The 72089-nt window shown below is 35.9% G+C and overlaps 1 protein-coding gene and 1 pseudogene across 1 annotated transcript; both read right to left on the minus strand.

Moving 5' to 3' along the window:
• Positions 1-15582: 15582 nt before the first annotated feature.
• Positions 15583-22174, minus strand: LOC144457025 (uncharacterized). Its single transcript, XM_078153708.1, has 3 exons — positions 21819-22174; positions 19265-19436; positions 15583-18021 (listed from the first exon to the last, which is right to left on the minus strand). The coding sequence occupies exon 3, from the start codon at positions 17981-17983 to the stop codon at positions 16178-16180; it is 1806 nt and encodes a 601-aa protein (XP_078009834.1). The 5' UTR covers positions 17984-18021; positions 19265-19436; positions 21819-22174; the 3' UTR covers positions 15583-16177.
• A 6738-nt stretch (positions 22175-28912) lies between these two features.
• Positions 28913-29444, minus strand: LOC110193559 (UDP-N-acetylglucosamine transferase subunit ALG13-like; annotated as a pseudogene).
• Positions 29445-72089: the final 42645 nt, after the last annotated feature.

Here is a 72089-nt window from a genome sequence, read left to right on the forward strand (position 1 = left end):
TATAACTGACAATTTTTTAACAAAATTATATAATGTGTAATATTTGTATTGGATTTTTCAATAATAATGTAGCTCAATCAATGTCAGGATAAAATGTAGGTCCACTGCCACTAGTTAAAATGTGGCCCCTCATGCAATTTGGAAACATAAGTGCTTCATAATGAGTTGTATTGAGAAATATGTTCTGAGAAATATGTATATGTTGTTTTAAAAGTTGTTATGTGAGTAAATATTTTGTTAAAAAAGTTATGTTAAAAGGAAGAGTCTATTCAAAATTGTATATTATGGCATCAGAGCAAAACTCATTTCTGTATACTAACAAAAACCTGATGGAGCCAAAAAGATTTGCCTTATTGATAATAAAGATAGAGTTAATTGACTGTATTACAATATTTTCTCTTCAAATCTGCATATGTGGTAGACATTTTTGATAAACTCAGTACTCTAAATAAAACAAAAGTCCTACAATTCATACTCAGATCCAGAAAAATAAAATGGAAAAGTTATTTATGAATAAAATTTGCAAAATTCTTTTAATCTATTTACCAATTTTAAAACTGCCTGCCCTGAAAATGAAATAGAACAGCTGCTAGTCATTTGACCAATCTACAGAAACAAGTCTTATTTGATTTTACTAAATAAGCAGAGATGAGGAATCTATTTCCGTGGTCAAATGTGCTCTCCTTTCTCATTTCTGCCTAATGGCTTCCTTTAAGTCCTAACTAAAATCTCATCTTCTCCCCAGTTGTGTCCAATTCATATAGAAACAGGGTCATAAATTGAGTTAGTTTTAACATGTAATGTTATCTTAATTTTATTGAATTTTTATTTTTTTAAATATTTTCAAATTGCATCCTAATATGATTTATGCCACACTTGGGAATATTACAGGCTTCTTCCCTCTTTTAATTTTTGCTACTCATCCTGCATATACCTTGTCAGTACGTAGTTGTTTTACATAATTGTCTCCTCCATTAGATTTTAAACTTCTTTTGCCTTTTTTTGTATTCACAACCTTAGCACTGTGACTGGAACATAGTGGGCATTTAATAAATGTTTACTGACTACGTGGCAACACATTGTGCCATACTTTGTCAATACCAGAAAAGCTAATGGAATTAATTGTCCTATGATTGTATGCTAAAAAAAAAAGTAGATAAACCTAAATATCTTATGCTTTGGCCATTGGTGAATCAAATAATTTCTTGATTTATCCAACAAAACAACACAAATTTTACTACTCTAATAGCTTATTTGTTTGAATTTTTTTTGTCATGGCTATTATTAAAAGACAAAATAAATATCTAGATTAGGAGTTGAAAAAGAATTACAGATGGCAATATGATAATTAACACATGTTGAGAACCATTGTACCAGAAAAAAAAAGCCTATGTCACATTAATATGGCTTGTTATTTTCTAAGTTGTACATAAGAAAATATAAAGTATTTGATCAACAAATACTGTATATTTATGATGTTCACTTGTTAAAATAATAAACAATTTATCTGAATAAAAAAGAGCAGAGAATTATATGTATAAATTGTTTAGTGAAAGTGCAAGTACATGACAATATTTTGTAAAAAAAAAAAAAAATAAAAATAGGAGTGAGTATTGCTTTATAAATTTGGAAGATTCATTTTGTGTGCTTCTGGAGCTATAGCGAGGGTAGGGTGTTCTAGGGGACCAAAATCTGAAGGGCTCTGATAGCACTTGCACTGTTTTAGAAATAGCCGTGCCATTTCTAAATCATTTTTATCTAATTAAAAATAATAATTAAAATAGTAAACTTCCAGGTTTTGTCCTAGGTGAATTTATCCTCATCCTAAACAAAACCTACTCTTTCATAACCTCTACACACACATGCACATGCACACACACATATGTGCACACACACACACACACACACACACAGAGTAGTCTTGTGGTATCCTAGGGTCTCTATCCCTGAAGAAGTCTCATACCTGACTTCCTATTCCCTCAACTATAATGCTATGGATGCCCATATTGCTAGTTTAGGCTCTGATGGTCTCTGGGATATATTGCAAATAATTCAAAATTCCCATTTGACAGCTGAATATCATACTGGATAGGTCTCTAGACCTGTAGTAATAAATACCTAATAACAATACTGAATAAGATTGCTACGAGAAAAGCTTTTGTAAATCTGAAATCACTATATAAATGTGAGTTATTATAAGAGATAAATTCACCTTCATTCTTTAAAACAAAAGTTATTCTTAGTAAATAAAAGCTTGGTGGTGCAGTGAATAGAGTGCTAGGCCTGTAGTAAAATGCCTGAGTGCAAATACCATCTCAGACATTTACCTCATGTTACTGTTGTTGTTTGTCCTTCATTCAGGACAAGTAACAACATCTAGTAAATGTTTAAGATGTGAGTTCCTGGGAAAATCTCTTAACTTCAATTTGCCTTAGTCTCCACAACTATAAAATGTTAATAATAGCACCTGCCTCCCAGGGTTATTGTGAGGGTCAAATAAGGTAATATCTATAAAAGTGCTTAGCACAGTGTCTGGCATATAGTAGACACTCGATGAATATATGTTCTCTTACACTTGCCCCTCCATTAAAAAAAAAATCTAACTCGTAAGATCATACTCTAGCTTTAAACCTAAAAAGGATCTTAGAGACCATCTAGTCGACTTTTTATTTTACAAATAATGAAAATGAGGCCAATGGTGATTTAGTTACTTAAGTCACATAGTAAGTGTCAGAGCCAGGATTTAAACTTAGGTCATCTGGTCCAGATATATCACTGTTTCTGTTATATCACACCATTTTGTCTTGCTCCATTTCCTTTATCCTAGCCTGCTGAATTCCTATTACAGGTATTACCATGAACTAACACGTAATACAGTATCTCACACATAGTAGAGCCTGAATTAATATTTCTTGGATAAATGAAAATTATTTGAGCACTTGACATCTCTGTGGTATATGGCTGAACAAATGATTGAATATAAATGTAGTAAAATTTCATTATACTTTAAGAAATGATAAAAGACATAGTGATTCAGGGAAACCTGGAAGATTTATAACTCATAGGGGAGTCAACATGCAACCAATTACGTAGAAACAAGTTACAGTCAGAGTAAATAGGAAATAATCAAGAGGGAAAAGGCACTAAAATTAAGAGGGGTTAGGAAAGGCTTCTTCTAGAAGGTAGAATTTTAGTTGGTATCTGAAGCAAGCCATGGAAGTCATGAGATAGAGATGAGGAAGAAGAGGATTCCTGAATCACTGGATTGAAGAGACTGTGGTGGGGAGTAAGGTATAAGGAGATTGGAAAGGTAAGTGTGGGCTAGATTTTGAAGAGTTTTGAATACCAAACAGAGGATTTGTATTTAATCCTGGAAGTGATAGATAGCCACTGGAGTATATTGAGTAGGGGTGTGTGACATAGTTGGACTTGCATTTTAGGAAATTTACTTAGGAGAACGCATGGAGGATTGGAATGGAGTAGGGAGAAACTTGTAGTTAGTGAATTCAATAATGGGCTATTGTAGTAGTCCAGGAGTGAAGCAATGAGGGTCTGTATCAAAGTGAGGTGCTATCAGATTAAGGAAGGGGACATATCCAAGAGATATCTTGAAGATAAATTTAACATATTGAGAGCAATACTGCAAAGTCAAGGATGAAGTGAGCAGAACCAGGAGAAGAATTATATGCCAACATTGTAATAGTAAGTAACTTCGGAAAAATCTAAATATCTATGATCAATTGAATGACCAACCATGAATCCAGAGGACCTACCTCCCTACAGAAAGGTAGTGAAGGACAAAAGGTATAGAAAGAGAAAGACAGTTTTGTACATGGACAATGAAAAAATTGTTTTGTTTCACCATGCATATTGGTTACAAGACATATTTTTCTTTTAAATTGGGGGTGGTATAGGTGCATACATATGTATGTGCATGTATAAGTATGTATATATACATACAGATATAGCATATATATGTGTGTAAGTGTGTATATATACATATATAGATATAGATCAGACACTGTGAAGGACTACTAGAAAATATTAGACACGGCCCCTTTAATACAGGACCTTAAAATCTAACTGAACAGGTTAGCCATATACACAGGATAAAATAATTTGCATTACGAGGCAGTATTTTGTAAATGAAAAATGACTGATAAAGACAATAAAAAAGTAGCAGTTGATAGAATCATAACTAGAAATTACCTTAGAGGTAATATAGTTCAACTCTCAGAATGGAACTGTTACCTAAAGAGGTTAAGGTCATATAGGTATTAAGTAGACTTTTTTTTCAGAAGACAGAGCAATTAATTTAATGCTAGAATAGTCAGGGAAGGCTCACCATTTTCATCTCCTAATCTGGAAAGGGATGCTGCCTTCAGCAAAATTGCTGTACAGAAGAACTGTGTCCTTTAGCTGTGGAATTTGTGATCCAATCTCTCATGCAATGCCACAAAAAAAGAATGAAATACGTAGAGATTTTGTTTTCTTGGGCAGGAACTTTGAAAGATCAACTAAATTTAAGAATCAATGTTCTGAAATCTTATTCTGAGAAGGATGTATACTATGCCTGTCAAAAAAAAAAAGATTTGTTCCAAATAGGGATTTGTTTCATAAAGGGAATATATAGAAAAGCTTTAATATCAAAAAAACTGAATAACAATATGACAGCTACTTATCTAGAGTCTGTAAGGTATTTGTGTGCTTTCTGTGAAGTGTCGTAACTCTGAAGACTACTATGGATTAGAATGTAAATTTTTGGTGATTATATATGAATGGGTAAATTTTAAGCTGATTCTTTTTGACTGTTAGAGGACATGTCAGATGTCAATGAATAATCTGAATTCTGATTTACAATATGTTTACAAAAGAAGTCAAATTAAATCATTTTGATTTAGTCAATGTCATTCGAACAGATGACAGCAGTGTCCCTTAAAAGGGGGTGTGGCCAGATCATACAAACTCATTATAAAGAGACCTTCTTCCTTTGATGAGCAGAGGCCTATAATCAGTGACATCATTTGCTCACAGCTTGATTTGATTTGACAATCCTTTCCTGATACCATGAGTTATCCTGATATCCTGTTCTTGACCTAGCTTTTGCTCCTCTTCACCAGCTCCTAAGCACACAGCCTATTCTATAAATCTCAACTCTTCCTCTTGTTATCTCTACTTGTAAAGCAATTCTTTCCACTTATTCTTCAACACCAATGGTCATGGCTTGCTGTTCTCTGCTTTCAACTCAGTCCTTTGGTAACTCCCAACTCCACTTGCTTGTGATTCTCAACTGACTGGATAGGATAGCAAAAATCACAGATTTGGAAGTCCAATCCCACTCATTTAAGAGATTTTTTTTAAATGAGGCTTCAAGAGGTTATCATTTGTTCACTGTCATATGAGTATTAAGTAGTTGGAATTTGAACCCAGGTCCCCATCCTCCAAATACAGTAGTCTTTTCACTCTACCATGCTACTGCTGCTCATTTCCTTCCTTAGGGATGATTCTTTGTTCCCCCACTTTCTGCACGGAGTAACTGAAATGAGATACAGTATTGCCAGAGGTCACATAGTAATTCAGTGATAGAAGAGGAGGCTTCTCTCCCCCATCAATTCTATCTGCCATAAACACAGTTTTTTATCAATATGTGAACTTTGTGATACAATGACATAAAACAGATACTTCAAGTTTAGTTTCCATTCTTTTGTCTGCCTCATATAGAGACATTTTAAGTCAAATTTAATTTTCCCAAGAATTAGATCACAGATTTAGAAGTAGAAGAGAGTTCAAATGGCATGGAGTGAAAACTCTTTGTTTGCTTTTTTTAATATATCAGAAAAATTCATTTTAAGAAAAAGGTTATGTGACTTATCTGGGGTAACACAAGGAAAAATTGGCAAAGTTGTGGTTTGAACTCGAGGTCCTCTGAATCCATTTTTGTCATTGTTTTTTCCCTTAACATACAAATGACTGATTTTGTGCAAATTAGAGGGAAAATTGTACCTTTTAAGTTTATATTCAAAACATATGATTTCCATATCTGTTGTTGTGACAAAAATGCATGCTTACTATTTGATGAATTTTTTTAAATCTTTGGTTTTTTATGCATTATTTATTTTATTTGTTTCACATAATGTCTGGACCAAAGAACTCACTGCCAAGCAACTAGTCTGGTAGTCAACTTCTCCATACTAGTCAGACTAATTCTTACATATCAGTCTCAGTCATTGCCAGGACTATCCTTGATACCTTTTTCCAGCATGGCAGAACCTGCCAGAGTTTATACTATGTTGGCATAGCCTACAAGAATCCCAAATGATTTCATGCAACAATGAAGCACCCTGGTAGGACTTTGTAGATAACATTTTACTTTGTTTACTAATATCTAAGTCATTCCAGAGTGATTTTTGGTCAGACCATGAATTTGCATATTAGTAAGACATGGAATATAAATTCGCAATGAATTAAAAATAACACTGACAAGGGCAATAAAGATGTTAAACGATCAATGTGAGCAAGTCTTTTGATAATCCTCTCCTTTAACTTTTCTAAAAGTCATTTTTTTAACTATAGCCTAGGAAAAGAATAAAGTGTTTTTCATTCTTTAGTCTTTCTTTGGTAATTACATTTATTTAGCTTCCTTATGTTTCCTGTATTTGGGGTATGCAAGTTAAATTATTCTGTTCACTTATTCCCCCAGAAATGTCTCTTGACTTTCTTTTATTGATGGTTCAGTCTGTTTTTTGGTTGAATCATTTTGGATTGGAGCTTCAGGCTCTTTGCTTTTTGGCAAATCCTGTGTTATTCCTTTGCCCAGTTTCTCATAAATGTAGAGAAATACTGAGTTACATGAATTGATGCTCTTTAATATTTAAAAAGTTTTATCTGGCTAAGTGAAAAAAAATTGTTGTCTGGAGTTTCAAGGATGAATTAGATCAATCACTTCCTGGTTATCTTTATTCAAAAGTTTTGGGTAGTCTTTTATTCATTTTATTTGCTCATTTTTCATTTGTCATGTTCTTCAGGGAGACCTTTGATCCTTAGGTTGTGTATATCCTGTTTGCAAGGTCAGTTACCTTTTGACTTGTGTAGAATTTATTGGTTCTTTTGATATTGTTGCTTTTGTGTCTGGGAAGCTGCACAGCATAAACTCTGGAATATCTCCAACAATTCCAAACTATTTATTATTGAAAAGCTCATTTCTGTAATACTAATGTTCTTCTGATATTTTATAGTTTGGGAGTATTAGAAAGCCATAATTTTGGTAAGTACTAAATAGATATACTGCATATCACCCCAAATAATGCTTACAAGAAGTGATATAAAAAACATTACTAAGAATGTGTAAGACTGTAAAATGTTACAGTGAGAAGGAGGAATATTGATTAGATGGGCAACCCCACTCAGATCTGTGATTCCATTGATGTAGGGAACCCCTAGGATCAAAAATATCTTCATCGATATAGTCAGACAACTCGTCTATAACTTCTATAGTCTTAGATAAGAGAATTTTAGCACAGAGGCTCAAAGGCTAAATAAATTTGGGGCTCCATGGAGTCTTGCTGTAGCTCAGTTTTATTTTGCAAAGCTGCATTAAGAAGTTAAATGATTTGCTTATGGTCACTCAGCTGGCTTTATCAGATGCATGACTTGAACTTGAACCCAAGTCATTTCTCCAAAGTCAACTGTATCCACTACACAATGCATTGCTTTTACCATCCAGGGCCTGGGAACAGTTTCTTTCTCCTCATTTGAAATGGGAGGAGGGAAGTGGTGGTGGTTCATGTTGATTAATTGCCAGCAGGGGACCAAATGAGGACCCCATAGGCAGAGAGTGAAACAAGGGCCTTCAAGATCACTTACACACACTGCACCCTATTCAGAGAGTTATTTTGTCTTTGGGGATTGAGTGAGGCTCAGTGGGAGTTAAAAATATTTAAGGGAGTTAAAAATATTTAAGAGGTATATTTATGTCTATCTAGATCCACAAAAAGAAAGCATCACATATATTAAGATGATCATCTATGAAAGATAGATAGAAAAATATGAACAATATTTCTCTTCTGTTGAGTTTTGTTTCCTTTTTCTGATGGTTCCCCCTATTGGTTTTGGGTACATGTTATGGGTTGGGAAATAGAAGGAAGTTTTTCTATCTGAATTGGAGAGAGTAACTGTGCTAATGAAATGGCACATTAACTGCAGCAAAAGAGTGATGGAGTTGTTTACACATCCAGACCATTTCTCTGGACTTGTTTTCTTATTGGATAAATAGTAATATCTGGCACATAAATAACAAATAAATAAATAGCACAATGTGGCAACATTTATAAAATTTATAGAGTATTGACATAGATTCTTACTTGAGTCTTACTGCAAATCTTTTTTGTTTGTTTTTGACCTGGCAGTTATATTTTTTCATTTAAAAAAATTTCCATTCCAAATTCTCTCCTTCTCTTTAGCCTCTCCCCCACCCACTAAGAAGGGAGAGATATAATACCCATTAGCCATATGATATCCATATAAATATAAAACATATTTCCATATTAACCATATTGCCTTACAGAAAAATAAAAGTAAGAAAAATAACAAAATAAAAAAATATATATTTCAGTCTGCACTAAGTCCATCAGTTCTCTGTCTGATGGTAGATGATACTTTTCATTATGAGTCCTTTGGAATTGTCATGAATCATTGTATTAAGCAGAGTACTTAAGTATTTTACAATTATTGTTATAATATTGCTTTTACTAAGTACAATATTTTTCTGGTTCTGCTCACTTCACTTTGCATCAGCTCATGTAAGTCCATACAGGTTTTTCTGAAACTATCCCGTTTGTCATTTCATTTTTTAAAAATTTTATTAATTTATTTTGATTTACCAACAATCACTTCCATATACTTTTGAGTTTAAAATTGTTCTCCACCTTCCTCCCCACCACCCTCCCCATGATGGTGTACAGTCTGATATAGGATATACATTTACATTACTATTAAATACATTTTCACATTAGTGAAGTTGTAAGTAAAAGTTAAAACCAATAGGAGGAACCATCAGAAAAAGGAAACAAAACTCAACAGAAGAGAAAAAAAAAGATAGCAATTCATCTTTCACAGTTATGATTACAATCTGTGTCTTTTTCTCCATCCTTTTTTCCCCCTGTTTAGGCTTTTCTTTCTCCTCTCTCCCTTCCCCCTCTCACCAGTACTTTGCTTTTGACCACCACCTCCTTCAGTCTCTCCTTCCTTCTATTATACCCCTCCCCCCCTTACCCTTTGCTCTTACTGCTTCTTCTCTCCCTTCCATCCCCCCTCCCTTTTCTTTCCCATTTTCTCTCCTACTGCCCATAGGGACAGTTAGATTTCCATACATAACAGATTATGTTATTCCCTTATTGAGCCAATTTGATGAGAGCAAGGTTCAAACAATGCTCATCCCCCCCCTTCTTTCCTTCTGCTGTAATAGGATTTTGTGTCTTTTTCTGTAATGTAATTTAACTTTGTCTGCCTCCTCCTTTCTCAGTACACTTTCTAAGATCAGACTAATCACCTTTCTTGGATCCATTTAACCTACTTGATTAGATTTTTTTTATCATTACATCAAAGTCAACTAATATCCATCCCCTTTATGTATACTCCTTTAACATGGTGTAATAACAATACAGTTCTCAAGAGTTGCAAATATCATCTTCCCTTGTAAGGATGTAAACAGTCTGCCCTTATTAACAACATTTTGTATCTTTCTGCCCCATTTACCTTTTTATGTCTTTCTTGAATATTGTACTTGAAGATCAATTTTTTTTTTTTGTTGAGCTCCGGTCTTTTTATGCGGAAGGTTTGGAAATCCCCTATTTCATTGAATATCCATCTCCTCCCTCAAAAAATCATGCTCATTTTTGCAGGGTAGTTGATTCTTGGCTGCAATCCAAGCTCCTTTGCCTTAGGAAATATCATGTTCCAGGCCCTTTCAATGTAGAAGCTGCAAAGTCCTGTGTAATCCTGACTGTGGTTCCATGATATTTACATTGTTTCCTTCTGGCTGCTTGCAGCACCTTCTCTTTCATCTGATAATTTTGGAATTTTGCTATTATATTCCTTGGCATTGTTAATTTGGGATCTCTTTCAGGTGGTAAGCAGTGTATTCTTTCTATGGTTATTTTACCTTCTGGTTCTAGGACTTCAAAGCAGTTTTCCTTCATGATTTCCTGAAAGATACTGTCCAGGCTCTCTTTTTCATCATGATTTTCAGGTAGTCCCATGATTTTTAAATTGTCTCTCCTGTATCAATTTTCCAGGTCCATTGTTTTAACAACGAGGTATTCTATGTTTTCATCCATTTTTTTCATTTTTTTTGTTCCTGTTTGACTGATTCTTGATCTCTCATGGAGTCATTAGTTTCCATTTCTCCAATTCTAGTTTTTAACAGATTGTTTTCTTCTGTTAGTTTTTGTACTTCCTTCTTCAATTGGCCAATTGTATTTTTAAGGGATTTGTTTTCTTCAGTGTACTTTTTTTCCAGTTTGCCAATTGTATTTTTTAGGGACTTGTTTTCTTCAGTGTACTTTTTTTCCAATTGGCCAATTGTATTTTTAAGGACTCTTCTACCTCTCTCATTAGACTTTTAAAATCCTTCTTGAGCTCTTCTAAGAAGGTTTTTTGGGCTTCAGAACAGTTCATATTCCCTTTTGATGTTGCAGATGTGGGTTTTTTGACAATGTTGTCCTCTTCAGAATTTCTGTCTTGATCTCCACTCTTCTCATAATGTGAATCTATGGTATGTTTCTTTTCACTCATGGTTTCCTTGTTCCCTGGCCTTTAAAGAGATTGACCTCTCCTGCTGGGAAACACAGGGCACTGACCCAAGCTTCTTGTGTTGGGAGCCCAGGTCTTGGTCACTGGCTTTGTGTGCTAGGGCCTCTTGTGTTGGCAATTGGAGGCTGTAGGGTTTTGGCAGCTTACCTCATGTTGGGCTGGAATCAGCAAGGCTGGAACTTTCAGGCAATTCTAGGTTGCCTGCTTTTCCTTTCCTTTAGCTTTCTTCAGCTCCTTTTATATGGGTGCTGCAGGGTGTTTATCTGCCTGGGGCCCTTTCCAGTGCTGCCTCCCTTGTTTCTGCTATTGCACTGGGATATTCCTTTGAGGTAGAGTTCCAAGGCAACTGTTGATTTTCTGAGCTGGTTTCCACTGGTTCCCACACCCTGACTGCTATTCCCCATCTTTCTTCTAGGTCACCTGTTCCAGGGTTGTTTTTTTTTCCTAAGGTGATATTTTCTGGGTTTTCAGAGGTTGATAGGGAGGGTGAGAGCAACTACCTTTTTATACTATAAATATTTTTTTTTATGTGAGTCTTTTTCCCTTTTTAAAAAAATCTCTTTAGGATGCAAGCCTAGTAATGGTGTTGCTGGATCAAAGTTCATTCACAGTTTCATAGGCCTTTGAGTATCACTATAAGCTCAAATATAACAAATAAGTTCTATAGATATTATGATTCCAAGTCCAGTGTTCTAGCCACTATTACGTGTTGCCTCCAATAGAGAGGGTAGGGATAGACAATCTTTACAATTCTTTTGGATTTGAAAGTTGAAAAACCAAATTAAATGTTAGATCTAAGACTAGAACTCAAGTTTTCTTATCATTCCAACACCCATTATTGTATACAACAAATGCCTTATTGTTTCTCAGATCTAATATCCCATAAAGAGGTAATCCTGAAATGCTGTCCAGATATCCCATGTGCTCTGACTCTTGCATCCTTAATGGAAATCATGCACAGAAAGCTGAGCTAGCCAAGGCACTTCCAGTGGGTTAAGTATCTTCTGGTTCATCACTGAAGAGCTTGGCACTTTGGAAAGATGTAATAATCTTTTATTCCCTGTGGTAACTTCAGATGGAAAGGGAATTTTCAAAATAGAGTATTGGCTACTGATCTAGAAAGAGCCATATACTCAGGAGAGAAAGACAGACAGACAGACAGAAAGAAAGAAAGAAAGAAAGAAAGAAAGAAAGAAAGAAAGAAAGAGACAGAGAGAGAGAATGAGAATATCTATTCCTGCTCTTTTCCTACCTACTAAGCAGCCTTCAGGCTCAGTCTTGGACGTTCTCCCATCCTAGCACCCCTAATGGCTAATCTCACACGGAAGTGGACACAAGTGCTGACCTTTGGCTACAACTGCTTGAATTTCTCTTCCTGGTCATAGGTAAGTAAATAGCAATTTTGAAAGAATAACCCCAAGAGTTTCAGAGCTTCAGGGTTCCTCAGACTGGAATTTGAGAGCTTCAAATTTCCTCCAACTAGCAGCAAGTACAGTTTCTGCAAGCATACCATTCTTCAGGTAGGTGGTCTTCAATAGAAGGATGAGCCCAAGCCATGTGCCTGGCTGGCCAGAACATAGTAAAATGTCGATTTAGCCTTTCCATTACATCTTCCATGTTTTAATGCTTTACATGTCAACCTCCTGAGAGAATCTAACAGGAGAAATTGGTTATCATGTTTTAAATCTTTGTCCCTGCCTACTAATTTTTTAAAGCAGTTCTTTTGTATGTAGGAATAGCTGTTATCATGAGATCACATAGCTGTATGTCCTTCTACCCCAGCATTTTAGAGTTGACTAATTTGTCTAGCAATGGTGACCTGGCCAAATTGTAGGAGTAGTCCTATATGGATCCCCCAATCCTATTCTTGCACTATCTTCCAGCTGAAAAGATAGCCTACGACTCCCTTGGCATTCTTCTCCACTAGATCTCCTGACCTCCCTTTGTTTATCTACTCTCCAGACTAATGAATATGTGTTAATAAAATGCAGGCTTTTGTCTCCTTCCTTTCCTCTGTGCAAGCTCCCTTCTGAGCATAATCTCAAAGAAACCTAAATATTAATCAACATAGCACTGTTTCACTTTCATATAACTAAACTGCAACATACTTGAGTATCTTTCAATTTACTTTCATGAAGACCCTATACCTGAGTCAAACCTCAGCTATGTGATTTCCTTCCAGACTCTGGAGTAGAAACCCATTTCTTTTTTATCAGGCAATGGGGTTAAGTGACTTGCCCAGGGTCACACAGCTAGTGAGTATTATGTGTCTGAGGCCGGATTTGACTCAGGTCCTCCTGAATCTAAGGCTGGAACTCTATCCACTGCACCAACTAGCTGCCCCTAGAAACCCATTGTTTAAAGGCCAGACTCCTCTAGAAGCCAGACCAATCCCAGTGCTTCCTATGTCTGGGTCCCTTTGTGGGAGAGAAGGCCCTTAAATCAGTCCTGGTCTGTTGTTATAATTCTATGGGCAACTATGTTTTTCATGATTTCTCCAGTTTCCTCGCTTTATATCTTTTATACTACACCATACTTGCTCTGTCTTTGCTTTCTATATTTCAAGAAAATTTGGCTTAATTATCCTTTAATTGCCTGAGATGAAAATCTTGAAAATAACATTTCCCTCCTATGAGGAACTAGATTAGAGTAAGATACAAAAATGTTTTCTAAGTTTTCCATTTACCTTCCTACTGAAATAATGAGACATGTTGTATGTATCTGGTTGACTAAATTCTCAAATCCACAGGAGCTATAATCAAATGGACAAAGTAAAACTGCTTTTATAAAAAGACAAATAGCTAACAAGCACAACTTGGAAGAGTTGTAACAAACTGAAATTCTTAATTCCTAATTACAAAACAGTTCTTCAGTCATTTTTCAATAGTGTCTGACTCTTCTTGACCCATATGGGGTTTTCTTGCTAAAGATACTGAAGTGGTTGGACATTTCCTTCTCAGCTCATTTTATAAATGAGGAAACAGAGGCAAAAAGGTTAAGTGACATACCTGGCCAAATAGGTGGTGCAGTGAACAGAGTACTGGGCCTGTTATTCAGGTAACTGAGTCTTCCTGAGTTCAAATATGGCCTCAGGCACTTGCTGTGTTACCGTGGGCAAGTTACTTAACCCTGTTTGCCTCAGTTTCCTTATTTGTAAAATGAGCTGGAGATGGAAATGGTAAACTACTCCAGTATCTTTGCCAAGAAAACCTCAAATGATGTCATGGACAGTTGGACAAAACAAAACTAATCTACTAAAACAACAACAAATCAACAGGAAACAGGCACTAGAATGAAGAGAAGCGACATCCTGTAGAAGATGAGATTTTGACTGAGACCTGAAGAGAAGACCAGGGAAGGCAGGAAGCAGATATGAAGGGAAAGCATTCTAGGCATAGGGATTGTGCACTAATTATTGCCAGTAGGATTGATTTGGTATAAATTATTAAGGAAAAATCAGTTATGGTCTCTAAGTATTGGAGGTAAAAAGCCCAAATCTCCATGATTTTGACGTCCTCTCTTTCTTCACTATATCACATCACTTCACAGTGAACTATTAATCATAACAATTTCTGATTCTCCATCAAAAAGTTCACAGGTCATCCCTCTAACAATACATTTAAAAATTTGAACAGGATCTAAGATCAGGCTTGCAAATTGACAGTTTGAAGAATATAACTGTTTTATCTTCCTTAAAATTGGAATGAAACTTGAATACCTCTACTCTTGTAGAACCTATCTCACACTCCACAATTTTTCAAAGATTATTGACAGAAATCTCATCCATCAGTTCTTTCATTTCTCTAGGATGGAGTTCATTTGTGCCTAGCAATTAAAGTCATTGAAAGTGGTTAGATTCCCTCTTGCTGTTGCCTAACTTATCTTGTCTTTCAATTAGTTGTAAAACACTTTTTTTGTTCTATCCTTCCCAGTTCAAAGATCAATCTAACTGAAAGAGAAAATAGAAGTAAATAGTTCTGCTTTTTCATTGTTAACAATTGCTATTATTCAATCCATGCTCAACATTAGTCTAAGCCCATTCTTGATTCTTCCTTCATTCATAACTTAGCTAAGAACTCTCAAAGTTTATCTGACCATTGTCTTGGTGATGCGAACTATTTACTTTTACCTAACTTGGAGTTGTGTGATTGTGTTTTATCATATTTTAAAGTTGTCCTCCTAAAAAAATCTAATAAATGTTATTTTAAAATTTCTTGGGTTAAAGAGGCATGTCAGATTGTATGAGGGGAATGTCAGTTTGGACATTTCCCTCACAAGATTAATGATGCTTGAATTTAAAGTAATGATATATTAGTAAAAATATTTCTAGGAGACTTATGCTTACAACAGAGTGTTGTTGTTCTTCAATTGTTTCAGTCATGTCTGACTCTACATGACCCCATTTGGGGGTTTTCTTTGCAAAAATACTGGAAGGTTTTTCATTTCCTTCTCCAGAATATTTTATAGATGAGGAAACTGAGGCAAACAGAGTTAAGTGATTTGCCCAGGGTAATTCATTTAGTAAGTGTCTGAGGCTATATTTGAACTCAGGAAGATAAGTCTTCCTGACACTGAAGCCATAGGTCCCAAAGTGGGGAATTCCTCCCCTGGGGGGTACTGGAATTATCCAGGTATCATTGAATAAAAATAAGGGTTAATTTAATCTGATCCCAGGGGAGAATTGAATACTATTTTTAAAAGGGGGTGTATTAATAGGATTTAGTGAGGTTCGGATTCGCTCCTATAAATGACACTCTCCAATGCACCAGAAAATAATAGGAAATAGATAATTTATTTAGAAGAAGCAAAGCACAGATAGTTTGAATTTGCATAGAAAGCATAAATAATAAGAACAATCAATAATATAGCACCGATCAAGAGAGTCGGTAATGGAAGAGAATACATCACCAATTCAAGGGAACCTCCAAAATCAATCAACGGCTGGGAGCCCCGTTGCAGCCAGTACAAACTTGAATTGTGTAAAGATTTTCCCGGGCGAAGCGTCCTTCCCGCGGGTGAGGCTCAGCGGGCTTACAGGACGCAGTGTTTTTATATTGTTCTAAACAAAGAAGGCTGGGGGCCAAGAAGCCCTTTTTGATGCTTGCGCTATTCATGGTTTGTCCAATACACATCTGACCTTAGCCACGCTCCCATCCGCCTGAGGCTTGGTATTTTGTTTTTTAATAACATCACGTCTCACAAGGAGAGGAGCCAACCCTCCATGTCAACGTGACCTAGGAATGGCTAGTTCCTGGAATGCTAGGCCAAGAACACTCAGGAGATATGGAACGGTCATGACCGAGATTTGAACTGAACCTATTTATTTGAGTGATCTTATTAATTTAAAGGGGAATTTCCAATTTCCATTTCACTTGGCCTTAAGATCATGAGAATAATAGGTGAGGGGCAAAGGTGTGACATGAGTGTATATAGTGCGTATTTTGGTATACATACAACAATTGCATATACAAAGACATAAAAAGAACAAAGCAAGTAGTAGTATGGGGGTAGCTAAGGAATTAAAATACATAGTAGCAGTAGGAGATTTAAAAAGAAAATCATACCAATGATGATTAGTATCTGAGGTCACTAAATGAGAAGCTTCGACTAGTCTTCCTGCGGCTATAAGAGTCTGTATTCGATGTTCATTTAACGCGCGTTGGTTGGACTCTAATAACTTTTTGATTTCAGTCGACTGATTCAAGATGTTCATAAGGGGATATAGAGATAGAGACACATGAGGTAGAGGCAAAGATTGGGGTACCCAAGCAAAATTTTTAACTAGGTTAGTGTCTGGTGGAAAGTAAAAATCATTTCCTTGCCAGCGTAGGAAAGATACATTGGATAAGCAACCAGAAAATGGAACAGTAGTAATATCTACAGATAGAAGGTCAGAGTGATTATTAGAGGCTATACAAACATATTGAGTAGATACTTCATATATCATAGAAAAGTTACTCACTGGGTATAAAGTTAGATCACACAAATTGGATGAATGTGAGAGAAGGCAGGGTTCCATCTGCCGAGTCATCATCCCACAAACAATCCCTCCATTAGTTACAACACAATCAGACAGAGTATGAGTTACATTATACCAATCTATATAGTTTCCATAGATATGAGGTAAAGCAAAGTATTTATGTAAGACAAAAGGTATTACATGAAATTGGCACATAACAGTCCAAGTTTTAACTTGGTAGAGTATAATAGTTCCAGCGCACCAAAGTGGAGTGCATCTAGCATTCTCAGGTTTTTGCTTTTTCCATACATCTGACAAGTCAAGTATATCGTTCCATATGTGAGAGTTACCTTCCTGTAGTAATCTTTGGGCATTTTCCTTCTGTATGAGGGTATATAAGTTTTGCAAGGAACATTTAGTCCAATTAAATAAAACACCAATGTTTTTCATAAGGTGTAAATTAACGAGGATGCTATTATTAAAGACTTGTAAAAATTGGCCTTGGTATTGTAATGTATTTTGGTGTGGCAGGATCGTTGTGGGTAACCATTGGGCATTCACAGTCAAAGCTTGAGAAACATCTTGTCCAGCACTGCGCAGTCTGCTAGCCAAGGTCTCAAGGTCTATAGAATTAACTATACCCAAACCAGTTCCTGCACCACCAAGTAATGTATCATACCAAGCTCTTTTTTTCCTGACACAACTTTCTAAAGAGGGAAAAGTTACATTATAATGAAACACTATTTTGTGTTGCAAGATAGAGGTGTTAGTACATGAGCGGGGGACACGAATTATTCCAGGAGGTTTCGGAGTCACAGGTACAACCCATACTAATTGGTTTAGATATTCTTCATACAGCCCATTGGAGGTGTTACGACAATAAAAATATTTTCTGTCGTCCGCTTGTGATAGTGAGACAGTGTAGGTGGAGTTTACTTGTGTCCAATTATATGTTACAGATCTTAACCTTTTAGGAAAATATGGACTAGGTGGCCAACTTGTAAGGGTACAGGATATATTGGTACCGTTTGCTGCAGTAACAGTTAGATTAAAACTAGTTAAATTGATTCTCATTAGGGGAAATAGAGGGGCGTCCCAAACTTCTACGTTGAATGGGTATGACCAATTCATGATCTGGGTGTTGTTTTCACCAACGTAGATGGAATCAGTACGCGGTCCTTGCTGAGGATTCCCACTGGAATACCTGGAGTCCATGCCATAGTTAGCGTGTAGCAGGAAAACACTGTAAAACACTTAATTTCGCAAAAACATTTGGGTTAGTGGGACATGATACCACTTATCATCACCAGGGTATACTACTATGGCAGTATTAGTGTTTCCTTGTGCGATGAGCTCAGCTGGCCTTGGTCTATCAGATTGATGCTTCTTTATCCAAACTTTAGTACCAGGAATTGCCTTTTCTGGTATCCAGGAGATGTCACTATTATTAGAGCTCCCAAATCCCTGATCTCCTCTTTCTGTGGAGTCAGGAGACCCATTGATTTTCTGCCACGAACCATTTAAATAGGGTAATATCACTAGTTGACAAATTCTCTCACCAGTCTTACATTCAAAAGGTTCGCTTTCATGAGAGTTATGTAAACAAACTTTAATTTCTCCTCTATAGTCATTGTCTATGACTCCACCCAAGACATGGACTTGGTTGTTTAGGGCTAAACCAGATCTAGAGAACAATTGTCCATAGTGTCCTTCAGGGAGCTTAACTCCTACTCCTGTAGAACACAGTTGTTGGCCTAATGGAGGAATATGGACATCATGAATTACATATAGATCATACCCAGCGGAGCCTAAAGAGGCATGCCAGGGCTGCCTAGCATTCTCATGTAAAGTCCACCATTGAATGGTCAAGGGGGACGAAATTCTCCTTATTTGTAAATTAGGAGTCATCATTCTTGAAAGAGGAGTCCCACCCCCATCAGTCAGAGGCCTGTTATTTAATTGCTTTAAGGCCTCAAACAAATTTTCTTTCCATCTCTTCAAATCATGGTTCTCACTTAATTTCTTTAGTTTCTCCTTTAATAATCCGTTCATTCTTTCTATCAAACCAGCGGCTTGGGGATAATATGGTATATGGTAAATCCATTCTATATTATTATATTTACAATACTCATCTATATCCTTACCTTTAAAATGTGTACCATTATCACTCTGTATTTGTAGGGGGGTCCCATAATAAAGAGAAATAATATCTAGGGTTTACAAGTGTTTTTCTGGGTAGCCCGTTTATAGGGGCAGGCAACTAATACCCCAGAGTAGGTGTCCACACAAGTGCAGGCATATTGACACCCCTGACTAACAGGTAATGGTCCAATATAGTCTATTTGCCAAATTTGAGCAGGTAAAGACCCTCTAGCCAATTCTCCAGTGATTTTCTTCGGCACAGGCCGATGAGCAAATAATTGACATTGTATGCAGTTTTGTACTATTTGCTTAAATAGATCCAGAGGTATGTTAATCCCTCTGTCTAATGCCCACCTGTAAGATGCAAGAGCGCCAAGATGTCCTGCGGTGATATGGACCCATTTTCCTAATTGTGTTTCGTTTTCCTTTCTGGGGGTGACCTTTAAAGCTTTTCCTTGAAGTTTGGATAATTCATCAGCACGGGCATTATACTCACGTTCCACAGAATCTTGATTCACATGGGCATCTACATGAAATACAGATACATTAGTACATTGACACCATTCCCATATTTGTTCCCATAATTCTTTTCCCCACACATCTTTGTCTCTAATTTTCCATTCGTGTTTCTTCCAAATTGGCATCCAAACTGCTAGGCCATTGGCTACGGCCCAGGAATCAGTATATATATATAATTGGCCACCTTGTTCCTTTTGAATTACTTGATAGACAGCCACTAATTCGGCCCATTGGCTACTCTGGCCTTCACCAGAGCTTTCCAAAATAGTATTGCATGAAGGGTTATAGGCTACAGCTTTCCAACATCGCTTAGATCCTATATATTTAGCCGAGCCATCAGTAAACCAAGCATGCTTCTTCTGCTCGGGGGTTAGAGAATCATATCCATTATTCCAAGAAACAGGTGATTGATCATAAGACTTTGGTGGTATATCAATATCATTTGAATGTTTTGGTAATTCTAATACCTTTTCATGCAAGGTGGAAATACACCGATCTGCCTGTCTTGACTCTATTTTGCAAATACCATTTCCATTTAATAATTGATGATTCTTGGGCATGTCCTATTTTATGTGAGGCGGGGGTCCCCATAATCCAACTCATAATGGGTATGGCTGGCCTCAATACAACTTCATGGTTTAAAGTTAAATGTTCTGTCTCTACCAGGGCCCAATATGCAGCCAATAATTGTTGTTCAAAAGGAGTATAATTTTGGCCAGCAGGTGGCAGTTTCGCGACCAAAATCCTAAAGGAACATTCCTGCCCTGTTGTTTTTGCCATAAACTCCAATCAGCATATCCATGCAAAACTGTAACTTGCAATTCCATCGGCCCTGGCTGTACAGGCCAAAGATCCAGGGCAGTTTGAATAGCTATTTTGGCTTCCTCAAAGGCTTTCGATTCTGTTTCCCCCCATTCAAATGCATACTTTTTCCGGGTAACTTTATACAATGGCTTCAAAATCTGACCTAAATGAGGAATGTGATTCTCCAGAAACCAAACAACCCAACGAACTTTTGAGCTTCTCTTTTGTCCCTAGGAGGTGAAAAATCTAATATTTTTTGCTTGGCCTTGGGGAGGATTTCTCTATGACCCTTATTCCAAATTATTCCTAAAAACTTCACACTTTGAGCTGGACCTTGAATTTTATCAGGATTAATCTCCCATCCCTTCTCCTTCATATGTTCTATTAGTTGAGTTAATCTTTTCTCTACCACCTCTTTATTCTCTGCCTGTATTAAAATATAGAGGTCAAACTCAAAAATTTTAGACAATCCTTGGGGTCTAGCCACACTCCTCCAGCTCCCCCATCACTTAATCTTACAAGCCAGGAGATTGCAGGCTCTCCTGATCGCTGTGAAAACCTACTAAGCAAATCAGTAATTTCTCTTTGGGAGTAATCTTCCGTGATTTCAGTCACCCGGGGTGGGTTAGCTTCCCTCCTTTTCGGCTTTTCTCCTAACTATCGGCCGAGCTTCCCCATCTAAACATCCGGAACATCTTCCCTCTATCTTCCCCCCACCTATCATCATCTTCATCCCAAATATCACCTTCCCAAGTATCAGGGTCCCAATTCATATTTGCTACAGCTATTACAGCATGCACTTTCCTTTTACTCACCCTTCAAATTTTCTACACACACTCCTCTCTCCTACATGCTTAAACTTCCTTGCCTTTCTTTCTAATGATTTAAAATCCCCTTAAAACCTGTACATATCTCATTCCTTTCTAATTCTGACCTAACACTTCAACAATCCTTCCCAACTTGCCCTCTACCAACCATATAACCTAAGTAATAAAGTATTCTTCTCTCTTTCCCTCTCCCATCCACGCACTGCTTTGAAGCTGCTGTTACCTGGGGAGGGAGAGGGGGAGAATGAAGGCAACTTTTCAGAGTCCTGCTGCAGCCTTTGGCTGTCTGGCTGCAAACAACCCAAAAGGGAGGGAAATGATGTACTGGTCGTATCCCCCCATTATCCCTGCTGGCAACCGGCCCATCCGTCGCACCCCAAACGAGAACCCCCAACACCCCCAATCCTCACTAGGTCCTGTACACTGTGACCAGGTTTTTGCGAGCGAGGAAAACGGAGGGTCCTCCCAACCGGGGACCTCTACCGGAGCCCGGGGCTCAACATTTCTCTTAAAGAAAGGCATTTATACAGCGAATCCTGTTCGTGACGCCAATTTTGTATTAATAGGATTTAGTGAGGTTCGGATTCGCTCCTATAAATGACACTCTCCAATGCACCAGAAAATAATAGGAAATAGATAATTTATTTAGAAGAAGCAAAGCACAGATAGTTTGAATTTGCATAGAAAGCATAAATAATAAGAACAATCAATAATATAGCACCGATCAAGAGAGTCGGTAATGGAAGAGAATACATCACCAATTCAAGGGAACCTCCAAAATCAATCAACGGCTGGGAGCCCCGTTGCAGCCAGTACAAACTTGAATTGTGTAAAGATTTTCCCGGGCGAAGCGTCCTTCCCGCGGGTGAGGCTCAGCGGGCTTACAGGACGCAGTGTTTTTATATTGTTCTAAACAAAGAAGGCTGGGGGCCAAGAAGCCCTTTTTGATGCTTGCGCTATTCATGGTTTGTCCAATACACATCTGACCTTAGCCACGCTCCCATCCGCCTGAGGCTTGGTATTTTGTTTTTTAATAACATCACGTCTCACAAGGAGAGGAGCCAACCCTCCATGTCAACGTGACCTAGGAATGGCTAGTTCCTGGAATGCTAGGCCAAGAACACTCAGGAGATATGGAACGGTCATGACCGAGATTTGAACTGAACCTATTTATTTGAGTGATCTTATTAATTTAAAGGGGAATTTCCAATTTCCATTTCAGGGGGGCTACAGGCCAAATTAGTTTGGGAACCTCTGTATCCAGACCTCGCACTCTATCCACCACACCACCTAGCTGCCACAACAGAGTATAGCATTGTTATTTCTTTCTCTTCCAAAGTATCACTGAAATCATGAAAACCAAGAGATTTCATCTAGTACCTATGCAATTATCTGATCTAGCTAAAGTATGGAGGAGAAAGAGAAATGTTGTGATCAGGTTGGTAGATCAACATCAGTGTAATATACTAATAACTGTCACATATACATACATATATGTATGTATGTTTATGTGTGTGTGTTTGTGTATATATGTGTGCGCATACATGTGTGTATGTGTGTATATATGTATATATATGTATATATGTATATATGTATATATGTATATATGTATATATGTATATATGTATATATGTATATATGTATATATGTATATATGTATATATGTATATATGTATATATGTATATATGTATATATGTATATATGTATATATGTATATATGTATATATGTATATGTATATATGTATATATGTATATATGTATATATGTATATATGTATATATGTATATATGTATATATGTATAATGTATATATGTATATATGTATATATGTATATATGTATATACATACATAGTATGTATATATGTATATATGTATATATGTATATATGTATATATGTATATACATACATATATGTATGTATGTCTATGTGTGTGTTTGTGTATATATGTGTGTGCATACATGTGTGTATATGTGTGTGTATATATGTATATATATGTATGTATGTATGTATATACATACATATATACATATATGTATATATGTATGTATATATACAAATACATATATATATATATACATGTATATATATGTATGTATATATGTGTATATATATATGGAGATAGGAGAGACAGAGAGAGCTTTCCTCACAATAATTCTGTAAGATGCTATTTCTTTTCCAAGATGAAGAAAATGAAGCTCAGAGATCAATTGACATACATGTGGCCATAACATTATCACTAAAGGCGAGACTATGATTAGCACTCATTCCTCTGTATGGCCAAGGCCTAGAAGGGAATGTGATAAAGAAGAACAGCATGAACCATGTGGTTGAGTCATAAAAGAAATTTAGACAACTCTTTGAAAGACTGTATAGATAAGAACAATAAGGTTGGAGAGAGGATGATATTCAGAAATTCTTTTGAGCTACCACAATTCTGATTTGCTCATAGAACTTTCTTTGATGTAGGCGCACCATACTGGGGGATCATGTACCAGTGTCTCCCATGTCTCATCATGGATTCTAAAATTCTTCAGAGAGATGTTGAGTATTTCCTTGTATCAGTTCTGACCACCTGCATCATGTGAGTTCTCTGTAAAACAGTCTTTTAGGCAAATATGCATTTGGCATTTGAACAACATGGCCAGCCTATCAGAGTTGCTCTCCAGTAGAATTTGAATGCTTAGCAGTTCTGTTCTTGCCAAGTCATCCTCATAATATTTCTAAGACAATTCAAATTGAAGACATTCAATTTCCTGACATGGAACTGATAGACTGTCCAGGTTTCATAGGCATATAACAATGAGGTCAGCACAATGGCCCTGTAGACCTTCAGTTTGTTAGACAGCCTAACACCTCTTCTCTCCCACACATTCTTTTGGAGCCTCCCCAGTGCTGAGCTTATTCTGGCAATGCATGTGTCAACCTCATCATTTATGTATACATCCTGGAATGTATACTGCCAAGGTAAGTGAACTTATCCATAGCATTCAAAATTTCTCCATTTGCTGTAACCAAAGATTCCACATATGAACGGTGCAGTGCTGGCTGGTGGAAAACCTCTATTGTCTTGGTATTAATTATTAGGCCAAAATTAGCACAAGTAGAAGAGAACTGATCCATATTCTGTGGCATCTCAGCCTCCGGGGCTTCACTAAGTGCACAATCATCTGCAAAAAGGTGTTCACCAACTTTCCCTCCACTTTAGTCTTGCCTTACAGCCTTTTCAAATTAAATTAAATTAAATTTTTCAAATTAAATAATTTGCAGTCAATGTGGTACAGTAGTTGACCTTGAGGCCATTTTCATTCTCATTGAAGGCATCTGACACCATCACTGGAAACATCATACTATAAAGCCTACAGAGCAAGCACACAGCTCTGCTTCAATCCATTGATGAGTAGGAAAGCTCAAGAACATAATATATTATCCAGATCCCACACAAGCATGCCATCATGAAACTGGCATACAGTACTGATGAATTTCTCCCAGGAAACCAAATTTCACCAAATGGGGTTATGGAGAGTTAGACACAACTGGAAGCACTGAACAACTAAAAAATACTGTTAATACAAGATACCAAGGTGTTGAGCATGGAAGTCTAGGAAATTCCTTAATGTCCTACTACTAATCTCCACTTTCACTCTCCTCCAAAAAACACACACATCACAACACCAACAACAAAATAATGCAGCAGGAGAAGAAAAAAATTTCAGCTTTGAAGTTACTCTTACCATTCCACATCCCTTCTCCGCTTACATGTGATAAGTGGAAGAAGGAAAAAAATACTTTAAAATTACTAAATTAACAGTTAATTAATTAAAATAAAATTGAAAATTACTAAAAAAGAAATCCTCTATCACTACTTCTTCTACCCTTGGACTAAAGCTCCTTCCTCCCTAGTGTAATGCAGAACATTATTTTGCCATTTAGGTAGTAGGGCCCTTTAAGACATGGAAAGCAAAAGTTGGTGCTTAATCTTGCCCCAGAACTCTTTCCTCCTAAATCTAAACAATAGTGAAATGTATTCTTGCATATCTCAGCATAGCCCATACTTCCAATGCAAATGGATAAGAAAGCTTGCAATATAATTGCTTTAGATAATTATGTTTATACTAGAGACCAGGACACCTGGTCTGGTTTGTGTGATCTCTGATCCATAAATAATGGGGTTCTTGGGTGCTTGTGCTTGTACTTGTGTCCCAATTTCTCCCTAGTCTTAGAAACACTGTCTCTAACAACCATTCCCCAGCCCAAGGACACTGTGCCTAGCAGTTATTCATGCATGGGCCTCAGCATGACCCTTATCTCTCTCCCTAGTACAGCTACACAGAGCTGGGCTGCTCAGGCCCCAGCCCTCAGATCATGTCTCTGGAAGCCTCCCAATTCCTCAGTAAGTTCCTGTGTTGTGGGAAAGCGTCCCTTGTTGCAGAGCATTCTCTCATCAAGACAGAGGGAGAGGGGTGTCCTTGACCAGCCCAAGGACTCTTCCTCCTGCCAGACTCCAAAGATCCATCCCCCTCCCTGTCTGGTATACTCCCTGTACTTTCCCATCCATAGCCCCCAAAGACACCTGCACCTTTGGATTACCTCATCAGTGTTCCTGGCATTTCTTTCCCATGCTCTTTTCCATATAAACCCTAGCTCGACCCCTGAAGGGGGCTGCTTGATTTGGATGTGCATACCCCTTGCATCTGCGTGCTAGTAAAATCCACATCTTAAATTACATCTGGGTCTCACTCGCTGATTTCTCGGTACAACACTAGTACACAAGGAAAAAGGAAGGAGAAAGAAAAAAAATCATCCCACCCCAAGCTCTTGTCACTCCATCTCACATGCCTTCAACTACAGAAGGGAAATGGAGTTTATCAAAAGGAAATATATACATACATATACATATACATACATATACGTACACACACACACACATGCATATATACAATAAAACTTCCTACTAAGGAGAGGAAAATATAGAGCCTGCTGATACTATTTCTGTACCTCAAAAGTTTTTTCATCCTTATTTCTTATCCATATCTATCACATATGGCTCTGTGAAAAGGGGAAGGATATGCACATATGCTTCCCAGATATCCTCCTGATTTATGACATCTGCAGCTATATAGATATGTATATACATACATATATCTATGTAGACAAAAACATGTGTATTTATTCATATAGATGATTTATATAGCATATATTCATTACTGTTTAGATATAACAATTAGTATGTATTATACACATGAGATATAACTATATTTTGTGTCTATGCATAACTATATGTGAACAATATATCTATAACTATATGTATATATTATACATAATGTATATATAACAATATGTATTATATTATTTAACAATATGTACATATGATCCATAATGAATTATAGGTATAACATAATATATATTTAATATATAATTATATGTGGAGGCCTCAGAAGCATGTCACTCTACCTCTGCAATCAAAGAAAGAAGATCTCACTTCATCTTGGAGGTCAAGCTTGGTCATCATAATTATGTAGCATTTAATTTCACTTTTTACAAAGTTGCATTGTATATATAATTTTTCTTGGCTTTGCTTGCATCCTTCTCTATCAGTTTATACCCCTTCCTATGCTTCTCTCAATGTGTTATATTTGCAATTTCTTATGAGAAAGGAATATTCCATTATATGCATTTATCATAATGTGTTTAGCCATTTCAAAGTTAACGAGAATCTACTTTATTTCAGCCAAACTATCCTACTTGCCATTAACTGAAATTGACATTCCACCTCTTACCCTTATGCTTATCACAAACCTTCCTCATGAGACACATGTCCTTATTTCCACCTCTTAGAAGTCTATACCATCTCTTATGGCTTAGTACATGTTGCATCTCCTAAGCCAAGCCTTACCTCACTTCCTAGTTGTTACTTCATATTAACTGCTCAGACTATCACACATATGCTTATGTTGATAGGTTCTATCCTCTGACCCCTAATACAAAGTAATTTCTTGGTCACAGAGTATATTTTCTTTTGTCATTATCTCCCCAGGACCTTACACAATTCCTTATACACAATAGACGCTTAACAAATGCTTTCTGGATTGGTAGCTCCCAAATGTTTCTCTGGGGTGAACTTTTCACCCCACCTTACTCTTATACCCTGAGGATATCAGTCCAACATCAGCTAAGATCACTTTTCCTGCTTCATTAATGGCCTTTTTTTCTTTTTAGCTATGGCACTGGGGGCCAGTATCTCTTGGATCTTTAGTCTTGGACAGACAGCACTCTCACAAATCAAAGAGGTATTTTTGCTCTAGAGAGAAAGGTATTTAATTGGAACCATTATCTTCATTGACTATTGTAGGAAATGAATAGTAAACATACTATTACACATGGACTCTCAGGAAATTCTTAGCCCAACAGCATATAAAATCTGTCAACATTATTTCTATGCAATGTAGGTAGAAAGGATCCTTAACAATAATCCTGAAAACATAAGGCAAATAATTATTCTTGTGATGAGAACAGTACTAGATTAGCTCTCCTACATGCAGTTGAACATACCTGGACAAAAGGTCATATAGACAAACTCCAATCAAAGAAAAAGAAACAAAGGAAGTGACAATGAGAGAAAAGGACTTCAATGTCAAGTCTTTGTTCATTTGTTTTTCTGTAGGTCAGGGTAAAGTCAGGCCACAGAGCGAGTGAAAGTCATGTTATCCCTTATGACCACCAGCGCACAGCCAAATGGGCTGTCACTCTCCCTGGAAATCAGAAGGGAAGAGAAAAGTTTGAATTATCATTAAGAGTTTAATGGATTTATCTATAACTACAAGAGGAGGAGAGAGAGGTCAAAAAGTAAAGGCACTAAACAGCTTGTGTCTTGAAATACTTTTGACTATTTCTGATTAATTTTAGTCGCATACTATGTGTCATGTGACTCCAAACCTGCTGTATCAGCAAATTCAATGGAAGTAATTAAGTATTGGTGAATCTGTCATCAGAATGACTGGAATTTAAATTCTGCCTCACATATTTACTATCTGTGTCACCCTGAGCAAGTTTTTTTAACTTCTGTCTCAGTTTCCTCATCTGTAAAAGGAGGATAATAATAGCACCTACCTTCCAAGACTGCTTTGAGAATAATGTGAGTTAATATTTTTAAAGCACTTTGTAAGCTGAAAAGCACAAAATGTTTGCTATTGTTGTTACTGCTAATCAGCACAGCATCTTATTGCAAGGTCCTCCTGGAAGGAATTGTTTACGCACCTAAGGAGATCTGACCTTGTTATTGCACAGAAAGCTTCCTCATTCAATTCATTTTGTATTTCTTATTGGGCTAGTAATTGGTCTATCCACCTACCAATCTTTGCCCTCACCACAAAACCAATCCATTTATTCTCTTCTTAGAGGGTACTAGCTAATCAGGGCCCCTTTTTATTCTTAATTTTTTCATATACATATTATAATTCATTGGGTAGTGTTGGGATATTTGGAAACTGAGGAATACATAGTTGTTAATAACCAAAATAGGCAATGAAACCAGAATCCATGAAGGTAGTTTAAACACTGACTCCCAAACAGAGAAGAAACATAAATGCAATATTAGTTTATTTCATCCTGATATCCAGCATGTTAGGTTACCAAATATTTAATAACAATCCCATGGTTCTAATAATATTTAAAAGCATTTATAAATAAAGAATGAAAATATGATCAATTGAAACAATCCATGGAAATTATTTTTTTTAGATGTAGAAAATTTATTAAGGACATATCATACTGCAAAAATACACTGAAGACAGAAGCACATTGTGCAGGAAGGTTTGGCTATGTGTCTATCTATGTGTTTTCCCATGGATGGGTCAAAAAGGTTGAGACTGAGAGGCTGGCATTCTTTTTTTCAATACTACAACTTTATCCAAAAATTCAGAGAATATCTCTGGCTTGCCTGGAGGAAAACGTTTCAATGATACGTACTCTGATTTTAACAGCTCAAGAAAGGTGCTGTATGTGCAATAGAAAAGATAACCCTTCTTTGTGCAGCTGTCTGGCCAGTTCTAACTAGTGATTGTCCATCAGCTTTTTGTTTACAACCACCACCAAGGGCTTCCCTTCTTCCAGAGCCTCTAAGCAGCTCCCCGAACCAGCATGGCTAATGATAAGATTTAATGTCTTATTGTCTTCTTTCAAAGAATTCTTGTACCTATAAACAATCAAAGAAAAAGATGTCAAAGTGAAGGAATCTGGTACCACTCTGCCTCTGCCAATCTGTAGAACAAGTTTTCAATAACCAAGTCTCCTGAGTATCTGGAGGGTAGCCCTGGAAGACACACGGTTTATGAGCTTGTCGAAAATAGTGGTGCCCATGGTGATGAAAACAGATTTCATAGCCATAAGCTCTAGGTGGCTTCAATCCCTGAAAATTCTGACTTACATAGGTAAACAGAGAAATAATCATTTTCGAGAAGCATCTGATAACAACTTCTATTTATGATCTACAAAAGGATTTTCCATGCATTATCTCATTTAATCCTTACAACACCAATGTGAACCAGTGATATTTTGAGCTCAGAAGTACTATTAATGTTTTTGTAATCAGTTGATCATTATTGAGTGTAAGAGTACTGGATTTGGAATCAAAAGACTTAGGTTCAAATCCTAGCCTAGACACTTACATTTAGACAGTTACCTTGAACAGTGAATAGGACCTTAGAACCTGGAGTCACTTCCTCATTATGTGATTTTCAGCAAACCACTTAACTATTCTAAGAGTTAGTTTCCCTATCTGTAAAACGGGGGAAATAACTTACAGTATTGTTGTAAGGATCAAATGAGGTAATATGTAAAGTGCTTTTCAAACCTTAAAGTGCTATAAGATGCTAAGAATTGTGATAGGCAAGTTATTTCACTTTTCGGTGTCTCAATTTGCTTATTTGTAAAGTGAAGGATTTAGACTACAATGATTCCATAATTCATTAATGTAAGTGAAAGATGACAAGCAACATGACATAAAACACAAGCTCTTCAGTAGAAGAGATTATTTCAGTATTTGTATTTGTATCATCAGAGCTTAGCCCAATGCCTTACACATACTAATGAACACTTGTTAATTGATCAATTGACTTGTGGCAGTAGTCCTAAAAAGTATTTTGTTTTGTTTTGTTTTGGTTTGGAAAGTGTCAGGGATAGTAAATGGAGCTAGTTAGGGTGGGCTGTGTAAAGTACTTGGCAATCCAGATAGCACAGAGACCAAGAATTCCCTACCTGAAAGGATTAATTCCAGGGTTCCACAGTATAGTTGTAGGGCAGATAATGAGAAGATAACCCATGTGTGACCATAGGTCAGTCATTTTATCTCTCAGTGTTCCAGGACATTTAAGACTATACATTACACAAGTTTCAAATCTATATTTAAAGTGTATTTGGATACTCCTCACAGGGAATTCCCTGATGAAATTTTCAGTTCTGTCATGATGTCATTGATTTGGATGTTCCCTCCAATGATTTAAATCAAAACTAATCCATGCTTTTGTCTTGTCCATGTCCTCCCATAAGCTTTCTACAAGTGGGAGTCCACTTAGCTTTCTAGAGGTCATATATAATTAATATAGATGCCAACACAGAGAGGTAATTCGGATATGGTGAATGCAATCAAGAAGCTTGCATTTATTCTTCAGGATAAGGAATTATATAATGTTAAAGAATATATCCTAGAATGAAAGCTTTCAGTTTTGTTATTTTGTGCATCATTAAATTCTGCAGAAATCATTTTCTGAATTTTAAAACTAACTCATAGGATAATGTCAAGTATTTTCCACACCTGCACTGTGTAGGTTCTATTTGCTACCACTGTCATTGAGATGGAATGAAATGGAGGCAATAAAGGGATTGTTTTTGAATGTTGCCAGGTAAAGAAAACCCTTCTCCCCTGAACTTGACTCAAACAGTAAGCATTCTGGCAACATGCAATGTATAGGGACTGTTTTAATTCAGATCTTAAAATAAGTGTATACTTGCTGAGAGGCTTAGAATTCATTTTGAATATGCAAGAAAATTATTTCTACTTAGAGCATATGCATATTAAGAATCAGGCATGAATCAATGTTAAGAATTCAATCAATGGCATATGTCATTCTTATGCTGTCAGAATATATTATCAAATCTGGAAAATTATTTGTTGATTTGCTAAAATATATTTAAACTTATGGTTTGATATATTACTTCTTTCCCTCCTCGGTATAGTTCATATCTTATTTCCATTTTCATGAAGTATAATTATTTTGAAAACTTTTCACTTATTATTTACAAAATGGCAAAATATCAAATAAAAATATGATACATCTAATAGCACAAAAATAGATTTCATGATTTTTGTTTTAAAACATTCTTAATAAGTATCATTTCAAATGTGCCATCACTGGGATAATTTATAGTTAAATGAAATTTTTCAAAATGTTGTTTCTGACTGGCCTATAGTATTACTTAGAGGTTCTTTTAAAACTTAGAACACTTCTCTTCAGTAAAATTTCATTTAATTCACTTAAAATTTTATATTTCCCTGTGAAAATGAATTCCAAATTTCTATTTAAGAGAAAATGAATAATGGGATCAGAAGGCCGTGAAAATACAGATGCAAAGCAGATTCATGTAGTAATTAGTTTTCCAAATATCTTCTCCTGAAAGGAGAGATAGAAACAGAGACAGAGAGAAAAAGAGATTTCCCAGCAATGGCAATAGTGGGTGTTGATAAGGAATTTCTTAACAATGAACTAAAGATAGACCATTACTAACATCCCTAACTGCAACCACTACCTTCCTTTCTGCTTATCCAATTCCTATCTATCCTTCGATTCCTAATTTCTTTATGAGGTCTTTTCTGACCCTTTCAGTCCATAATTCTCCTTGTCTTTGATGTACTTAATATCATGTTTTGCAGTCCTCTGTGTGATACAGTGGAAGCTGTTGGGTTTTTTGTTTGAGAATAGATGTTTGAATATTGGCTCTGCTACCTGCTACTTGCATGGTGCCTTAATCTGGGATTTAGTCTTGACATTAATATCCTTACATGGAAAATGTGGGTATTAGACTAATTGACCTCTGAGGCGCCTTCCAACTTTAAATCTATGACCTTTTATACTGTTGGCATGTATTTCAAATTAACTATTATATTGTTATTTAAATTGTCATGTGATTGTCCATCAAATAGACTGAATATTGCATGAGGTCAGGGATCAGCTGCAATACTTCACAGTATTCACTCCTATATTCTATAGGAATTCCTATATAATTATAATTATATGAATACAATTAAATAATTATATTATCATAATAAATTAATATAATAAATAAATATAAATGTAATTATTATAATTATAATTTCTATAACTTACAAATGTATACACAAGACCACCCTGGCTTCTATCCCCTGAATGAAAGGTGTGTTACATTTCACTCCTCCCCCTAGAGTTTTCCAGTACCCTTAAGATGATTGGGGAGGGTTTCTAGTCTCTCTGTAAAGTGCTCCAGCCACTACCAATACTGTTCCTCCAAGTAAAGGTGGGGGGAGAGAGGTCTACTGTACCACATTTCCATTTAGCCACTAATAGTCCTATTCGCTTTTACAAAGAAATAGTTACTTCAAAAAGTATAATGATAAATACATAAACTTATTTCCCCAATACATGGTAGGCATAATCTACCCCTCCCTACCACCCAACTTGACACCACCTCAGTCTCTGGGCAGAGGAAGAGGATTAGGTTCACAGCTTAACTAACTAGAATTCTGGTCATTACCATGGTTCAAATTCCCAGATCCAGTAGGCATTGCTGCCAGCACCTGAAAAATGAGGAGAAATGAAACAGAACAGAGATAAATACTCCCAGCCCCATATCTTGGAGCCTGGAGACAGGAGAAGGAGATTAGGGGAAGGAATAAAATCCATTTGGAAACTTTGTGCAATAATAATAATTAGCATTTAGATGGCACATAAAAGTCTGCAAAGCACTTTACATATGTTATCTTAGGGGTAGGAGCAAGGTGGAGAGCAAAATTGCTGGTGCAAAAGCAAAGAAGGAAATAACCAGGATGAAGAACATGGTTCCAGGAAGTTCAGAGCTGAGTGGCTTCTTCGTCTTTAGAGATTAAATTTGGAAGCTGGAAGTGCCAAGCAACTGTGATCATTACCTGGAGTGCCAGAAAGAGAGCAACAGAAAGAGAGAGATCACTTCTACCATAGCACTCCTTTTCAACAGTCCAAAAGGTGACTCTGCACATGGACATTACCAGATCGTCAATATCAAAATCAGATTAATTATATATTTTGCAGCCAAGGTTGGAGAAGCTCTAAACAATCAATTAAAACAAGAACTGGAGCTGACTGTGGCTCAGATCATGAGCTTCTTATTGCAAAATTCAGATGTAAATTGAAGAAAGTAGAGAAAACTATCAGATCTTATAGGTACGATCTAAATAACATCCCTTATGAATATAAAGTGGAAGTGATGATAGATTTAAAGGAATAGATTTGATAGAGTGTCTGAAGAACTATGGATAGATGTTCAAAATATTGTTACAGGAGATTGAAACAAAAAAAAAACATTCCAAAGAAAAATAGGAGCAAGAAAGCATAATGGCTGTCTGTTGAGGCTTTACAAAGAGCTGAGGAAAAAAGGAAAGCATAAGGTAAAGGAGAAAGGGGAAAATGTATCCAAATAAATGCAGAATTCCAGACAATAGCAAGGAGAGAAAATGTTTTCTTAAATTAACAATTTAAAGAAATAGAAGAAAACAATAGAATGGGAAGACAAGAGATTCTTTCAAGAAAATTAGAGATATCAAAGAAATGTTTCATGCAAAAATGGGCATGATAAAAGACAAGAATGTTAGAAACTCAACAGAAGTAGAAGAGATTAAGAAGATGTGGCAAAATACACACACACATGCATGAACACACACAAAAGAACATATATGAAAGAGCTTAACATCACCAACAACCACAAGGGTGTGATTCCTGATCTAGCAACAGACATACTAGAGAATGAAGTCAAGTGGGATTTAGGAAGCATTGCTAGCAATAAGGCTAGTTGATGGAGCTGATGGAATTCCAGTTGAGCTATTTAAAATCCTAAAAAGTGATGCTTTTAACATGCTGCGCTAAATATGCCAGCAAATTCGGAAAACTCAACAGTGGCCACTGGATTAGAAAGCATCAATTTTCATCCCAATCCTAAAGAAGGGCAATGCCAAAGAATTACTGAACAACTGCACTCATTTCATATGCCAGTAAGGTTGTGCTCAAGATTCTGCAAGCTAAGCTTTCAGCACTATGCAAACCAAGAATTACCAAAAGAGCGGGCTGGTTTTTGAAGAGGCAGAGAAATCAGATACCAAATTGCTAACATTTGCTGGGTTATGAAAAAAGCAAGGCAGTTCCAGAAAAAGTATTTACTTCTGTTTCATTGACTATACACTAAATCTTTGACTGTGTGGACCACAACAAAACGTGGCAAGTTCTTGAAGAGATGGAAGTACCAGATTATCTTGTTTCCTGAAAAAACTGTGTGTGGGGCCAAGAAGCACCAGTTAGAACTGAACATGGAACTACTGACTGGTTTAAGACATAAAAAGGAGCACAACAAGGTTAAATGTTATCACCTTATTTAACTTATATGCAGAGTGCATCATGAGAAATGTCAGGGTGGAGAAATCAAATGCCAGAATTAAGGCTGCTGGGAGAAATATTAACAATCGCAGTTAGGCAGACTATGCCATTCTTATGGCAAAAAATGATGAAAAATTATGAATCCTCTAAATGAGGGTCAAAGAGAAGATTATAAAAGCTGACTTGAAGCTTACCATCAAAAAAACCAAAATCATGGCAACTGGTCCCATCACTTCCTGGCAAATAGAGGGAGAAGAAATGGAAGTAGTGTCAGATTTTATATTCTTGGGCTCAAAGATCACTGCAGATGGTAACTGCAGCCATAAAATTAAAAGCTTTCTCCTTCTCAGGAAAGCTATTGCAAATCTGTATAGCATACTAAACAACAGAAACATCACCTCTCCAACAAAGGCCCATATAGTGTCAAAGCTACGGTTGCTCTAGTAGTAATATATGACTATGAGAGTTGGATTATAAAGAAAGCTAAGGTACACAGAACTGATGCTTTCAAACTTTGTTGATAGAAAAGACTTTTGAGACTCCCTTGGACAGCAAGGAAATCACATCAGTCCATACTTAGAGAAATTAATTCACACTATTCACTGGAAGGTCAAATACTGAAGCTGAAACTTAAGTTCTTTGGTCAATTTGTGAGGAAACAGGACTCATTGGAAAAGACCCTGATGTTGGGAAAGATTGAGGCAAAAGGACAAGGCAATGACAGAAGATGAGATGGATAGACAGTATCATGGAAGAAACAAACATAAGCTTGGACAAACTTCAGGAGGAAGTGGATGATACAAGGGCCTGGCGCGCTATAGTTTATGGAGTCAGAAAGAGTCAGACACAGCTGAATGACTTAATAACAACCATAAAAACTTCCGCCATCACAGTTTTGAAGATACAGGCAACCAATCAAAGGATGCTGCATGCCCCTACCACATACATGATACAAGATGAAAAGGGATCCATGTTAGGCATTCTGGACAAGCTCCAAAGGCCCCTCTGTTTGCTTACATGTTAGGTGAACTGAATATGCCAGACAAGCCTGTGACACAGCAATAAGCAATCATTATTTCTTAAGTAAATAAACATTCCAAAATATCCATTGATCCCTATCATGAAGTCTTCGGTGCTTTTTAAAAATTTCAGTAGTCTAAGAAGCAATCAATTAAAAATGTTAACTAAATGGAGCCAACTAGTGAATATAATATCAGTATTCCTTCCCACACTATGTCCTGGGACAAAGGTTTGCTAGCTGCTATTAGTGCCAGTCAAAAACCTAGCCAAGAGTAGAACCCAAAGGTAAGGAAAAGGACTGGTATAATAATTTATTTTTTTCTTATTCCCAACACGGTGCACAAAGGGTATGTAATTAATGGCCTGCAGGGCTGAAAGAGCAAGTCTAGTTGAATGATTTCAATACAATTGAATTATAACCTTGGATTATGTTTTTGTTAAATAATTCTTTGGTCTATAACTTATACGGAACAGAACATGTCCTTGCTGTATTTAAAGCTGTCTGTAGATATGAAGAAAGAAAAAATATGTCTTCATTTCATATAATTTAAATTGTAAAGAAAGCCAATGACGAAATTAAGGGGAATATGATTTTGCTCTCATTTAAATCATAAGGAACTGACAGCTTGTCCTCAGGAACATGACAGATAGATTGGGAAAACTTACAAGTGAAAACACTTTGGTTTGGGAAATGTATTAGAACAGAATAGTAAGTATCCACATAGAGTGTTGTTAGCTTTTTTGTGCCCTGAGAGGGAATGGGGTGGAGTTTTTTGTATCTATTTCTGCTGCTCAATTACTTCATGACCTGGGCAAGTCACTTAACTTCTGTGGACCTCTTTTTTCATATGACTAAATGACTTCTAAAGGATCCTTTCAGCTCTAAATCTGTAGGTCTACTATAATTTTATAATTCACATTGAGAGAATAAAATTTTAATTTGGACATAAGCCATTTTACTCTGATGGTTTCCACTAAGTTAATGTGAACAATTCCCACTGTTATTTAAAAAAACAAACATCAACTATCACTTAATGCAATTTGGTGGCATACTTTATCATATAAAAAATCATAGGGATATCTGGCATATGATAGACTTAATTAACACATTCATCTATGCTTGAAAAGAGCCTGAGTTTGGTAGGTGGGTCAGGTCAGACGGTTCTGATTGACTACCTTTCAATATTGGAATCAGCTATGACTGGGTCTACTCTGTGTGGAATTGGGACTAAGAAACACCAGACATAAAATCCAAGATAAACATCAAAGAGAGTATTTGGTATGAATTGAATTATCATTTGTGAACTTCACGTAACAATGACAACAACAATAACGACTAGGATTTAGATAGCACATAAAAGTATACAAAATACTTTACATATGTTACCTTAGGGGTGGAAGTGGAGCGGGAGAGGGATGCTACAGGTGCAGAAGCAAAGCAGGAAATAACCAGGATGAAGGAGCATGGTTCCAGAAAGTTCAAAGCTGAGTGTCTTAGTTCCTCCTTGATCTTTAGAGATCAGATTTGCTGCTGTGGCAAATTGAAAAATGCCTAAGGTGAAAGAAGATGCAGAAAATAAAATAAAACCTTCTCTAACTTCTCTGTAATAGGCATGCCCCATGACTGAGCACGTTGTGGCTTGTCATGGTGAAGATTTAAATCAATTTTCTTCATTATGGGAATTCTTTTGTGCTTGCTTCAGACTGATTTCTAAACAAAATGCGGCACATTTTAAAATTCAATTCAATTGTGACTAAACATAGAAAATGCTGTTCCTTAAAATTCACAGAATACTTCACCCTTCCCTTCCACTTAAGTGGTCTTAACATCTCAAGGGAGGAACACTTCCCAGGAAAGCAATGAACTACTGCATTAGGAAAGTCTGTTGGTATCATAAAGGACCATGGGAAAAAAATATGTGTGGGGGGGCAGCTAGGTGGTGCAGTGGATAGATCACTGGCCCAGGATTCAGGAGGACCTGAGTTCAAATCCGGCCTCAGACACATAACACTTACTAGCTATGTGACCCTGGGCAAGTCACTTAACCCCATTGCCTAGCCCCCCCCAAAAAAATGTGGATATGTGTGTGTTATGTGTGTTGTGTTTGTTTTCTTAGGAGCACTGCCTTGAGAGAGAGAGAGTTTTAATACTTCCAATAACTCACTTGATTTTCTAAATGGAATTCACACAGAAGGTAAACAATTATACTATAACTGGTAGACTTGTACTACAAAGCTTTGTGAAGCAGAGTGTGATAGTTCCCTATGTCAGAAGAGGGCCCTGTAGCTTTGGGGACTATTCACAACATTTTCTGCAGGATTAGTTAGCAGATTTGTCATAAATGTAATGATACAACTTTATATAGAGCAACAAGTACATGCAAAATAACAGGCTAGTGCTCTTCCTTCAGTCCCATAGGTAACTGAATCATAGAAAAGATATACCAAATCTGTTGCTAATCTTTTGTTGGCAGGATTGTAAATTAGATGGCAGGTAGTTGAGAGGTAAGTGGAAAGAGACCTGGGGAAAAAAAAAAGTTCAATCAGACTTTGAGAAGGTTCCTACCCTACTTCCCTTCCTCCAAGTAATCAATCACTCCTGAGAAAATGAAAATTGCAAGACCTGGAAAATGCACATATTCTACCATCTATACCTTCCATTATCAGTGTGAAATGTGACTGCATAGGGTAATTTAAATAATCTCACCCATTTGCCTCAGACATTCTATGGAAACTTGACAGACAATTAGAAAGAAACTGGAGTGCCTTGTCAGCTCCTAAGCAAATAAGGAATACTCTCATTTATATTTATTAAGCACTTATTGCCAGGCAGTATGCTAAAAGCTGAGAATACAAAGAAAGCCAAGCTTTTCCAAGAAACTCACTGTCTAATGGAGAAGATTGCTTACAAACAATCATATGCAAACAAGATTTAAGATAAATTGGAGATCATCTCAAAAAGAAGATACTAGCAAACATTGAGGGGAATGGAGAAAGGTTTCTTATAGAAGATGTACCTTGTGAATCAGTTCCTCCAAGACATAGATTCCATGCCTACCCATCTTTATGTGACTCTTTTCCCTCTCCCCCTTTACATTTGTTGCAGTAAGCCTTCTCCTGATCATACAATGATACCATTGGAGCACTTTCTTAGTTCTTAGCTAGCAGGCCTTTACACAAACAAATGGAGGGTCACATTTGGCCCTGGGATAGTGTGGCTACCTCTGGTCTAGACAATCAACAAAACAATAAATCGTACCATAGCAATTGTTAGTTTCTGAAATGTAATTGCAGGAAAATGTAATCTCCTGTATGCCTTTGCCTCCATCTCTCCACTTAGCTGGTAAGTCAAACGTATAATGATTAAGCAACTTTGTGTCTCACTTGTTACAAGAAGGCCTTCCTTTTCTTCCTTAATATAATAATAATACTAGCTAACATTTCTATAGTACTTACTATGTGGCAAGCACTGTGGTAAACATTTTAAAATTATTATCTCATTTGGTCCTACAACAACCCTGGCAGGTAGGTGTCATTATTATCTCTATTTTACAAATGAGGAAACAGACTAAACAGAAGTTAGTTGACTTGCCCATGGCCACATAGCTAGTAAATGTCTGAGGCCAAACTCAAGTCTTTCTGACTCTAGGCTTGGTCTTCTATCCACCACACCACCTAACTAACATAATTTATCCTGTAAATAACATGTTTATACATAACTGTTTTACATGTTTTTCTCCCATTAGATTGAGAGCTCTTTGAGAGAGGGGACTGTTTGTACCTTCCTTTGTATCCCTAGCACTTAGCCTAGTGACTGTCACATAGTAGGTACTTAATAATTTTTTTTTATTTGACTTGACTTGAACTTATATATGAATTTACAGTTAAAGTTTTTTCTTCTATATATTAGCAATTTACTTTTTTTTCAACAACTTGTTTGAATAGGTCAGGATTCCATTGTTTGAATTGCATGACATATCCTTCATTCATTTTTAAATTCTTCTAGCATTTAAATAAATGCTTATTAAATAATTAATTGTTAATATTGGGTAGACAAAGGATTTATCCCTCTCTGAAACCTTATTCTCTACTAGAACAAGCCAGCATCTGAAAAAATATTGCTGATAATCCAATCTCAGGATTGACTTTCTCCTCAATCTTGAGCAAATTCCAGCCAGCTGGGGAAGCCACCTGTGGTCTACTAAGATTTTGGGTGGGGTTAAATTCTTTCATTAAATTGCTCAAGGCTGGGGATAATTTGGAAGCAAAGGATATGATCAAAATCACATCCCCCAGCCCCTTATTAGACTAGGTTCACCTTTCATTATATTATTCATTCTCTCTCATTGCTTGTTAATCCATCAGAGTCCATTGCCACCCTTAGGAACACCCACTGTTCTAAGAGCATATAAGCATTGAGTGGGTTTGATGAAGTATCTTTGGCATTCAAGAGTGTCACGGACCCCTTTTATTAATTATTGCTAGCATGATAAATAAAATGATTAATTACCAAGAAATCATGTCTCTCAAACTTTTTCAATGTCACATATTAGAATAATTTTAATTTTTTTGGCAGCTGTGGCAATCTGAACCTAAATTAACCTGGTGGCTCAGTGAATAGAGTACTAGACTTGGGTTCAGGAAAGCTTGATTTAAAATCCAGCCTGAGGCACTTATTAGATAGGTGACCCCTAGGCAAGTCACTTTACCTCTTATCTTCAGTTTCTTCATCTATAAAATGGAGATGATTAATGACAGGACCTACCTTATAGGGTTGTTTTGAGGATCAAATGAGATTATATATGTTAGTGCTTTGCAAGCCTTCAAATTCTATATAAATACTAGTTTTTGTTGTTATTATTGTTATATTTGTTCTAATAAGTCATTGGACTTGAACAAAAGGTGGGGAACTTGTGGCCTTCTAGGTCCTTGGGTGTGGCCTTCTGATTAAGTCCAATTTTTACAGAACAAATCCTTTTGTTAAGGGGATTTGTTCTGTGAAGTTTACATTCAGTCAAAGGGCTGCACTTGAGGACCTAGAGGGCCACATGTGGCCTGGAGGCCATAGATTACCCACCCCTAGCTTGACACTTGAGCCAGGTACTTCAAGAATGACTATCACATCGTAACAAGTAAGTACTCTACACAAATCTACACTCATGCCTCACTGTGCTATGGGGGTTACCTTAGAAGGCTATGCCAGTAGAACATAAGCCACGTTAAATTCCAAATGTTAGAAAGGATTCTCTTACATTGCTAGGAACAGACTGATTCCATGTGCCTGGGATCAGCCTAGATAATATCAAGATGCTCATCATCAGGAAGGTTAATATTAAATGATGAGACAAAAATTCAAAATGGCCCTCAGTATCATATAGCTCCCTACTCCTTCCATAGCAAGAGAGACAGAATGGGAGTCAAACTAGCAGAGGATGCCAAGACACCAGCTTTTGGACTTTCCATAAATTTTAACTTGCCTGTTGGGTCTTTCAATATGAAATTTTTATCCAGGGATCAATAATTCTACATTATAATAGGACAAAAATGAATTATATCTGTATTGATAGTCTCCCTAAAAACAAAACCAAAAAAAAAAAAAAAAGGAAATTACACTACAAGGAAATAATGACTTCTAGGTAATCATTTTAGGTACAAATAAAGGAAATGGAAGTAGAATTTACTGACTTTTTTATTGTTAACTTCTGTCTTTATACATTCTTTTAAAAATATAATCCTTCCCTCTTCCCCATCCAGTGTGCAATCCCTTGTAACTAAAAATAAAAGAGGGAAAGGGAAGAGCAGTTGATAAAAACTAAGCAAAACATGTTTCATATCCATAGGTCTCCAGTTTATAAAAAAAGGACAGATCTTCATTTTCTCATCTCTCTTCAGAGCTGAGGTTGGTTTTAATACCTATAAGCAATCAGCTTCTAGTTTAGTGATGTTCTTTCCATTTATATCATGTAGACATTGTATATCCTCTTTTCTGAATTCAATTTACTTTATTCTTTATCAGTTCACATGTCTTTCCACTCTTCTCTGAATTCTTCATATTAGTAATTTCTTACAGGGCAATAATATTCCATGATATTTACAGGCTACTGTTTGTTTAGCCATTCCCCAATGAATGGATTGATCTACTTTATGTCTTGTTCTTTGGTATGCCCCCTACACACACACACACACACACACACACACACACACACACGGACCCAGTGGGCTTCATCATGCCCTCAAAGGAAACAAGAAGCAACATTTTGGTCACCTTACTTTATAGTGGTCATGATAAATCTTTTCTTTCATTTGTTTTTGTTTTTCATTTTTTAAAATTTTATTAATTTAATTTATCAACAATCATTTCCATATGCTTTTCAGTTTAAAATTTTTCTCACTTTTCTTCCCCACTACCCTCCCCAAGACGGTGCACAATCTGATATAGGCTACACATTTATATTCCTATTCCACATATTTTCACATTAGTGAGGTTGTAAGTAAAAATTAAAACCAGTAGGAGGAACCATCAGAAAGAGAAAACAAAACTCAACAGAAGAGGAAAAAAAATAGCAATTCAACTTTCACAGTTATGATTATTATCTGTGTCTTTTTCTCCAAACTTTTCCCCCCTGCTTATGCTTTTCTTTCTCTTTTCTCCTTTTCTCTCCTCACTAGAGTTTTCTTTTTGTCCACCGCCTCCTTCAGTCTCTCCTCCCTTCTATTATCCCTTTCTCTTTTCTTCCCTTTTGCTCTTACTGTTTCTATCTTCCTTTCTATCCTCCATCCCTTTTCCTTTCCCTCTTCCCTCCCACTTCCCATAGGGAAAGTTAAATTTCTATACCCAACGGACTATGTTATTCCCTTCTTGAGCCAAATCTGATGAAAGCAAGGTTCAAACAATGCTCACCCTTTCCCCCTTCTTTCCCTCTGCTGTAATAAGATTTTCTGTCTTTTACTGTAATGTAATTTACCCTTGTCTGCCTCCTCCTTTCTTAGTACACTTTCTAAGATCAGACTAATCACCTTTCTTGGATCCATTTAACCCACTTGATTAGATTTTTTTTTATCATTACATCAAAGTCAACTAATATCCACCCCCTTTATGTATACTCCTTTAACGAGGTGTAATAACAACACAGTTCCCAAAAGTTGCAAGTGTCATCTTCCCTTGTAGGGATGTAAACAGTCTGCTCTTATTAACAACATTTTGTATCTTTCTGCCCCATTTACCTTTTTTATGTCTGTCTTGAATCTTGTACTTGAAGATCAATTTTTTTGTTGAGCTCTGGTCTTTTTATGGGGAAGGTTTGGAAGTCCCCTATTTCTGTGAATATCCATCTCCTCCCTTGAAAAGTCATGCTCATTTTTGCAGGGTAGTTGATCCTTGGCTGCAATCCAAGCTCCTTTGCCTTAGGGAATATCATATTCCAGGCCCTGTGGTCTTTTAATGTAGAAGCTGCAAGGTCCTGTGTAATCCTGACTGTGGTTCAGTGATATTTAAATTGTTTCTTTCTGGCTGCTTGCAGTATCTTCTCTTTCATCTGGTAATTTTGCAATTTTGCTATTAATTCCCTTGGCATTGTCAATTGTGTATCTCTTTCTGGTGGTGAGTGGTGTATTCTTTCTATGGTTACCTTACCCTTTGTTTCTAGTACTTCAGGGCAGTTTTCCTTCCTGATTTCCTGAAAGACACCATCCAGGCTCTTTTTTTAATCACGATTTTCAGGTAATCCATTGATTTTTAAATTGTCTCTCCTGGATCAATTTTCCAGGTCGGTTGTTTTACTGATGAAGTATTTTATGTTTTCATCTATTTTTTCATTTTTTTGTTTCTGTTTGACTGATTCTTGCTCTCTCATAGAGTCATTAGTTTCCATTTGTCCAATTCTAGTTTTTAACAGATTGTTTTCTTCTGTTAGTTTTTGTACTTCCTTCTTCAATTGGCCAATTGTATTTTTAAGGGATTTGTTTTCTTCAGTGTACTTTTTTTCCAATTGGCCAATTGTATCTTTTAAGGACTCTTCCACCTCTCTCATTACACTTTTAAAATCTTTCTTGAGCTCCTCTAAGGTTTTTGGAGCTTCAGACCAGTTCATTTTCACTTTTGATGTTGCAGATGTGGGTTTTTTGACAATGTTGTCCTCTTCAGAATTTCTGTCTTGATCTTCACTCTTCTCATAATATGAATCTATGGTACGTTTCTTTTTACTCATGGTTTCTTTATTCCCTAGCCTTTAAAGAGATTGAGCTCTCCTGCTGGGGAACAGAGGGCACTGACCCAAGCTTCTTGTGTTGGGAGCCCAGGTCTTGGTCACTGGCTTTGTGTGCTAGGGCCTCTTGTGTTGGCAATTGGAGGCTGTAGGGTTTTGGCAGCTTACCTTGTGTTGGGCTGGAATCAGCAAGGCTGGAACTTTCAGGCAATTCTAGGTTGCCTGCTTTTCCTTTCCTTTAGCTTTCTTCAGCTCCTTTTATATGGGTGCTGCAAGGTGTTCATCTGCCTGGGGTCCTTTCCAATGTTGCCTCCCTTGTTTTTGGTAATGCACTGGGAGATTCATTTGAGGTAGAGTACCAAGGCAGCTGGTGATTTTCTGAGCTGCTTTTCACTGGTTCCCCCACCTTGACTGAGGCACTTGGAGGTCCAGGTGTTAGTGTTTGCCTGCTCAACCACTGGGCTTCAGGATCTCTTCCTGGTTGACAGTTAGAGGCTGTAGGGTTCTGACAGCTTACCTGATGTTGGGTGAAATCAGCAAGGCTGGGATTTTAGGAAGACTATAGGTTGCTTTCTTCAGCTCCTTTCAGATGAATGCTGCAGAGTGCTTATCTGCCTGGGTCCCTTTGTAGTGCTACTTCCCTTATTTTTGCTGAGGCACTGGGAGACCCATTTGCTCTTCCCTGTATTTCTTCTAGTTCAGCTGTTCCAGGTACTTTTTTTTTTTCTGGGGTGATATTTTTTGGATTTTCAGAGGTTGATAGGGGAAGGTGAGAGAGATTACCTTTTTACTCCGCCATCTTGGCCCCTGGAAGTGGAAGTCATGATAAATCTTTTTAAAAAGAACATAATTTTACCTTATCAGCCAATATCTATTTTAGACTATGAATAAGTGCAGACACTTTATGATGCACTCTTTAAAATCTGTTAAATCAAATGAATAGATCCTTGTTTATTCAGTTATTTGAATGTAAAATTCGTAATGGGGAAAGATGAGGAAAAATATGGATTGTCCCAAAACTCTTAGAGCTGTGTTAAGTTTTGCACTAAGACTTATGGGACACTTTTATATTGAAAAACCATGGATCAGGAATAAGAGAGGGTAAAGGCTTGTATACAAAAGAAAACTTTCATGTCTCTATATCATGAATATTTTATTTGAAGAGAATTAGTATATACTGCACATGACAAGCAATAAATAGCACCACAAAAATGATTAAATTGATTATACCCACAGGGCACAAGTTGTCCTAATGTCAGATTTCATCTATATAGATAAAAAAGAAAGGGGAAAGGTAAAGCTAATTTATAAAATTGTTTAAGTGTAATTCTATAAAAATAATTTTGAAGAGTAGAATGAAAGTTTCTGAACTTGGTTCTGAAACTCCTCATCATCCTTTCTTGCCTAGCTATTTATCCCTATATCTCAGTTGCTTTTGTTTTCTACACCAGATTTGGTACAATTTTGACTGTTCAGTCATTTCAGGTGCCCTATCTTTTGTGACCACACTTAGGGTTTTCTTGGCAAAGATACTGGAGTGGTTTATCATTTCCTTCTCCACCTTATTTTACAGATGAGTAAACTAAAGCAAACAGGGTTAAGTGACTTGCACAGGATTACAGAGATAGTATCTAAGGTCAAATCTGAACTCAGGTCTTCTTGACTCCACACCAGGCTCTCTATCCACTGTGCCACCTAGCTGCCAGCTGGTGTAATAGTGACACCCAGTGACCCTTAGAAAACATTAAACCATGAACCCACAGTCCACATCTCTTTAGCTGAGTAGCCTGGAGATGATAGTATTTAAGGATAGTTTCATTTAAAAGAAAGTACTCTTTATCATCATTATTAGTGGTATTATTTTCTACTCTATTTTTTTATTTGTTTCAATAGTCTACTTGAGTAGACTATTTTCTCAGAAAAAAAGAACAAGCATTGAAGAACTCCCTAGGAAAAATCTCCAGGGCCAGATGGATTTACAAGTGAATTCTATCAGACATTTAAAGAATAATTAATTCCAATACTATATAGATTATTTGGGAAAATAGGTGAAGAAGGAATCTTACCAAGTTCTTTTTGTGATACAAATATGGTGCTGATACCTAAACTGGGAAGAGTCAAAACAGAGACAGAAAATTATAGAACACTTTCCCTAATGAATTTAGATGCAAAATTTTAAATAAAATATTAGCAAATAGATTACAGCAAATTATCAAAAGAATAATATGCTATGACCAGGCAAGATTTATACCAGGAATGCAGGGTTGGTTCAATATTATGAAAACTATCAGCATAATTGATCATATCAACAACAAAACTAACAGAAGCCACATGATCTTCTCAAAAGATGCAGAAAAACTTTTGACAAAATAGAACACCCATTCCTATTAAAAACACTAGAGAGCATAGGAATAAATGGAGTCTTCCTTAAAATAATAAGTAGCATCAACCTAAAACCTTGAGCAAGCATTATGTGTAATGGAGGCAAGCTAGAAGCATTTCCAATAGTCTACTTGACCCCTGAGGCAAGAAACAAATGAAATAATAATCAGTTTGCAAACTGAAATGAATATGATGAAATAACTATAATATGAATGTGCTAGAAGAATCCCTTAGCTGGAAATGATATTGATATTTGAGGCATATGTACATTTTGTTGCAAACTGTGGACCTTTTGAAGTAGTCATTTTATTTTCACTCTCTTGCCTCTCTCAATCTATAGTTTGCTAGCTTAGATGCATTAGAGATGAAACAGGCAGCAAATCCAATATTCTTATGATTCTAAAGAGTTTAAGAGTCACTTTAAAATACTTGTCTCCTTCCAGCTCTGTTCTTCACACTCCCCACGGTAGGAACATTGGCACCACAGGCAAAGAAAGAAACACAGGAAGGAGCTCAAAAAAATATCTTTATGAGGTATTTGTTGAATGAAAAATCAGTGCAAGTAAAGATCAAAGACCAGAAGTAGCAAAACATAAAGATTTTTTTAAGCCTCAGGAAATTTCGTATTTGCAAAATGTATCATACTTCAAATAAATGGATTTTTAATTTTAGGAAGTATTGTTGCAGTATAATGTTTGACACTGGGCTGAATATTCACCTGTGGAAAGACAATAATGGAAATTAGATTAAAGAGCAATAGCTGTTGAGGAGGAAGGTCATTCTTTTTTCTTATTTTTCTCTTTTCTCTGTGTGAATAAGACCACCACTATTAGGATCAGTAGAAAACTCAGGCTAACAATTTTTATGGAGACTTTGGGAATCTAAAGGAAGTTATCTGAAAAGTAGATTTTCATCTTTGAAACTTCCACAATTCACCTAATTGCAAACAGTTCCTTCTAAGGAGCAGTCATTACATTTTATTCAATAGAATGTAAGTTCTTTGAGGGCAAGGAATATTTCCTTTTTGACTTTGTGCCCTCAATGCCTTCTTCATGACAGGTACTAAATGTTTGTTTTTAATTGAATTCTAGAATTTAAGGGGGGATACTTTATTATATTCATAACTATTTAGATAGTGGATATCTTTTTTACCCTATAGAAACAGTAGCTACATATTAAAGTATGATATTTATTAAAAAGGATTCCATTTTATGCTGCCAATCAACATCAACTTTAACAAAAGTTCTATCCTAATTATTGATCAGGGGGCAAAAGTGACCTTGTGTTCTCAAGTGGAAAAAGAATTTTCTGAAAATTTACCATTTACTACATGTATGGTTGTGAGTAAATCATTTAATATCTGTGGGTGTTAGTTTCCAAATCTATAAAATGAAGAGATTGGACTAGATGATGCCTATGTTTATTTCTTCCACTAAATCTTTGAATCCTGTTCTAATGAGGTGCATGTGCAGATCATGCCACTTCCTCATGTGGAATATCTGGGAAGTTTTCTCCAAGGAGATTAGCATAAGAGAAATCCCTTGTAGAGATTTGGAGCACCTATGGACATTTTGTAATTGGTTCCAATTGGCTGAGAGGATCATTTTTCTCAGTTGGCTGTGTACCCAGAACTGGTAATGTCTTCAGAAAGGCCTGACAGGTTTAGCTGTTGCCTCTTTGCTTCATTTATATCTGAGGGAGTGCAATGACACTTTCTCTCATGGTGCCCAATGAGAAACCAAGAGATCTTCTGATGCCATATAGCTTCCAAGAAATGGAACCAGGTCTTTGCCATTTTCATTTGTCCTTTTCCTTTCTAGGTAAAGGGAGCTGATCCTCTGTAACCTTGTGAGTTCAAGGGAGGTGTATCTTGGTATCCTAGTGTACAAAGACAGTTTTTATGGTAAGTGCAACATGTATACACTAATAAGCAAAGAACAACCTTCTAGATACATGCTAGTGAAAATGGAAATGAATACTCATCAGGCAGAAATGTTGCCTTTGGATATGAGCATAGTAGAATCAATACTATGCAGGAACTGAACTAAGTTTGAGCCTACTTCCACATGAATTTAAGTGATATAGGGGAATAGTATACCCCTCATGGTTTGGGGGGAAATATTAATTTATTCTCATTGGATTTTTTTAAGTAATTATCCTTTTTAAAAGGTGATAAATATTAAATAAAACTGAGGGCACTAGTCACTATTGCACCCCAACAAGGAGGGGACAAAGTCAGCTAGGGGCTCAAAACCAAGACCAAGGAAAGAGCCTCACAAATTCTTCAAAGTACACTGGAACCCTGAAAGAGGAGAGATGTAACAAGTTTATTTTTTTTGGAGAAAGAATATATTACACTCTAATACTGCTAAATTGGAAAAGTTTCATGGTTAGTTCTAATGAAAGACTAATAGATCCCTGTATGAAGATTGACTTGTGCTAGTGATTAGGGTAATAATGAGCCCTGATGAGAAACAAGCTCTTTCCTTAGAAAAGAAAGACAAAGGCCCAAAGATTAAACCAAACTGAAGACTAAAGAGAGGGTAAGAGAATAAGCACTTACTTAGTGCCTACTATGTGCCAGGCACTGTACAAAATATTTTGCAATTGTTATCTCATTTTTTTTTATCCTCACTATAATCCTGTACTACTGCATGACCTAGCTGCCCCTAGGTAAAGGGGAAAAAATTAATGGGTATGCCGAAGTATAAGAGATGAGCTAAGAATGTGAAGAAATGGGTTTGAGTGGGTGGCTTAAAGTTCTATATCAATGATTAATATATGGTATGAGAAGTCCTAGAAAGTACTGTTTATTTGAGGTCATTTAGATTTTCATAGAGCTCAAGTTGGAATCAACCTTAATTGTGACCCAGTCCATTCCATTCTTATAAAGGATTAACACTATGACACACTTGACTCTATTATTCAACATATTAGTGATCTCTCCCAGCTTGGTTTCATCTGAAAATCTGACATGTATACAATCTATGACTTTATTCAAATCATGAAGTAAGATGTTACACACACAGGTTAAGTGCAGATTCTGGCAGCTGCAGAATTTCCTGAATTTTTATGGAATTAAATCTTGGTGGATGCATATCATCTTATTGCAGACCATTCCTAATTCAGTGCCCATACTTCCATAAGTCTCTTCACCAACCACAGAAAGACAGATAATTTAACCTGGAGGGAAACACAGGACTCTTGCTTCCATTGTTTCTTTTTTATGAGGGCCCCCAAACTAGAAGAGAACACTAACACACCCATTAAATGGAAAACATCCAAGAAATGAACAACCACAGAGGGCTATCCTGTTGAAATCCTAATCCTACTTTCCTCCTTCTTTCACATTTCTTGAACATTTACACTGTGGACTACCCAGGAGGGTTTGGGATTAGTTTGCAAATGCCACCCGTGGGTACTCAGATTATTCCTGTTTAAAGGTAGTGGGCTGAAAGCAGATGGCTAGTGAGCTGCCTATGGCTGTATTCCATGAATTCCACAAAAGCCCTGGAGATCCTAGGGCCTGAATGGAGCAGTGGAGAATGTGGCAAATACATTTAATTTCAGTCTGTTCCCTTGATTCTAGGCTTCACTCCAACAAGCTATAAACTGACGGTATTCTACAACATAAACTATACAGGAGAGTTTTACACCCTTAGAACTATGAAAAAAAACCCAACATTTTCCTCATTTTTTTCAAGCACTGGTTATAAATCACATTGCATCTTTAAGTTTCTTAGCTAATCTTTGGCCTTCTAACATTCACACTGCTTAAGGGTCTTCTCATTGTTTACTGAGTGAAATATAAATCTCTTAGCGAAGCATTCAAGATGCTTCCCCTAATTTTCCAGCTTTATTTCACATTAACTCCCCTTCATGCATTTCTATGACATAGCCAAACTAGATAACTTGCCATCTGGTGATCTTATCCATATCTCTCCCACTTCTTTGCTTTTGCACATTCTATTTCTCACATTTGGAATGTTCTTCCTTGTCACTACTGGTTGAAATGCTTGCCATTATTGGGGGAAAGGAAGGGAATAAGCATTTATATACTGTGTACCAGTTACCGTGCTAAGTGTTTTTTTGCAAATATTATCTCATTTGATACTCACAACAACACTATTAGGTAGGTACTATTATTATCATCCCCATTTTAAAGTGGTAGAAACTGAGGCAAACAGGGGTCAAGTGACTTGCCCAAGATCATGAAGCTATCAAGTATTAGAGGCTGCATTTAAATTCATGTTCTGTTGATTTCAGGCCCAGCATTCTGCATGTATAGTGGACAGAACCCTAGGCCTGGATTCAGGAAGACCTGAGTACAAAACTATGCCCTATCACTTACTATCTATGTGACCTTGGGCAAGTCACTTAACCTCTGTTTGGCTCAATTACCTCTACTATAAAATGAGGATAATAATACAACTATCTTGAAGAATTATTGTGAGGATCAAATAAGATAACATTTATAAAACACTCAGCGCAGTGCTTGGCATATAGTGGGTGCTATTAAATGCCATCTGTTATTATTATTATTGACCCACCTCAACTGCCACCTCCTCCAAGAAATCTTCCTTGATCCTCCCATTGATAAGTGATCTTTTTCTTTAATCTTTTTTACCCTCAGTTTTCCTTTCTATATTATACTTTGTATTATAATAACTTTTATTATCTTCTCCCACACCCAATTAGAGAGAGTAGGATCAGATGACCTCTAATGTGTCTTTTGATTCTAAATCTATTATCCTAATGTATTTGTATCCCCATAGGAGGTATCATACTGTGCACAGATTAATCTCAATACATGCCCCTCCAAAAGTAATAACAGTTGTATCAGATAGCAATCTTTTTCAGTCATTTTTCATTTGTATCTGACTGTTAGGCACCCCATTTGAGGTTTTCTTGGCAAAAATACTGGAGTGGTTTGCTATTTCCTTTTGCATTAAGATAATAATTGTGGTTCTCTTTTTAACTAGCCAAGTGGAGCGCTGTTCAATTTGAACATTGCTTTTTATACCCTCTTTCTTCTTCTTCTTAATTCCCAGCACCAAAAGGACTTTGACCTTAATGGCATTCATTAGTGTAGAATACTATCACTTAATTCAAATATTTCACTTAACAGAAAACTGAAGCCCACAATGGTTATGTGACTAATCTAAAATCACAACAGGTATTTCTTTTTGAATCCAAAACATCTCAATTCATATCCAAGTAATTTTCAAATATACCACACTGACTCCCCATTCTACCAGAATATAATTTTGATTGAAATATTTATATATTGCAGATAGACTGGTAACAATAGACATATTGCTGAAATTCTATTTCACTGTGAAACTGTAATTCCCAAGAAATTATACAATGTTTTTATTTATAATATAAGTATTGATAAGAAAAAATAAATGGGACCCACTATAACAGAACAAATGTAATCTTTATATTGAAAAGACAAAAAAAAAACTTTTCATAGCATAAAGTGACTTATTTGTTTAATGCTTTGATCTTGATTTTTCATAAGCAAAATTACTGAAGGCTGTGTTTTATTGTTGGTTTAAGTCCAAGTAAATGTATTTACAGAATGCATTTTACATTCAAATTTTACATTTTCTTACATTAATAGGAATGATCAACTATCAAAATATACTCTGGAAGGGACAGAAGATTCATAGGCCATCAAATCTTTTGGGTTTCATAAGACTCTCAAAAATGTTTGCTATCTCAAATAATGAGTATGAATAAAGCACACCAAATTTAGATGCTTTTCTTATATAAGGTTTTTTTTTTTACTTTGATGGATAAGCACTCCCAATAGCATAGATCACAACTTATCATCATCCTGTATGAAGCTTATATGTGTTGTCATGTAAATCAAGATATCAATCTAAAAAAACTACAAGAGGTCCACTTAACATTTTGAGGACATTGTAATTGATCTTTTGATGTTGTGTAGATATCAGTGGAGCACATGGTCTCTCTCTTAGTTATTCCTTGTTCTTATTGTATGATTGAACAATTCCTTTGTGAAACCTGTATCTGATACTCCTAACTCTTCCTCTCTTCCATAATTCTTTTTTGGTAATATGTCACAGTTTTCTAATGTCCATACCTCTCTGTTGCCCTGTGGACATTCTACTGTTCTATGACTCCCAGCCAGACAACAATCCTAAAAGAATATTAATATAGTCCAAGTTTCAGAGAGAAGTTTTGGATCATTAATAATTCTGTAAAATTTCCCAAAGACAATCCTACCCACTTTTTCATCTTCTGATTGGTATCACTCTGATAATCTTAGAATTTTATTGGTATCACTCTGATAATCTTAGAATTTTAAATGACAAGGAGTTGAATCATATCATAAAAATCTCTTCAACCAATACACAAAACAGCTGCCATCTCTCATACAACCAGGGAAATGATATTCAAATTGTTCTCTAGTCTCTGTGCTTATCCAACCAACAACTTCTAGGAAAGAACATTATGCAAATTCAAGATTAAGTTGCACTCTTGACTTGGTCATGATGTATGTTCTCTCCAATCTCAATAGATCAATGTAAAAAGTGTTAATATCAGCTAGAAGGCCAGAAGTTCCTCTTCAGTCTCCCTAGGGCTCTAGGATTACCATGAAGTCAGCACACCTGTCCACAAAAGAAAATTAAAAATTGCCTTGTGTGAGCATTCATGCCTCCTGTACTTCAAGTCTACTGCCATAGCTAGGCATAAAACTTTGAAGAAAGTAAATTGGGAGCTATAAGATGAGAGTTTATTCCTATGTACAAATACATATTTTCAATTCCATTGTTTATCATGTATGTCAATTTTCTGAGGCTGATGTAAAACTTTAGTGTTGTTGTTATTTTCATTTCTCTTATTATTACTCATTTAGAATATTCTTTAATATGGCTTAATATTGTCTGCTAATAGTTTACAATTCTTTTGAAGACTGTTTATTCATATCTTTATATTTTGTTTTGTCTATTTTATTATTAGACAGTTAGGTGACACAGTAGAGTAGAGTGCAGGATCTGAAGTCAGGAAGACCTAGGTTTAAAAATGGCCTTAGAAATTATTACCTCTGTGACACTAGGCAAATCACTTAACCTCTCTATATAAATTTCCTAAACTGTAAAATGGGGTTACTAATGGTATCCACTTCCTATGAGTATTGAGAAGGTAAAACACAATTCTATTTGCAAAGCAAAATGCCTGGCACATAGTAGGAACTTAATAAGTGCTTATCTTCTTATTTCTTCAGTGCAATGATTCTTAAAGTATATCTTCTTGATATTTTTAGTTGTTGTTTTTTTTATTTGAACTGTCTTGCATTTTTCTATTTTGTAAGGTTTTGTAAAGGATTTAAAATTATTTTAATAACTTTTGTTGTTTCTTGGAGCCAGTAACTTCTCTTTGGTCCATTTTAATTTTCAAGAAGTCTATTACTTGGGTAAATTTATTCTCTTTCTGGGTTTTTCCTGCATGGGTCCCTTTGTTTTCCAATTCTTTCCTCTAGAGTTCCCATTTAATTGACAATATTTTAAATTCTTGCTTCAAAGGGACCAGGCAAGCTGGTAGAGTCGAAGGAAGTTGTACAATTGAACTGTCCCTTGTAACTAATTAGTCAATTAATAAACATTTATTTAGCATGTACTATGTGCCAAGAACTGTACTAAACACTGGAGATTCAAAGAAAAGCAGGACCCTGCCCTCGATATATACAAACAAGTTATTTGCAAGATAAATGGGAAATCAGCAGAAGGAAGGCTGGAATTAAGAGTGATTACAAAAAAAAACTTCCTGTAGAAGGTGGACTTTTAATTAGAGTTCATAGGAAGTAAAGAAACAGAGATAAGGAGGTAAAGCACTCAGACATGGGGGACAGTTGGGGTGAGGGGAAGATGTCAGGTATAAGAAGTTTGGATGGGTAAGGTGAATAGGTTGAAGGGCTTTGAATATCAAACAGGATCTTGTATTTAACACTTGAGGTGACATGAAACCAATGTAGTTTATTGAATGGGGTAGTGGGGTGACATTGTTGGACCTGTGTCCCATGAATTCCAATGAATGGCTGAATGGAAAATAGATTGTAGTATGGATAAACTTGTGACAGGCAGACTCACTAGTAGGCTATTTCAATAGTCCAGGAATGAGATGATGAGGGCCTGCACCAGAGAGCTGACAGTATTTGAAGAGAGAAAAGTCTTATTTAAGAAATGGTGCAAAGATGAAATTGACAGATCTTACAACAGATTGGATATGAGAATGAGGGGTGAGAGATAGTAAGAAATCAAAGAAGACACCTAGGTTGAAAGTCTAGCATCCTGGGAGTATGGTGATACCCTTAACAGTAACAGAGAAATTTGGAAGGGGAGGAGGGCTTTGTGGAAAAGATAATAAAGCTGTTTTGTACATATTGAGTTTAAGATGGATTCAGTACCTCCAGTTCTCAACATCTGAAAAGTAGTTGGAAATGTGAGGCTGGAAGTTAACAGAGAGCTTAGGGCTGGATAGATTATTTTAAAACCATTTGCACAGATATGATAATTAAATCTGTGGGAAATAAGGAGGTCACCAAATGAAGTAATATAAAGGGAGAAAAGAGGGCTCAGGACAGAGTCTTATGGGACATCCACAGTTAGTTGTTTGATCTGGATGAGGATCCAGTAAAGGAAACTGATGTTGAATGGTCATATAAGTAGGAAGAGAAGCAGGAGAGAGTGGTATCACAATAACTTGGAATGAAGAGAGTATCAAAGATAAGATGGTGATTGACAGTGTTGAGTGTACAGAGAGGTTAAGAAAAATGAAGATTGAGAAAAGGCCATTGGATTTGGTAATTAGGAGGTCATTAGTAAGTTTTCAAAGAGTACTTTCAGTGGAATGATTAAGTTAAAAGCCAAATTTTAAGGGCTAAAAGAGAATGAGAGGTAGAGTAGAAACAAAGGCATCTGTTATAGATTGGCATCCCAACTATTCCACAAATATCTAGGAAACTATCTAGAGCAAGCCCTGATCAAGAAATCCAAGACAAAAATCATAGCAAGCAATTTTCCTAGCACAGGAAGGCATAGTGAACTAAACAGAAAAATCTGTGGATATTGTGGTTGGTGTTAACCAGGAATGTCCGTCAAATAGAATTTGCCAGCAGGACAGAACAAACACCTACCTATGGCTTTGCACCAAGACAAGAAAATATCCTAGCCCTCTCTTAGAAGTTGTTATTGATGTCTTTCATTGTAGGCTTTTTATTTTTGCATAATCGTAATTTCCTCTGGTATCCCTTTCCCTCCACTCCTACAGAGCAATTCCATATTACAAATAGTATTTTAGATTAAAAAATGAAAAAAAGTTAGCATACTGGATTAACTCTGAAAAAATTTGAAAACGTGTAAAATTTGTGAACTCCCACCATTGGACAGGGGAGGGATGAAGGCACTTTCTTCTATCTTTTCTCTTAAGCCATGTTTGTTCTTTCTAATTTGGCAACATTCACTTGATTTTTTGTTGTAGTGATAGTGATTATTCTTTCTATTTACATTGTTGTAGTCCTTGTATATACTATTTTCTTAATTCTACTTACTTCATTCTGCATCAGACAATATAAACCTTTCCTGTATTCATCACATTTCTCAATTCTAACAGCATAGCTATATTCTATCATATTTATGTAGCAAAATGTTTAGCTATTTCCTAATTAATATATGTATACTGTATTTCTACTTTTTTGCTATCACTCACACACAAAGAACTGCTTTATTATTTTGATGTATATGAGGACTTTATTCCTATCAATGCTTTTCTTTAGGTATAAGCTTGGTAATCAAATCTCTGGGTCAAAGGGTATTAGTATGCCAGTCATTTTATTTGCATAATTCCAAATTGCTTTACAAAATGGTTGTACCAATTCACAGTTCTTCCCGCGATGCACTAGTATACTTATCTTTCCACCACCCCTTCAACTATTGCCATCTTTTTTTTAATGTAATTATCAGGGTATGAGGTGAAACTTAAGAGTTGTTTTGATTTGAATTTTTTTTTATTAATGCAGAACATTATTTAATTTAGTTGTTAATGCATTGCAATTTCTTTTTTGCAAATTACTTATTCATATCCTTTGAACTCGTCCAAGAGGATGGTTTTTGGTTTCTCTCTATAGCTATATTTATATTGCTATAGAGAAACATATGTGTACATATGTGTGTATGTATTATTTTTTAAAAAAATATTTTTAAGTATTAAACCCTTTCAAAGCTATTTGATGAAAAAAATTTTCCAATCTGATCTTTTTCCCTCTCATTTTATATGCATTAATTTTGTTTGTGTAGAAACTTTTTGGCCTCATGTAATCAAAGTTATCTATTTTATCTTTATAATTGTCTCTATTCCTTATTTTATTAAGAGCACCTCTATCCATTACTTTGAGAAGCATATGATGTTTTTCTTCTAATTTTTATTTTCTTGTTTGAACTTTAATATCAAGATCACATATGAATGATAATGTTTTGTGGAATATTGTATAAAGTATAGTTTCTGCTAGTTGCTTTCTAGTTTCTCTGGTAGGTTTTTGTCAATAAAGAATTTTTTCCTAAGTAATTTAAGTCTTCTAGTTTATTAGACATTGGCTTACTGAGTTCCACTGTTTCTAGTTCTCCTTTTTCTCATCTGGATAGTTTTTATTACAACTGATTTACAATATAGTTTTAGGTCTGGAAGTGCTATTTCTCCTTTCACCCATCTCTACCTATTTTTCATTATTTCACTTGCTATTCTAGATCTTTTATTTTTCCAACATTTTATTTTATCAAGTGTTATAAAGTGCCTCTTTAATAATTTGAGTGGTATATTAACTTTGTAAATTAACTTTGGTATTATTATTATTTTAATTATATTGGTATGGACCAATCATGGGTACCAGATATTCCTCCAGCTTTTTAGAATGTTCTTTATGCCTTAAAGGGCACTTACAATTGAATCTAAACAAGTATTTTGTGGGCTTTGGTAGATTGATTCCAAGAATCTTTTTTTGTTTAGATTTATTTGTCATGAGATTTCCCTACTATTGAATCTTGGATTTTGCTATTATTACATAGGATGCTGTTGATATTTGAAAATTTATTTTGTATCACGAAACTTTGCAGAAACTATTTTCGTGATGAATACCTTTGTTAATTCTTTGGATTGTTGTTTGTCCTTCATCCTCAAAGAGGACCAGTAACATAAGAGAGTGATGTCTTAACTTGCAAGTGAGTTGGATTTAAGTGAGGCAGAGCAATACAAAGTCATCAGCCCCACTGTCTCCTCCAGAGTCACTGGAATCCAGTGGCAAGACATAGGTCAAGACAACTGGCAATGGGAGACCTTGACCTTTTCAAACTAAGGTCTTTCCCTAGTCTGAGTTTGTCTGAGTAGTTAAAGGCTAGGTAAAAGATGACCCACTTTGCCTTCACAAAAGAATCAGTCAAGGAAGACCCTCAGAGTTTCTGGCTAGAACAGAAATAATTTTTATTTACAGTCACTCTTGAGCCATCAAAGCCAAAACAATGACTAAATGAGCCTTGGACTGGGGCCTATTATTGGCCAATCAGTAAGAGCCAGTGTGATTTGGGTTTAAAGGCGTAATCATTTAAATCCCAATGCACTTTATCAAAATCTGGTTTTTTTAGAGCTGAATTTTAAGAAATCATAAATTAAAACTACATGAAACAAAAAAAGTTAATTGTCTCAGTTTAAAAAAAGTGATAGAATAATAGAGAGGGGGAAAAAATATAGGCCTCAACCCCAAGATACCTTGTGAAGTATTAGCAATGAAAATTTGTATTCTTTTGGACAGAGCACCTTCATGTAAGGGTATGACTCCTCACATGGAAGAAGGAGGATGAAAGAGCAGAACTGCCCAGGTAGAACCAGCTTGTTGGGTCCCCCATGGAGGTGGACTGTGTTACTCACAGTTTGTTGTTTATCCTTATTCTCGAAGAAAACCAATGACATCAGGAGGGTGATGTCTTGACTTGCAAGTGAGTTGAATTTAATTCCCTGGATTTTCTAAGTAAAACATTGTATCATCAGCAAATAGATATATTTTTATCTTCTTCTTCATTGTTGTTTATCCATCATTCTTGAAGAGGACCAAAGACATTATGAGGATGATGTCTTCACTTGCTAGTGAATTGGATTTGAACGAGCAAAGCTGTGCAAAGTCGTTAGCTTCACTCTCCTCTCCAAAGTCTTTGAAGTCTAGTGGCAAGACAAAAGTCAAGAAGACTTCTGATGGCAGTGCATGGCCTTGGTCTTTCTAAATTAAAATCTTTTCCAGGTCTCAGTTTGTCTGAGGCAATGCACATTCAATGACTAAGGTCTAGTAAGAAATGAGACAAATGATGGCCTAGTTTACAATCACAAAAGTATCAATCTGGAAGAGGAAGACCTTCAGAGTTTTTGGCCAGAACAGAAAATAATTGCTATTTACACTCATTCTAAGCCACAAAAACCTAAACAATGAGTAATAGAGGTTTAGACTGGGGCTATTCAGTCAAAATGAGCTTTTTTAAAGCCTATTTTTTTCAGAGCTAAATTTCAAGAAATCATAAATGGAAACTGCACAGGACACAAAGTAAATTGCCCCAGCTTTTTGAAAACAAAATAATGGATACATGGATAGATAGATAGATAGATAGATAGATAGATAGATGATAGATTGATTTAGCCCCACCCCAAAATAACTTGCAAAGTATAAAGGACCAATAATTACATTCCTATGGATAGAACACCCACATGTAAAGGTATGGAACCCAAAGTGGAGAGAACACATGTGGCAAGGGAAGAAAGAGGAGGAGGAGGAGGAAGAGGAGGAAGAAGAAGGAATAAAAAGGAAAAAATATGAGCATTTCCCAACTCAAATTGGCAGTTTGGGTCCCCAGAGGACAGCTACTACTACTCACAAATAGCATGGTAAAGACAGTTAACACAAAACATTCTCCTAAAAACTTGCTTTATTACTTCCCATAAATACACACAGCATCCATGGAAAGAACAAGATTAAACTTAGACTAAAATAGTACTGAGGCACACATGTAAAAGATATGTTTAACTCATAATAAGGTTTAACTCACAACATCTGTTCTGGAAGTCCTCTAGGTACAGGACTCATGCAGAGCCCTTTGTTGTTGTTGTGATTCACCCTTCATTCTTGAAGAGGACAAATGATATCATGAGAATGATGTCTTGACTTGCCAGTGAATTGGATTTAAATGAGGCAGAGTTATGCAAGGTCATCAACCTCACTCTCCTCTTCAGAGTCATTGAAGTTTAGTGGCAAGACATGTCAAAACAACTAGCAATGGCCCAGGATGCAGTGGATGACCTTGGCCTTTCTAAATTGAGGTCTTTCCTAGGTCTCCTTATATTTATATTTATGTTTGTACCCTAACTACTTTCTCTTGTTTTATAGCTATTGGTACCATGTCCAGAAATATATCAAGTAACAGTTGGGAGAATGAGCATCATGGCTTTATGCCTATGTTTGTTGCAAAATGTTCTAGTGTCTTCTCATCCCCATTATACATGATGCTCACTTTTGTTTTTAGAGAGACACTTAATAGGATATTTACAAAAGTCCCTCTACTCTTTGACCCTATAGGATTTTTAGCACAAATGAGCATTATCCACTGCTAAAAAAAAATTGTTGTGGCATAGATAAACATGGTTCGGGGTGTTTTTTTTAAAAAAAAGTATGATTAATTATATTTATTCTTTTCCTGATGTTGAATTATCTTTGCTTCACTGGTAGAAATCCAAATTGTACATAATTCTTGATTGAATTGCTATAGTCTGAGAGTATTTTATTTCAATTTTCAAATGAATATTAATTAATAATGTTGGTCTATACTTCCCTTTCTGTGCTTTAACCTTCCCTGATTTAAGTATTATGATTATATCTGTCTCATGAAGATAATCTGGTAATATACTTTCTTCCTCATTTTTTTTCAATGAGATATTTCACATTGTTTTCCATTTTTTCATTCTTTTGTATTTGTTTTACAGTGTCTTAATTTCTCATAAAGTCACTAGCTTCCAATTGCTCCATTCTGATTTTTAAGGAAGTATTTTCTTCAGTAAGCTTGTGGACTTCCTTTTCCATTTGGCTAATTTTGCTTTTTAGAGCTCCAAGTTCGCTGAGGCCTGCGTGCTTATGCCAAATTGTGTTCCTCTCCCAGTTTGGCATGATATACCTTTCTTATCAATCATCCAGGCTGTCTTGGGCTGTAAATTTGTTTCACTCTGTCTTTTTGTGGGTTCTGCTGCTTTAGAATTTGTTTAGAGTCATTTTTTATAAGTATTTGGAGGGGTTTGGGGGAGAGTTCATGCAAGTCACTGCTTTTACTAAATTTCTTGGCTCTGCCTTCTCTTTCTCATTTTTTAAAGAAAACTTTGTAATGTTTTTTCTTTAAAAGTTTGGAAGAATTCTCCTGTGAATCCATCAGAACCAGGAATCCTTCCCCTTTCCCTAATCTCACTTTCAGTTATTTCTTAACAGCCCATTCTATTTCCTTTTTTTTTTGAGACTGATTTAAGTTTCCTTGCTTATCATTTTTTTTATACTTTGAATATTTTTCTTTGTCTTATCACATAATTGTAACTCCTCTTTTTTGGATTCTCCTAATACAGTAATTTTTTGCTAGCACTTCATTTTTATTCTGTATATGTCTTTGTTTGTTAAATGTATTTTTTACAAGCACTAGATCATGAAGTTTTGTTTTCTAATCAAATCTGTCACTCAATTACTTTTTTGGTTTGTTTAATGCATTCACATTTAAATTTATGAAAGTAAGATTTATGATTTCCTTTTGTGTCTATTTTTTTTTTTTTGCCAGAGAACTTTCCCCTTCCTCTTGTGGTTCTATGTCTCTCATTTAGTTTGCCTTAATCTCTTTTAAGGCAACCTTATTCCTTCTGACTCTCTTCTTCTCATCTTTAAACATTCCTCTTTCCATTTTTATGGTTTTCTGAAGTTTTGGAGTTTGGTTTATTAATTCCTTTCTTCTTTCTTGCTTTTATCTAGTTATTTAATTCTTCCTTTCTATTTTTTACCTCTCAGGGAGTCAAGTAAAATCTCTTCTCTTCTTCCCTTTGATTTGTTCTTTTTTACTTTTCATTTTTGTGACTTTTTCTAAAAATAATTTTTTTCATTCTCATTATTTATATTACTTTTTATCAAAATTTTATTCTTTGATTCATTGTGTTTATTTAGTCTTTCTTTATATTTTATGCTTCTCATGAAATTGAAGTATCTAAGGTATCAACATTGAATTCCTTCTTCTGAATAGTTTCTATGGCATCATCTTCTAGACTTCCCCACCACACACACACACACACACACACACACACACACACACACACACACACTGATTCTCTTGTGCCGAATTCTTAGAAATCCCAACTTCTTCAGGTTAGAAAGAGGACATTTTACACATGGTATGAATTTTCCTGTGTCCTTCATGGTGTCCTTCATTACCGGTCTTCGCCCTCCCCTCAGTCCTTATTTTCCTTGAAATCCTGTCCATGCCATCTCACTCTGCTGGGTGTCAGTTGTCCCTAGAATCTCTTATTCCCCTTGTTCTGAGGAAGGATGAGTGATTTCTCTAAATACCAAATCCTTGAAGGTTATTTCCACTGTAAGGTTCCTGTATCCCTTCATAGAAAATCACTCTTCCACCATAGGAACATTCATCAGTGATACTTCTTCCTACCACTGAAGCAAGATTTCCCCCTTTCTTTCCCTTTCTCTCAATTCCTCCTCTTGCCTCTTTGCCCAATCTCTTTTAGATTCTTTTCTTCCTGAGATACTACAGGAGTTAAATTTTCCTTCATTGTTAACTTCTGATTTCATTAGGATACTTTCAATGTTCTTGTATATTCTTCCTTCCCTCATTTTTCATATTTCCTTCCATTTTTGTAATTTAGTCTTCCAAAAGCAAAAATGGAAGGAAAGAAGGCAGGAAGGATTGTGATGAAAGAAAAGTCCAAAAAAACATAATTTCTGGGTCATTAATAATCAATCAATTTTATTAATTATGGCTAGCAAACATTAATAAAATGATGGCCATTGACTTTTTCTCATAAACCAAAGACAAATATATCCTTGGAAGAGTGGGTATTTTAGAAAGGCAGAAATAAACTCTGATTGATCAACAATTTTTGAGAGAATGCATATTATACTGAGAGGTGGACTTATTCTCACAAGAGTTGTGGGATCTGACTTTGATTACATCACTCTTACTCATCTCTACCCAGATCACCACCACCACCACCCCCAACTTGGACAATCTACCTCCACCTAAGCCTGCCTATGGGAACACAATGGGCCAGAATTTACCTAGCTTAGATTCTCATTGTAAGGTTTTCTGGTTGGGTGTCCTCCCACCCAACAAGATATAAGCATGTACAGGACAATGTGGGCAATCTCATCCATCAGCAATATCCTTCAGAGACTGGCAGGGGTTTATTTCTGAATGAAGAAATAGAAAAGTAAAACCCTTAATCTCAATTAATGATTGGTTATTAGTATAAAAAATAACTAGCTATTTCTCTTGGAAGGAAGGAGGGAAGGAAGGAAGGAAAGAAGGAAGGAAGGAAGGAAGGAAGGAAGGAAGGAAGGAAGGAAGGAAGGAAGGAAGGAAGGAGGGAAGGAAGGAAGGAAGGAAGGAAGGAGGGAAGGAAGGAGGGAAGGAAGGAAGGAGGGAAGGAGGGAAGGAAGGAAGGAGGGAAGGAAGGAAGGAGGGAAGGAGGGAAGGAAGGAGGGAAGGAAGGAGGAAGGGGAAGGAAGGAGGGAAGGAAGGAGGGAAGGAAGGAGGGAAGGAGGGAAGGAAGGAGGGAAGGAAGGAGGGAAGGAAGGAGGGAAGGAAGGAAGGAAGGAGGGAAGGAAGGAGGGAAGGAAGAAAGGAAGGAGGGAAGGAAGGAAGGGAAGGAAGAAGGAGGAAGAAGGAAGGAAGGAGGAAGGAAGGAAGGAGGGAAGGAAGGAAGGAGGGAAGGAAGGAAGGAGGGAAGGAAGGAAGAAAAACACATTGATTTATCTATATGTGGAGTATTGTGAGTTTGAGTCCCTTACATTTCAGGCCTACTTCTGAACCCTCACTTATATTTGCCATCTACTTTCACCCTTATCTGAATGTAGAATGAAATATCTTACAAGTCTCTGTCATTATTTTGTCCCAATTTGCTGAATTAATACACCTTTCTTGCATATCTGCTGTATGTATTTGAAAAACAAATTTCTTCAGGTCTGACTTTCTTTCTAGGAATACATCAAATGCCTCTTCATTTTTTAATGAATATCCGTCTATTTTTCACAAATAGTTAGGCTCAGGTTTACAGGGTATATTACCTTGGAACCTTGGATTTCATCTCGAACTCTTTTGCTCTTCAGAAATCATAATTTCATCCTCTCCTGGGGTTTCTGTGGATGTAGAATAGTCTTGTGATATTTGATTTTTATATTTGAAGCATCTGCCATCCCTTTCCCCCTCCCTCCATTTTTTTGGTTTCCTTTCATGTTTTGTCTTCCCCTATTGGGGGAATTGTATCATGTTGTATTGTATTGTGTTGTATTGTATTGTATTGTATTGTATTGTATTGTATTGTATTGTATTGTATTGTATTGTATTGTATTGTATTGTACTGTATTGAATTGAATTGAATTGTACTTGAATGCTGCTGTTTTCTAGCAGAATTGCTTGTTTTCAATTGGAATTATTAAATTTAACTACGATATGGCTTTGCATTTGCCGAATATGGGTTTTAGGGAGGCTCTCTCTGGGTTCTTTTGTTTGGCATTTTGCTATGTTTAGCCAGTTCTAGGCATTTTTCTTGTATTTTTCTTGCAAGCTTTTTATACTGTCATATACTTCTACAAGACCTAAATTGTCTCTATGTATCCTGTCTTCAAGATTAATGTTTTGTTTTGTTGGGGTATCAAGGTGTGTCACAGGGTCATCTCAAAAGAATTCAGACTCAGGCCATCTTCAGACCAAGTAAAGGTATTTATTGAAGATTATACACACAGTGGGCTAGGCACCTTAAAGAAGCCAGCAACCTAGAAAGACAAGACAGTGATTTTTTTTTTATAGAGCAAATGATGCTATTAGCATAACAGAATATCTGAAAATTAAAATATAAGAAGGGTTTACTAATATGGTGAGGGGTCCTAGCCTCGGTGGAACTGCACATGTGGCCATGTAGAGTGCATGCAGAAAGCCCACTGGGGGTGGGTATTAATGTAAGATAATGATATCATAATAATCTTCTCTATACCAAAAGTTCACCTAAAGGACAATTGTTGCTATTACTTTGTAGGTGCCTACTTAGGGAAAATCCCTTCTGTGATTTAGTGGTCAACATCCTGTTCAGCATCTTTTTGGCGTTGCTTTCTTATTGGCTCACTTTTGTGATATGTTTAAAACTAGATGGATGTGGTTGAGTTAATGACACATCTACTATTCTAGTGAGGCATATGAGGAAATTGGGGTATTGGGGCTGGAGGCAGGAGCTAGGATTCCATCAGTTTGAGTAAAGATCATATTTTATTTTAATATTATTGAATTTTTGTTTCCATTTTTCCATATTGTCCTTCATTTCTGTATCAACTTCTGAAACAATTATTTTTTCATTTGTTTCTTTGGTGAGACTTTCCACCATGGATTCAATTTGTTTTTCTAATCTGACAATTATTTCTATTTCATATGTCATAAATTCTTATTTTCCAATTCCATTTTTTTCCAATTTATTTTCCAATTTTTATTACTCTTTTAAAGCATTCAGGATCATCTAGCTATGGTTTCATGCCCTCTTGTAGATCTTGGCTTTGTTAGATGTTCATTCCTTTTCCATTGTCTTCAAACATTTATATTTAAAGGATCTCCCCGTCCTTCCCCCATCCAAATGCACTATGTAGTGTTGAATTGCATTATGTTATGTTGAATTGCATTATTATTATATTGAAATCTGGACTATTTTATGCGTGCTGGGGGCCATATTCCCTTCAATTATTACTTTCCTTTTTAGTTGATCTCTTTATGCTTAAAGTATTCAAATTAGTTTTCTTTTTTTCTGAGATCTTTGATAATTTTATTCTTTTTTTTTTGTGTTGCACTACCATGCACTATCATTCACTCTCTGACTCCTTCCCCTTGATGGCTGTTTCCTTGGGGGCTGAATCTCAAAGCCATCTCAGGTTCCTCTCAAAATATAACACATATTTTACTGGTGTCAATGTCTGCCCTAAATTATTTCTTGGAGGACAAAACTGGCCCAGGTAAATGCTCTGCCCTTTACCTTAGGGTTAGAGGAGTGCCACACAGTCACCCAGTTTGTCCTACCGCAGTTCCTTCTATTTTTCAGTTTTCTGTCCAAAATCTGTTATGAGACAGAGCTGATATTCCAGCATGAAAAAGTTGCTGCTTTTTCCTCTTCTACTACTGGAAGGGGACAGGGTAAGGTTGAGTTTTCTTGTACACAATGGGTCAGCTTGTGTACCACCTCTGTTGCTTCAAGATTATGGTGGGTAAATGGGCACTAAGGAAGCATATTACAGGTAATAAAATTGTTTTCTCTGCTGTTCATCAATTGTTACTTTTTTTTTTAGTTCTTGGTGTCTCAGACCATGTAATTAGCTGGAATTCTTTTCTGCCTTTTACATAATTCCTATTTTGGAGAGATCTGAGAGAACCTAATAGAAATTGGAGAAAATGCCTCATCCTCCATCTTGTTTATCATATCATATAGAAGTTTCTCCAACATCTTCATAAATATCTCACTTTGCCAATACCTTACTTTAAAGTAGTCACTTTCTAATGATTAATTTGCATTTGTGAGTCATATTCCATTAACATAGCATGTTTTCCCTTGAATGCTTCTAATAAGGAGTCAAAATCAAATTTTATTTCTATGACAGAAATCCATCACCGAGATTTTATAGCATGCTGGGAATGAAGAAAGGGTGCAACTTGTATATAATGACTTCTGTTTTGCTGAAAGTAGAGATGACTACTCTTAAATAGCTGCTAAAAATGACACATTCATTCTCTTTCAGGTAACATAGGAAAATATCATCTGAACTGTATATTGTATATCTCAACTTCCAAAGGAATCTCTTCCCAACAAATAAATGGGGAGGAATGACTGAGCAAAAATACATGCTGGTGAAAAAGGGTCATTTAGTAAAAGAAAGGATTCAGGTAATAACAAGTAATTATCTGATGAACAATATATTCAGTGTCTGATAGCAGTAAATCAGGGAAATATTAGATGTGGAAAGTCCTGTGGTGAAATACCAGGCAGCATTTACCAGGTAGAAAATTTTAGAACCATTTACTGTGCATTCAAAATTTGAACTAGTATAATCAATTAGCAAGCATGAGGCAACAAAGAAGTTACTATCTTTCAGATTATCCTAGCTGGGAAAGATTTAAGGAGGGGATCGAGGTATCATCTGTTTGGGATTATGAAGATACATTTCCATTACAATAAAATCACATGGTGTGTTTTTGTTTTTGTTTTTTGGAGGATAAGGATATGAACACAGTTTGTCTCTGTTTCTGGCTCCATTTTTCCCCTTCTCTATTTATTTACTGGTCCCTAAATTGGGTGGATTGGAGCCTCTGAATTTGAAGAGCTGTTACTTTCTCCTCAGAGGCATCTCTTTTCCTTGTTCTGACAAGAAAGACAACAATTTTTCATCACTACTAATTCTTGGAGACTCTTGATCTGCCACCAAATGCAGACACTAAGTGGCTGTTCCTAAAGTTTTTGAAGAGACCTTGAACAAAAACAACTGCCATTGTGTTCCCTGACAATGTTAGCTCAGTCATGAATGCCAGAGTGCCTTTCAAAAATTTCCTTAAGATGACCTAAGATGTGTGAGAAATGGTCATCCTTATTCTGTTTGTAATTATTAATCTTTCATCACTCTGTTTTTCTAGGACTGAAATTGCATTAGTCAATTGCTGTCAGACAGACCAAGGTTCTGAACCTGTCCAGCATTAGTATTTGTCCAGTTTCTCCTCTGTTAGTCTTTGCCTGATTTTACACAAACACTATACACCAAAAAAAAAGCCTGATTCATAACTGCTTGATTGAGTTTTATAAATTAATGACTAATTATTTTTCTAAATTTCTAAGATACTTCTCTGATATAAAGGGATTTTGTAATCCAGCTTCAAAGGTGCATGGGGGAATAAAGGAAGACTAATTTCTTACCTGTTTCTGGGAGTTGGTGGAGAAGAGTAGACCCTTTAATTAATTTATAGAAACCAATATTCATGAGTGTCAGTGTGATCTTCAACTAGGAAAGTCCTAGGAAGAAAGGTGACTAGTGGCAGTTGGCAGTCCTAAAGCATAATGGGAGGCATAGAGGGTCAGTAGAAATTTTCCTTGTTCCCTGAAATGATTTGGAAAAATCCAAGAGACACTTTTTCCCCCTCATTAGCAGGGATCAGGTGAGGTTAAAAGGAAGTGATGAGAGGGAAAAGACTGTGGAGGAGCATATTGTTGTTTTGGCTCTTGAATTTGGGTTTTTATCTTATGGTTAGAGTCTTTAAAACTTCTGATTTGAGATTCTTGATGCCTTTTGTTGGCTTCTACATATCAAAATTTTAAAAAAGTTTCCATTCACTTTTTTAATCTTTGAATTGGATGATTCAATGGTATCTTTTAAATATGATGTTCTATGAAAATCAAAGAATCCTTCTTTGTTTAGCAGGATTGTTCCAGGTACTCCCAATTCCATCTGTTTAAAAATGGTCAAGCCTTATGCCTACAGTGACTATGCATATAAAATTTTTGCACTAACATCTCTATTAAGATGCCTGGTTTCCCATTCTGGAGGTATCTGTCTTCTTGGTCGCATGAAAATCAGCAACCATATGAACTCATCCCCAGATGCAAGTTGCTTTGGTGTGGATTTTTTTCTGCCTTCCTTTCCATCACTATAAAAGGTGATGAGAGCCTCTCCCACTGTGATGGCAGTACGTGAGTAGAGAAGGAAGTATAGGTGAAAGATGCTATGAAGGACTTGACAACTGATTGGATATAAGGGTTAAGAGTTGAGGATGATACCTACCTTACAAGAGACTGAGTGGCAGATACAATGGTGGCTATTTTGACACTAATAGCAAAGGTGGGAAGATGGCAAGGTTTACATGAAAAATATTGTTTACTTTGGATATGTTGAATTTAAGATGTCTTCAGGATTTCTAGTTCAAGAGTTCAACAGGTAGCTATGGATATGAGACTGTAGGTTAAAAAAGAAATCACGGCTAGACAAACAGAACTGTAAATCATCTGCATAAATAGGATAATTAAATATATGGGAGCTGAGGAGATTTCCAAGAAAATAACTGAGGGAAAAGTTAAGAAAACATTGGACAGAATTGTGGGGTATATTCAACACTAGCAAGTAAGGCCTGGATAAAAATCCAACAAAGAGGAATGAGAAGGAGCAGTCAGATACATAGGATGAGAGCAAAGAGAGGAGAATTACACAAAAACAGAGGAGAAAATATCAAAGAGAAGAGGGAGATCATGAATGTCAACTGTGTCAGAGAAATGAAAAAGGATTAGACTTGAGAAAAGGCCATTAGGTTTGATGATTAAGAAATTATTGGTATCTTTGGAGACAGTAGTTTCAGTTGAATAAGCAGACACTTGAGATAAATGAAAAGCCTAAGAGACAGTTTCAGAGTAATTAATAATCAATTTATTAATTATGGCTAGCAAATAATCAATACATTGAGGTCAGTGGCTCTCTTAGAAACCAAAGGATAAAGCTTGGAGGCTGCTGATAGTTTGAATATTCTCATTTTTCTCAGTAGAAGCATCTATTGTAGATGACCTTCTGAACTACTTTAACAATGAAAGGAAAGACAGTTATAGGACAATAGCTATCAGAGATCAAGTGAGGGTTTCTCTTTTTTTTTCTTTTTGTACACACATGGGCATGTTTATAAGCATTAAGGATGCAGTCAGTAGAGGTTTTGAAGACTGATGATAGAAGGGCAATCAATTGGAAAAGACAGGGTGGCAAAGAGAAGGGTTACCTTTGTGTGTGAAACATGGGTAAAGGAGAATACTTGGATACTGATTTACCTTATGAATATAGATATAAAATATAAAATAAAACATTTTATTTAAAATAAAATGCAGTAAGATCATTATTCATCAATACCAAATTAAGCTTATTACCAGGAAAAATATCATATAATAAAAACATTATATCTCAAGCTAAAAATAACCATATGATTAAATCCATAGATATAGAAAAAAATCCTCGATAACTTTCAACATTCATTCATCGAAAGAATCATTAAAAAGGATAGATTTAGAAGAATATTTCTTCAATAAAATAAAATGTACTTTAAACTAAATGCCAACATAATATTTAATGCATTCCCAGCAAGCAACGCAAAAAAATGCCCATTATTACTGCTTTCATTTGAAACAAGACTGAAAATTCTACTTATTGCAAAGATTAAAAAACATTAAGGGATTATCCTTAGAAAGGAAGATGTCAAATTATAATTATTTGCAGTTGACATTAACATATATACAGAAAATCAAGCCATTATATTAATGAAGATAATAAATGCCAGCAAAGATTCATGACAGAAAATAATTCACTCAATAATCTTTAATTGGATTAACTAATAATAAAGATAAGAAAAATGTAATTAAAAAGAAATCCCATCCAGAATTCCACTACTTTTTTTATTAGTTGGATTTGTTTTTTTAAACATTTTTATTTAAAATTTTAAGTTCCAAATTCTATCCTTCCTTCCCTTCCCTCCCCTATCCCTGATACTGTAAACAATCAGATATAGGTTATACCTGAGCAATTCTGTAACACATTTCCATATTAGTCATTTTGTACAAGAAGATTTGAATAAAAGAAAAAAAATAAAGAAAATGAAAAATGGCATGCTTCAGTCTGTATTCAGACAATATCACTTCTTTCTCTGGAGGAAGATAGCATTTTTCATCATGAATGCTTTGGGATTGTCTTGGATCATTGTACTGATGAGAATAGCAAAGTCATTCATAGTGCTTCACCAAACAATATTTTTGTTACTATGTACAATATTCTCCTGGTTTTGTTTTCTTCACTATGTATCAGTTTATGTTAGTCAGGTTTTTCTGAAATCATCTTGCTTGTCATTTCTTATAGTATGCTAATATTCCATTACAATCATATACCACAGTTCATTCAGCCATTCCCCAATTGATGGGCATCCCTTTGATTTCCAGTTCTTAGCCAAGACAAAAAAAAAGAGCTGCTAAAAAAAAATTTTGGACAAACAGGTCTTTTTCCCTTTCTGGATGGCTTTGGGATATAGACCTAGCAGTGGATCAAATGGTATGCACAGTTTTATAGCCCTTTGGTCATAGTTCCAAATTGTTCTCCAGAATTTGTATCAGTTCACAACTCCACCAACAGTGTGTTAGTTTTCCATTTTTTCCACATCCCTTCCAACAACCAATATTTTCCTTTTTTGGGATTTTAGGCAATCTGATAGGTGTGAGATGGTACCTCAGAGTTGTTTTAATTTGTATTTCTCTAATCAATGGTGATTAGAACATTTGACTGTAGATAGCTTTGATCTCTTTGTCTGAAAAATACCTGTTTATATCCTTTGACCATTTATCAATTAAGAGATGACTTGAATTTTTATAAATTTGAGTCAATTATTTATATATTTGAGATATAAGACCTTTATTGCCAAAGTTTTTCCCCATTTTCTACTTTCCTAATAATTTTAGTTGCATTGGTTTTGTTTGTACATTTTTAAAAATTTTATATAATCAAAATTATCTATTTTACCTTTTCTAAGGCCCTCTATATATCCTCGAATACTATTCCCTTATCCATAAATCTGACAGATAAACTATTCCATGCTCTCTTAATTTGCTTGTATAACCTTATGTGCAAATTATGTATCCATTTTGACCTTGTATTGGTATATGGTGTGAGATATTAGTCTATACCTAGTTTCTGCCATCTAGTTTCCCAAGCAGATTTTGTAAAATAGTGAGTTTTCTTTCCAAAGGCTTGGATCTTTGGGTTTATCATATAGTAGATTGCTGTGGTCATTGACTATAAGCTGATGTGTACCAAATCTATTCCACTGATCCATCACTTTATTTCTTAGCCAGTACCAGATTGTTTTGATAATTATTCTTTTATAATGCAATTTGGTATCTGGTATGGCTAGACAACCTTCTTTTGCATTTTTTCATTGATTTCCTTGTTATCTTTGAGCTTGTGTTCATCCAGATGAATTTTATTATTATTTTTTCTACCACTAAAACTAATTTTTTATAGTTTGAATGGTATGGGGCTAAGTAAATAGATTAGGTAGAATTGCTATTTTTATTACATTGGCTCAGACTACCCATGAGCAATTAATATTTCTTCTAATTGTTTAGATTTGACTCCGTGTGTAAAAAAGTGTTTTACAGTTGTGTTCATATGGTTCCTGAGCTTATCTTGACAGGTAGACTCCCAAGCATTTTACATTATCTACAGTTATTTTAAATGGAATTTCCCTTTTTATCTCTTACTACTGGACTTTGTTGATAATATATAGAAATTCTGTTGATTTATGTGGGTTTATTTTGTATCCTGCAACTTCGTCAAAGTTGTTAATAATTTCAAGTAGTTTTTAAATTGATTCTATTGAATTTTCTAAGTATACCATCAAAGTATATCATCTGCAAATATTGATAGC

The sequence above is a fragment of the Phascolarctos cinereus genome, unplaced genomic scaffold (genome assembly GCF_003287225.1).
Source record: "Phascolarctos cinereus isolate Bilbo 61053 unplaced genomic scaffold, phaCin_HiC Scaffold_4;HRSCAF=312, whole genome shotgun sequence".
Classification (NCBI taxonomy): domain Eukaryota; kingdom Metazoa; phylum Chordata; class Mammalia; order Diprotodontia; family Phascolarctidae; genus Phascolarctos; species Phascolarctos cinereus.

Bases quoted from the DNA above. Each gene is read 5' to 3' on its own strand.
- LOC144457025 (XM_078153708.1), bottom strand. From the start codon at position 17,983: ATGGACTCCAGGTATTCCAGTGGGAATCCTCAGCAAGGACCGCGTACT.